The sequence below is a fragment of the Adiantum capillus-veneris genome, chromosome 20, assembly GCF_014529385.1.
Source record: "Adiantum capillus-veneris isolate H3 chromosome 20, ASM1452938v2, whole genome shotgun sequence".
NCBI lineage: Eukaryota > Viridiplantae > Streptophyta > Polypodiopsida > Polypodiales > Pteridaceae > Adiantum > Adiantum capillus-veneris.
Window position 1 is genome coordinate 152,286,882 of NC_140950.1, and position 68,818 is coordinate 152,355,699.

Here is a 68,818-nt window from a genome sequence, read left to right on the forward strand (position 1 = left end):
CACCTTTGTGATGAACCCAACTTTAAGCAGATTATCAATTTCCTCCGTAACCTTCTCTGCATAATTAGGATTCATTTTGTACCTCTGCAGTCGTATTGGTTTGGCATCAGGCTTAAGTGGTATCCAATGTTGGCACACTTCTGGATCTACTCCCTTCAGATTTGTATGTTCCCATGCAAATACGTCTTTGTATTTCTGGAACAGTGCCTTGGCCTTCTCCTTAATCCCTAGCTTCAAACGTTTGTTGAGTTTAATCATTCTGGGATTCTCCTTTGAGCCGAGATTCCATTCTTCCAATTCCTGATAATTTGGAAGTAATCGGTTGGCCCACCTCACTTTCTCTTGGCAAATGACTTTCCTTCTTTGTCTGTCCAAATGCGAGTAACATAGTCATTAAATGGATTGCTGACTTCCAGTATATCATCGTGAACGTCTAGTGTGACTACCACAAGGATCTCTTCATCAGAAGTTGTTGAATCGTTTATTGAACAGGGTTCTGGTTTGAAGCTAATATTTTCTGATGTATATTGTTATGGTACTTGACCCTCAATCTGAACTGACCTTTCTTCAGTATCTAACTCAACAAATTGTTTTGAATATTATTGCTTCTTTCGTTCAGCTTGTTCCTTGTCCATCAATACTGCACTAAGATCAATTTTCTATTAATGGAAAGATGTTCATGGAGGCAAGCATCCTCTCAATCTTCTTCGTTCCATACTTCTTACACAGTTCCTCTGATCTCAGAGCCTTTCTCCAAATTCTAGTATTGTCTGTCTTTATTTGAATTCTTATACTAAAGCCTTGGATATTCAAGGTTTGTTTTGCATAGTCATGTATGGCTCCAACAGTCCTGAGCCATGGTCTTCCTAGCAACATACCATATGCTCCTTAAACATCCAACACCAAAAAGCTGTTTTTGAACTTTTCTTTCCCCATCCTTATCTGCATGTTTTCAATAAGTTGAGTGATCCACCATCCTTATTCTGAACGGAGCTAGCTTCATCTTCGTTATCCCTAGCTTTTGTCTAAGATGCTCGCCAAGAATGTTCACTCTAGCTCCTCTATCTACAATGACACCAGATAATGTTCCCATTGTTTTCTCAGCTTATTGTCTATCTAGATCACCGTAACTTCATCATCTCGGATGGCTATCAAATCCACTATTTTGGCCTCTGCTTCAGCTTTTCTCTTTTGTCTGATGCATTTGGCTACCTCAGGCAATGTGCGTCTAATATCATTTGATTCCGCTGTTAACTTTTGAATCCGTTCACATACCTTCACATAAATTTCATCTTGCTCATTGCCCGTGCTGCCACTGTATGAACCAAAAGACTTCTCCTCTTGAGAATCTTCCCAGTCCCATTTCATTGGTTTGCCTTTGTTTGCTGGTTGGCTCTATGATGAATCCACTTGCTTCTTCCCCAAGCTAGTGTTTCCAGCTTCAACCAAGTGTGCTCTGACTTGCCTTGTTTCATCCGCCAAGCTTTGTACTACAGCAATCATAGAATCCTCGAGTCTATCTACTGCTGCCTTCTCCTTTCTTGGTTCTAAAGACTGTAGTAATCATAGAATCCTTGAGTCTATCTGCTGCCTTCTCCTTTCTTGATTTTGAAGATTGGGGTGTAACTTTTGAGTGGTTCGAGCTTCTAAACATTCTGGTTGTTCTGGCAGATTTCTTGACAAGTTCTCAGTAATTTTTGTTGCAAGCTTCGTGCCATTCATCTGCAGTCTTCTCTATGCCCTTAGCCTTCCATACCTTTCTCTGTTGTTCCCACTTTTTGGCTTCAATAGTATGATTCTCTTCTTCTATAGGAATCTCTTTTGATTCTCTTCTTCAGTAGGAATCTGTTCAATCACTGCTCCCTTGCTTCTGGTGACTACTCTCGGTACTGGCTATGGTGGTTTCTGGTCAGCTACCTCTGTCTTTGGCAAGTCTGGACAATGAGCTGTAAAGTGGCCATACTTGCCACAACCATAGCAATTCTTGCTTGGAGAAGTCTCCTCTTCTCCTACCCCTGCCAGCTACATTCTAGTAGCATCCGCAACCCATTCCAGTGCTCATACTGGCTTCATTTTCTTTAGACCCGTTGGGTACGTTAGCCTTGGGCACTTTCGGAGTGGTGGATTTTGATTTTGCAATTGTTCCGAACGTGACCAAAGGCCTTGCAATATGTACACTAGGAACTCATTCAACATATGGTCCTTTGATTGACATTTGGAATACCAGATTTCTGCTTTCCACATTGAGGGTCTTGTCTTTGCTATCTCAACAATCTGTCTGGACATTTCTTCAACCAATCTGGTCCAGGACCCCTTCTTGGCTTTTCCTTTCTCATCTGGATCACTATCAGAAGAACTAGAGCTAGAAGTGGATCCAGAGCTCTCTTCAATAGAAGACTCACTATCACTGGATTGTCTTCTCCTGTGGTCCTTCTCCTTTTTCGCTTGCTGCTCCAAATTCAGTGCTCTTTGAACCAAGTCATTAAATTTCTTCGTCGGTGCTGGTACCTCTTGCTCCATCAACTTCTTACTCCGAAAGCCATTCAAGCACCAAGCTCTCATTCGGTTCTCCGAGGGAGGTTCTTGTAGCTATCTGGTCAATTCCTTGATTTTTTCCACATAGATCCTGACTAACAACTTACCTTGCTTGATCTTATCAAGCTCACAGAGAATATCTTCATCCCCCATGTTGTCTGAATATTCCACTTTAAAAGCTTTGATAAGCTTGTTGGACGATCTCAGTAAGTAGACTGGGTACCATTTCCTAGCTACGTCCTTCAATGTTTGAGGAAAATACTCCCCACATTCATCTTCATCAATATACTTCAGCTCTGCGTATTGCTCAAAAGCTTGTATGTGTACATCAGGGTCATCCTTTTTTCCACCTTTGAATATTGGAAAAGAACTTTTCAGGTCATTGGAATGTTCCTTGCTTTTGCTGACTCAGGTCCTGTGTGCTGGTTTCCTGTCTCGTAACTTTCTCTTGTCATAGTGATCAGTATCAGCCTCATAGTTCTCTGTCTCTGTCTCTGAGACTGTCTCTTCTAATGTCTTCTTGGTTTCCTTGTGATGAGCGATGAGTTTTTCGACTCCTATCACTCTCATATGTTTGTTTTTAACTTTGAGATCCATGAGACCTACCTATCCTTTCATCCCTTTCAGCTCTCCGACGCCTGGAATAATTTGAATGCTGCGAATCCCTTGATTCCCCAGTCGTGCCCTCTCTTGAAGCGACTTGGATTTCAATATTCCCAAGGTGCTAATCGATTTTAGAGCTTAATTCAGTCTCCTTTGGAATCGGACTGACCGCTCTAGGTTCTCCATGAAGCGAGTTGTTGGTCCTCGACCTCTTGTGCTCGTCTTAGGCGGCATTGTGGACATGCAATAGCTATAATACCAGCTGGGAGGTAGTTCGTATGCCTGAGAGCGACTTAGCTCAAACCACCTTGATCGCCAAAATGGAATGAGCTAGATGTGTTCAGACAACTATTCCAGGTTGGTACTTAGAGTTAGAGATCTCAGATTCTGAGAATTCAGATAGCACTTCAGACTACTAGAAGACAAAACTGGAAAATGAAAGTACAAGACACTATAACTGAAATCGAAATTGGATTGTATTCAAAATAACCAGTGTACAACTTGTGAGCATAAAGTATATCGGTAAATGGTTTTGGGAGTATAGAAAGAGAGAGAGCAACAATACAAGATGATTACAAAGGGACACATTAGTCACAAGAGTTCCAAAAGCCCAAGAGTCAAAAGTCCCTAAAAATGAATAGCGGGTCCTATTTATAAGCTATCGGATTGACTGATTGTGCACTGTCACGTACTGTGGTAACTCGCTGGTTTTGGAAGCTTTTGATGTCCGCTAGTCTTATAGAGGTAGTTCCCGCCTTCTACAACAAGAGTGAACGTTTTCCTCTTGCACGTATTTATTTATAGATTTCTTGAATGCTCAAAAATGAATACACATTGGTCGATCAGATTTAATGGCCATAGCCCATAAAGAGTACTTGAATAATATACATAAATGTGATGTCCTTTCGCATAGCCCTTAGATTTTTCCACCTGTCATCTACAACAATAAATAAATAATAATCAAACGACGTATTTGCATACTTGGAAAATCCATTAACCACATAATTGAAGCTATATGCGAATAGAGAGAGGCATAGTGTGAGAGACAATAGGAGAGCGCGTGCAGGTGCATCTCCTAGAGCAGAGTGCTGCGTCGGCACGATGAGAGAGAAGAGAGGAGAGGAGAGAAGAAGGACACCAGCACTGGGTGTGAGCATTTTTCTCTTGCACATATTTATTTATAGATTTCTTGAATGCTCAAAATGAATACACATTGGCCGACCGGACATAAATGTGATGTCCTTTCGCATAGCCCTTAGCTTTTGCCACCTGTCATTTGGAATAAATAAATAATAATCAATCTCCATTACAGTAATAGATCCCATTTGCTAAATCATTTCGTAATGTTTTGCATCCATCTCGAGCTTAATATTTTGCTTTTGTGCATCTTTTGGACATTTTTACTTGCTTCCCATGCAATTCTCAAAAGTCAATGTGAAGGATTTTGCTACATCTTAACCATATACTCCATGACTCTCTCCATACCCATAACCTCAATGGGAAGTGATCTCGACTCAAGAAGTAACAACATGTATGGTGTTTGCTACCATCCCATACTTCAACCCCATAAAGAAGCATTGTCCTCACCAAGGTATCAAAGAGCTATTTCTTAAGAGCCCAATATTTAATGTCTGGTACATTGCACATGTTCTCAAATCCAAGTACGCTCTCTTCCCAGCTTCGTCATGTAGTTCGATCATTCCCTTAATGATTGGGTGGTATCTCAAGGCCAAAGTACTTGAAGCTCTCTATCACTTCGGAGGGGCCCTTTATTGCACCCAATGAATGGCTTCTCCTCGTTGAGAGCAAGACCTTTGTTTTAGAGCCATTCACAAAATCAACCCACTATGCAATCCAAAAATTTCCAAGATAGTCATAACCTTTCGTGCATGTTCTAAAGTATGGGCGCGCGCGCGCGCACACACACACACACACACACACACAGAGAGAGAGAGAGAGAGAGAGAGAGAGAGAGAGAGAGAGAGAGAGAGAGAGAGAGAGAGAGAGAGAGAGAGAGAGAGAGAGAGAGAGAGAGAGAGAGAGAGAGAGAGAAGGCCTCAATATCTCTCCACCCTATGCTTTTGTGCATGCAACTTTGACGCATGTTGTCTTGTAAAGTCTCAATTGACACAACCGGCGAGTAATGATATGCTTTAAAGCAGATTGAGCTTGGCGTAGGCTACCAAAAGCAAGAACCCTAGAAGTTGTTCAATTCAATTCTTTTGCTACGATTTGACGAACTCTAAGAGATTGGTTAGGCTATCTCTCTTTGCCTCTACTTTTTGATGCCAAAGGTGGCGGTTCTCTAGCAGTAGGTGCTACGATCTTTTTTAATGTTTTATTAGTGCGAATCAACGAAGATCTGCTCTGGCAAAGTGAAGGGTTGTGGAGCAAAAGGGTGTCGCAGCGCGCTGATCGCTTGCAGGCTGATGGCGACTTACGGCGGGGGAGGCAATGCGAGGCAGCCGAGTGAAGACCATGAAAGCAAGGAACATACCAGACAATTTGGTTTTTTTAAATACAATAAAGTGAACCAGTGGCAGTAGCATCGTGTGCCGGTGCGACTGGTTACGGGGTTGTGCACGCAGTCTTGAACTAGAGGAGTTGAGTTCGATACCTGTCTCCTATTTTTTTAAGGTAGGAGATGACGCCTTCCCATGTTTGAAAGGTAGGAGATGACGAGTGGGAGGAATCTTGGAAAGTAATGGAATATAATGGAAGTAGAGCGAGTAGGTGATACAATTTTTGAAAAGGAAATTGGAGAAGAATCTTGGGAGATCCGCAGACTCCGGACTGCATGGAGAACTCTCTCTCTCTCTCTCTTTCTCTCTCTCTCTCTCTCTCTCTCTCTCTCTCTCTCTCTCTCGCTTTAGAAAGGATGAGAGGGGTATGTCTTTCTCTGCGACGCTGGAATGCATGGAGAACTCTCTCTCTCTCTCTCTCTCTCTCTCAAGGATGACGCTTCTCTTTCGCAAGGGAGGGGTATGTCTTTCCCTTCGTGAGTCCAGGCCTCTCTGTCTGTGTCTACGTCAAGCCTCTACCTAGGCTGGGCAACCTGGGAGGTCTATGCCCATTCTCTCTGTCTCTCAGCTGTCCCCGAGTATAAGCTTTCTCTATCATGCAGATCTTGGGGATTACATGCAGATCTATGCAAACAAAGGGGCAATGGAGAATGGATGGGACATATAGCAATGGGTCAAGAGAGGTACGAGAGATGATACAAAGAGAGAGGGGTTAATGCGTGAGGCACAGACGATCGAGGAAGGTCGATGAAGGGAGCGCACTGTGAGAGGAGGGTTAAGCACGACCAAGAATGGGGAGGTAGGGAATCTCTTGAGAAATGATTTTTTAAAAAGTAGCGCCAGTAGGTAGCTGAGGAGGGGATTAGGGTAAAGGGTGAAGGGAGCGCACTGTGAGAGGAGGGTTAAGCACGACCGAGAATGGGGAGGTAGGGAATCTCTTGAGGAATGATTTTTTAAAAAGTAGCGCCAGTAGGTAGCTGAGGAGGGGATTAGGGTAAAGGGGCCAATAAGGAGACGGGTACCAAAACAAAGCTGCACCTCCCCCCAATTTAGAGCCAAAAAATTGGAATATGCTTGGAATCTTGGTGATGTGTCCTTCTTTGATTTGCTGAAAAACTGATTTTTATTGGGCCTTGTCTGTCTCTAACACGTCAGAAGCTTCATTTTGCATTGGAGAATGCGCTACACTATATATTATTCTGCACTCGTAGGCAGATTGCGCTCAGATTTTTGCGACGAAACCCTCTCTTCAGCACGCATCTTCTGTGCCTCCTCCGACTTGAATCTGATATCGGGGGAGGGAGCTATGTCCAGCGCCTCTTAGCTGGCCCACGACTGGCCCCTTTACCCTAGTAAGAGGTAAAATTGAAAGTTGCTCAAATTATCACCGCCCTTGATTTTAGAATTTCAGTACTTTTCGTCCAATGGCCTTTGATTTTAGAATTTCGGTACTTTTCGTCGACTTGTGTTCCACTCTCTCTCTCTCTCTCTCTCTCTCTCGGCGCAGCGCGGAAGAAAAGCTACATCCAGCGTCTGCGCCCTCTCTCGAACTGACGCAGAATGTTCGATGCGGTGTTTGGGCGGTCCTTCAATTCTGCAAAATGGTACGATCCATGGACTGCGTGCTTGTTTCTTCCCCATTGCCTTTCTGCAAACAGCTATCGCGGCATATCGCATTAACAACACCAGATCAAGTCTTGATCTATGTTAGAAAGTTTCTTTCGTTTTTTGGGACAGTTTGGCAACATCTGCCATCTGGGGAGACCTTGGGTGTATTCAAAGATACATTTTTGCACCTCAATAGTTAAGAGCATCTACTTTGGCACTGAATATAAATTTGATGGTACACAAGCTGTCAGTTAAACAAAGACAGTGGTCTAAATCAGAGAGAGAAGAGACTGACACAAATAGTCGTCAAATTCTGGAGAAAGTAGGAAATAAGATAACTGCTTCTTCAAAGCTGGTCGAACATCAAAGTTACTTAATTCCAATGAGCAGTTCACCAAGGAGTGCTTGGCATTGCGAGATCATGTTTGACCAGGCAAGGCCTGCGATTGTCTCCTTTGCATGCCATATAATACTTCGATGCGGACCTATATGTCGGGCGTAGATGTCACAAAACATGAATTTCAGACTGCTTTTGTTTGTTAGACCTACATTGGATACAAGGGTTCCATTACAATCAGGTAATTGTGAGCAAGAAATCGAGAAGCTGGAGTGTGTAGTTTTCTTCTAGATGAGGAACAGGATAGAGCTTTTATGCATTTTCTTCTCTGCAAGTTATGGTACAAAGCACATTATAAGACATACCAAGCAGGTATAGTAGTTTTCAGGCTTGAGGTTGGATCACCTTTGGCTCGTCCCCCCTCGTTTTACTTCTTCATGCAAGGATAATTTTGTTAGGGACGGGCTGAGACACCATGGGGTCTCACCGCTTGGAACTGTGGTGGAGATATTAGCTTTGCAGAAGATTAGATATATCCCAACTGATCATTTTTAAGGGACGAATGGAGCAACTCTTAGAGTTTATTGCTTCCTTGTGAAGGCTGTATTCTCCCAGAGGCGTGTTTTGTGGCGCTGTCGAGCCTATGTGAGATAGTTTCTTCATGTATATAGTGATATGCCATGTGTCTAGTGTGGTTCTATGTGCTTGCGGTTTCCAATGCAACTGAGGGGCTGTTTCCTTTGTTTCATGTCGTGGTTGAGTCCTTGTTTCCCCATATATATTGGGGGGGAAGGGACTCTTCTTGTATGACGTCATAAGTTGCATTGTTGTCACAAAATGATGACGTGGCAGTACTGCCCGCGAGAGAGGAAAGCTGACGTGGCAGCAGGCTGTATGGACAGGCCCGGGATTTGCGCTGACAGGCTGATGTGGCAAACAATATGGATTTCCCTGTTATGCGCTGGCAACTGAAGACATGGCAGGCTGTACGGAATTCGGTAATTTGCGTTGGCTGTTTTTTATGGCAGATTTTGGGACCAGATGCTTTTGGGACAATTTGCTTTTGAGTTTACTGCTTTTGGGGCATCCCTTGTAGGTTTATAAGAGTTCTGGGGCCTCACTCTGTAGGGCATCTGGACGCAGAGTTTTAGAATAGAGGTCCCGTCGGGAGTTGTACTTTGCAATGATTAATGATAAAGAAATACCGAAAGGGGTGCTAGATTGTGGGGCCAGTACCTCCGGGCATGGAACTCCGCCGGGCAGTGTCGACTCTCTCTCTCTCTCTATTAAAGTTGAGTGATTTTGAAGTTTCTGTTCGTGTGTTGCTATTGATTTCACGCTTGGAGTGGCCAAGCCTGTTACAGTGGTATTAGAGCTCAGAAAGATTCTTCTTCTTCGGAGGATCCGATCCTTCTTGCAACACAGTTTTTTTTTGGTGAAAGAATCTTCGTGTCCTGACTCCGGACTTATTACTCACTCGCACCCTTCGTACATAGCGCATCGGGTGTGCTCCCGTCTTCATCGCTCTTTCTTTCAGGGCATAAGTCAAAGAACCCCAGATTATACATGGGTTCTCACGGAGAATCTGACAGAGATAACACAGTGAGTAGGCAGAGAAAAGTTGAAATCCGGTGCGGGAACTAAAGAAAGGAATGAAGATTTGTACAAATTCCTGGTAGAAAAATTTGCCAGAAAATGGAGTATAAACGTCAAATGCAAGTTGACATATGTGTGAAAAGATTGATCAAGTACTCTAGAGACCCGAGATTTGCGAAACACCTGAAAAATTACCTGATTGATGAGGTTTATTTGAGATGGCATGAGGCCAATTGTCCTCTCATATCAAGAGGAAAGGTGAAAGGACAGACAATTGCAGACAAGAGGAACCTGTACTTGCAAAAAGAGCTTTTGCAAGAGCTGGAGAGAACTCTTGAAAAGAAGATGAACCAGAGAGAGTTACAGAGCAGTAGTCGAGCGCGGAAGAAAAGGAAAGACGAAAGCAGGATTGGTACCGGATTTTGTGGGAACCGCCGACCTTGATCAGATGAACGAAAATACCGAACTTTGCACAGCATGGGGCAAAGTGCGAGACTAGGAAACCTTTATCTTCTTTGATGGAGAAGCCAAGGCTAACTTCAACCGAATTGGCGGCTTGAGTTGGAATTACGCTTAAGAAAATGGGGCCACAGGCCAGGGTTGTTCTAGAGGCACCTGGACGAGATGTTGCCATTACACCTGTCATTGGCAAACTACCTTTGCATTGTGAGGGGTATTTAGGGCACGAGGACTTTTACATCATGTCTTTCGAGGGTGTGACGTCCTCTGAGGAATCCCTTGGTTCCCCGAGGACAGTGTTGTGGTCGATTATAGGGCAAGGAAAGCCATTTTGAAGAATGAGAAGGACAAAGAGATTGTGCTTGATGGAAAACTGAAAGGAGAGTCCGTCCCACTTGATGAAATCTAGTTTTTTTGTTTACCCGATTTTCTTGAAGTAACTGAATGATGATCAAAGGTCAAATATGTCAGACCTCGAAAGAAAACAACAAGATTTTCTGCAAGCTCAGGCTGACTATTTCTCTGAGGGCTTACTAGGCAAGTTGCCTCCTTCACGTCCTGAAGATCACATGATGGATTCCCAGTAGTACACCACCAAACCGGCCACCTTATCGAGTTAGCCGAGCCCAGAATGAAGAAATAATGAACCAAGTAAAATAACTTCTAGAAAAGGATCTCATCCAACCTAGCACATCACCTTATTGTTCTCCGGTTTTGCTAGTACTAAAGAAAGACGGATCTTGGAGAATGTGCATTGATTATAGAGCTCTCAATAAAATCACCATCAAGAACTGTTAGGTGCAGCGGAAGTGAATGTGGAACTTTGCTCAAGATCAGTGCTCCGAAATGTGCTCAAGGATTTCTTTTACTTACGGAAGGGAGAGGAGAGCCTTCCGTTCCTTTAGTGAGAGAGTGCAATGAACAAAAACAAAGTGGTGATGTAAGGTGCAGCGGAATGAATGTTTGAACTTTGCTCAAGATGAGTGCTCCGAACTGTGCTCAAGGTTCCTTTTGTTCTTATGGAAGGGAGAGCCTTCCGTTCTTAATGAGAGAGTGCTATGATCACATACAAAGTGAATGGACACTGTGCGTGCAAGTGTATGAGACTGAGAGATAGAGAGAGAAGAGAGATACGACACCAGAGACGTAAAACCCTCCTCCGAAGGCCCCACTCTCGTCGGCGAGAGTGGTCTACTTATGATTGCACAAACTGGTACAAACTGTATGCATGAGACTGATGCAAGTCTAGGCTATGTTGGTGATGACGACGGGGATGGCGAAACCGACCTAAGGGCTGAAATCTGCAATCTTTTATCTGCTGTCCCAAAAACGCTATGGGCTGAAATCTGCTACAATCCAAAACGCTGATTTTGGGGGCTGATTCTAATGATCTTTGTCGTTGAAATTCTGCAGGTTCTAGGGCTGAAAACTGAACTTCTTTTATGGCTGAAAACGCTGATTCGATGTTGCTTTACCGCTGAAAATGCCAGCCAGAAAGGGAGGGCGCTCTGGTGTGCAAAACGCTAGGGCTGCCATATGGAAACGCTAGGTGCTGGGACTTCTTGCGGTGAAGGTCTTCATGATGAAAACGCTAGGCTGATGCAGATGAGGGCGATGATGCCTCCTGCTGAAAACGCTAGAGATGAAGCTAGGTGATGATGTCTTTGCTTGGAGGAGATACCGCCACCAAGGTCTTGCTGAGGAGTTGCCTGTTGAGCACTGGTGCTCCTGCTGCCTCTTCTGCCAGTTAGTGCTAGTCTAGGTTTGCTGATATACAAACTTACTCAATTTGCCCTTTCTACTTTCCAACAAAAGTCACTTAAAAATAATAAGTGAAAAATGTCAAAAATAGGGAAAATAGGCTAAATGCACTGGAAAATTCCCTTGAAGGATTCTGATGGATTTTGATGGGAATGCTTATGATCATGATGTGTGCAACCAAAGGATATGCATCTACACTAAGTGTCTGGGCATGCACGGTCTACGAATAGACTCACAAGAGTGCCAGATCACTTCTAAATCTAGACTGACTAGACTGACTGAACCCTTGTCGTGCTGTAGCTTGTCCACGGACACATAGGGTTGGATGTGCCACGTGACATCCCCTGCTTTTCAAAGTGAGGTACTGGTACCGAACTGTATGGCGTCGAGGGAGATCGCCAATAACATCGGAAATCCTGGAAGGGACTCTTCGTCGGCCCACTCTGATGTGTTGGTCGTGCGGTACTTGAACTTCATAAAGGTCTACAACGGTTGCTTCTTTGGGCCGCGCCGAAAGCGACACAAAGTCTCTTGAGTCTCCTTCAATGCTTGAACTTCGGTTAGAGTCATGCTTCTTTCTTCTTCAAGAATCTTCTAGGCTGAAAATTCCTGAAACCATTTCCAACACAAAACCATGAACATACCTATTCCATGTAAAGTGAGTGGAAAAAATCTTGTCTTATTAAAAGACTGTGCATGCAATGTAGATGAACAAAGAGACGGAGTGCCAAACCGTTCACCACACACACGCAAACAATGAGATTGAATCTTTCTCTTATGATCTAAAGCAATCAATTGTGGCAATTCACAACGGAAATGCCCATGCTTTGTGCTCATACTTTCATGTGCTCTTTCTACAACTGTGTCATGCCAAGAAAGAGACATGGAATGTGACTTCCTTGAATGCATACTTTTCAGCTTTTCATGAACAATCCGCATGCTCTGTGCTCATCCATGAGTGAAACGTGCTCAACGTACAATACGTCATGCCTAGGAAAAGGGACCACATAAAGACGCTGACGAAAATGCAGGAAACGATCACGAATGAAACACTCGTACAATGCGTGCGGACAAATCAGTTGAACACATAGTACTTCTTGTAAGTGTTCTTTGGACCTAGGCTCGAGAGCCAAGATCGGTTCTCCCTGAGGGGGTTCTTTGGACCTCGACTCGAGAGCCAAGATCGATCCTTCGTGATTGATCGAACCTGCAACGAGGTTAGCTTTGCTAGAAAAAGCATCAACTAACAGATCATCCTTGTGAACAATCACGTCATCTTCATGCAAATCATCATGCTTGTGAGAAATCACATCTTGATCATGCAAATCATCATGCTCATCATTATCATCCAAATTATCATGCTTATCATTGTCATTCAAATCATCATGCAAATCATTGGCATTCAAATCATCATCATGCAAATCATCATGCAAATCTTGTGTATCATGCTTTGGAGAAGAAGAGCCTGAGAGATTCTCCTTTTGCCTGAATTTCTTGCATTTGTGCCTGCACTTGAGAAAAGAGTCGCAAGAACTCTTTCATGTGTTGGTCGCTCTTTCCTTTGACGGCGGCTGCCATTCTTTCTTGGTGTTTGCGCTCCATTTCTGCTTTTCTTTTTGCTCTTCTTTCTGCGTGTCTGCGATCCATTTCTGCTTTTCGTTGTTTGCATTCACGATCAAATTCTGCCATTCTTTCTGCATTTCTTGCTTCGCGTTCTAACTTCCTTTCCATAAACAACTGGTCCAGAGCCTCCATAGGAGTTAGTGCAATCCTTGACGTAGATGGGGAAGGGGGAGGGTCGGGAAAACCTCTCGATGGGGAAAATTCTTCTTCGCCTCTCTCATGCTCATCATCTCTAAGCGAAGTATCCATTCTGCTTCGAGTGATGGCCATGCACTATGATCTTTGGTTCTTAAGTTCACGAGGAACTTGGGTTCTTGAGGATCTTGGGTTCTCGAGGTTCTTGAGGGTTCTTGAGGTTCTTCTTTTGCTTGCAATGTGTGTTAGAGAAGGATCTTCTCTTCACCCGAGTTCTGCTCTTTTCCGCGGGCGCACCCCTTGGCGGCCTTGCGCTCACACCAAGGTTGCTTTTTCCCACCTCACGTCAATTGGCCGGCCGCTAAGTGCACGGTCCGCTCTCAATGAGTGAAAAGAGGCAGAAGGGGAGGCTGGACAAGCCCTTCTTTCTTGGGATCCCTGACACTCTTCAAAAACACGATTAGGAATCGACACGCCCAAGTGAACTTGGGTTCGTGCGACCTCAACAAGCAAAAAAAAGTTCCGTGGTTCTTGTGATTCTTTCCTTGAGTGATACAGAACACTGCCAAAGCTCTGATACCAATGTAAGATGCAGCGGAATGAATGTTTGAACTTTGCGCAAGATGAGTGCTCCGAACTGTGCTCAAGGTTCCTTTTGTTCTTATGGAAGGGAGAACCTTCCGTTCTTAATGAGAGAGTGCTATGATCACAAACAAAGTGAATGGACACTGTGCGTGCAAGTGTATGAGATTGAGAGATAGAGAGAGAAGAGAGATACGACACCAGAGACGTTGTAAAACCCTCCTCTGAAGGCCCCACTCTCGTCGGCGAGAGTGGTCTACTTATGATTGCACAAACTGGTACAAACTGTATGCATGAGACTGTTGCAAGTCTAGGCTATGTTGGTGATGACGACGGGGATGGCGAAACCGACCTAAGGGCTGAAATCTGCAATCTTTTATCTTCTGTCCCAAATGGCAAAAACGCTATGGGCTGAAATCTGCTACAATCCAAAACGCTGATTTTGGGGGCTGATTCTGATGATCTTTGTCGCTGAAATTCTGCAGGTTTTAGGGCTGAAAACTGAACTTCTTTTATGGCTGAAAATGCTGATTCGATGTTGCTTTACTGTTGAAAACGCCAGCCAGAAAGGGAGGGCGATCTGGTGTGCAAAACGCTAGGGTTGCCATCTGGAAACGCTAGGTGGTGGGACTTCTTGCGGTGAAGGTCTTCATGATGAAAACGCTAGGCTGATGCAGATGAGGGTGATGATGCCTCCTGCTGAAAACGCTAGAGATGAAGCTAGGTGATGATGTCTCTTCTTATAGGAGATACTGCCACCAAGGTCTTGCTGAGAAGTTGCCTGTTGAGCACTCGTGCTCTTGCTGCCTCTTCTGCCATTTAGTGCCAGTCTAGGTTTGCTTATATACAAACTTACTCAATTTGCCCTACCTACTTTCCAACAAAAGTCACTTAAAAATAATAAGTGAAAAATGTCAAAAATAGGGAAAATAGGCTAAATGCACTGGAAAATTTCCCTAAAGGATTCTGATGGGAATGCTTATGATCATGATGTGTGCAACCAGAGGATATGCATCTACACTAAGTGTCTGGGCATGCACGGTCTACGAATAGACTCACAAAAGTGCTAGATTACTTCTAAATCTAGACTGACTGGACTGACTGAACCCTTGTCGTGCTGTAGCTTGTCCACGGACACATAGGGTTGGATGTGTCACGTGACAGGTGAACACTATGAATGAAGCGACAGAGAGAGAGAGAGAGAGAGAGAGAGAGAGAGAGAGAGAGAGAGAGAGAGAGAGAGAGAAGAATGCGACACCAGAATGTTGTCAAAACCCTCCTCTGAAGGCCCCACTCTCTATGGCGAGAGTGGTCTACTATTGATTGCACAAATCTCTACAATGCTTTGGACTTGCCGACGATGTCGACGACGATGAGAACGACGACGAGACGGGCTGAAATCTGAGAATGCTAAGGGTTGAAATTTGCAAATCTTTATCTACTGAATTCTGACTCTATGTCGGTGACGATGTCAATGACGACGATGCAACGAAGACGCGTTGAAAACACAGATGCTGAAATCTGCGTTTTCCCGGCTGAATCTGCAAACTGCGCTGAATTTGACCACGCGGCGAGGATCTGCTGCGGGAAGGTGAGATCTGCGAGGTTTGGGACTTCTACTGCGGTGTCTTGATGCTGAAAACTGAAAACGCCGTCACGGAGGAACTGCAAAACGCTAGATTGCGTGCTGCTACAAAAACGCTAGAATTCTGTCTGCTATGGGAAATCTGCTAACGCTAGGGGATCTGCTGGTCTTGCTGTCGCTAGCCTGCTGAGAGGAGAGGTCAGCCAGTTTTAGAGACACATCACAGACTTCTTTAGAGCAGACACTGGACACCTGGAGGAGCTACTACCACAACAGATCTTGTTGCCTCACACCAAAGGACACTTATTGACCGATCGACTGAATTGGGGAGATCCAAACGCCCACGAATGCGGAAGACTACATAGCATCGACGGAGGCTACATTAGAGGATCCGTTTCACTTTGGCTCGACATGTACGACGCTCAGTCAGACTCCTGACCATGGAAGAGATTGATGAGATTCGCCAGCGACCAATGTTGGATCTCTTGTGACTTGTGGTTTAGCTATCCCGGCTAGCTGCTTATTTCACACCTACAAGCTTAGAATTTTATAGTACTTATATCTCATCCTTTTGTCATTTCATTTCATTTCATTTTAGTACTCTGACTTTGCATCAGATCCACCACATTGTAACGCTCTGGTCTCATAGGTCATTTTGGCCTTTTGAAGACGTTAATATAACATTTCATTTCATTTCATCTCTCTCTCTCTCTCTCTCTCTCTCTCTCTCTCTCTCTCTCTCTCTGTGAGAGAAAAAGGAGGGCTTGTCACAAAGTGATGACGTGGCGGACAACAGAAACCCTAATTTCTGCCAGAAACCCTAAAATTCCTGCAAACCCTAATTTTTGCCAAAAACCCTAAATTCCGGAAATCGCGGAGGCGGATTATTAAAAAATATATATATATTTTTTTTTGGAAAATGATGAGCGACGCGAATTTTGCTTTTGCTTTTTTTTTATTAAAAAAAAAGAGAAAAGACTCTCTAAGAGAGAGAGAGAACTGATGCTTTTGATTTTAAAAGCTTTTGGGGCTCTGCTTTTGGGCATCCCTTGTAACCTTTAAATTAGTGGTGAGGGCCTCACTTCTCAGAGCATCTGGACGCAGAGTCTGAGAGTGAAACCCTAACCGCTCTCTTGTACTTTGATGATTGATTAATACAAAAAGAAATACCGAAAGGGGCGCCAGTCTTTGGGGCCAATATCTCTAGGCACGGAACTCTGCCGGGCCAGTGCAAATCTATTGTGATCTGTGAATTGTTTTGAAGTGGTTATTTGGTGCTGTCGCGGTTGATTCTTGACTTGGAGTGTCCAAGTTTGTTACAGTGGTATCAGAGCACGGCCGATTTCTCTTCTACGGGAAATCCGATCCCCGAATTTTTTTTTTCCGCGGCACCTATGGCTTCAGGCAATGATCAGTCGACTCCCTCTGCATCTGGAGATGCGGGCTGGGATCACAACGAAGATTCAGACAGAGAGTATGGCCCGCCTCGGCCTACTCAGGCGGAGCAAACAGAGATGGAGCGTCGTCAATTGATTGGCGATGCAACAAAGATGATGCTCAATTTTGCCAAGGACCCGAAGATGGTAAAATATATGAACCAGACCTCTTTGAAAGAGGTACAGATGGAGTGGCAGAGAACCACAACACCACTCCCGAAACCCGCTCTCAAGAAACCTTCTACCTCCAAGAAATATACGGAGAAGGAACTGGAGAACGTGGTTGATGCACGGATTGCTCAGCTTTTCGACGTGCAAAAGAAAGGCAAAAAGCACGGCAAAAAGCAGAACAAAGGTACTGACTTGCCGGGATATTTGGGTCGTCAGTCGACATTCGACAAAGCAAAGAAACGGAAGAAGCGTGTTCGATTTGAAGGAGTACCCAGTTCTTCTTCTTCTTCTTCTGACAGTTCTTCTAGCTCCTCGGATTAGAGCGAAGAAGACAGAAAAAAAAGCAAAAAGCGAAGCAAGACACAAAGCTTCGGAACGGGCAAGAAAAAGGCAAAGAAGGCTACATCTCGCCCAGAGACTGACAGTTCTACTGAGGACTCGTCTACAGACAGCTCAGATTCCGATGACGGAAAGTTTTATGCGAACAAGAAGAATTTTTACAAAGCCAACCAGTATGACTTTCTCGAAGATAACAGCAAGAAAGTCCGAGAGTTTAAGGAAGGTGGCCACTCGATCAAGTTTGATACTTTTCAGGATACTCAGATGCTTCGAAGGCTTTGTCTCTTATACAGCAGTTTGACATCGCTTTCGCGGGAGGACGCTATTCAGAGCACTCCAAGATTCGGAGAGCTGCCTCTTACTCTGAGGGGAATGCTCGTACTTGGTGGTCCACGCTTCTATTAAGCAAGACTGTGCCAGTTACATGGCTGAAATTCAAGAGGCTTTTTATTTCTTCTTGGTTGACTCAAGAGTTTGAGCGAGATATACGAGCTGCTTGGAACCATCTCCGGATGACGGAGAGCGATACAGTGAATTCTTATTGTGAAAGATTCTGGAGCTCTTTTCTACCCGCCTCTTCATTCAAGAAGATCTCGTTCAGAGAACAAATTGAGCGGTTTACCTTGGGTCTACCTACAGAGATCCGAGATCACTGCTTGGAACAGAAGTCAGCTTCTATTCAGGAGTTGATGAGTCATGCGAAGCGGGGCTTTGCCATTCACTCTGGCAGTCTGACCTACCCCACAGATGAGGCCATGACACAACGAGCCAAACAGACTTCTGGGAATGAAAGTAGAATGAAAAAGAGCAACCCAGAGAAAAAAAAAGGATGCACGACCCAAGCTTACTCCTGAGGAGAGAGCTCGCTTCATCAGGGAGGGGAAGTGCTTTGGATGCGGGGAAACTGGACATATCTCCGCGAAGTGCCCTAAAAAGGCACAGAAAGAACAGAATGATAAAGACGACGACAAGCCTAAGAGTTTGAGAGCAGCTGAGGAATGTGGCAGAAAAGGCAGATAGAAAAGCAGATTTGGTACCACATGGCATGGGACCTGCACCGAATCTAATGAATGAAAGTACAAACTTTGCCGCTTTCGAGGCAAAGTGAAGGATCAGGAAGCTCTTTTGAAGGAGCCAAGGCCAACTTCTTTTCACTTGGAATTGGCGGCTCTATTTGGAACTGCGCCCGACAGACTGACGCCACAGGCGGAGGTAGTTCGACTGGCACCCGGATGGGATGTTGCCATTACACCGAGCATTGGCAAACTTCGTTTGCAATGACAGGGGTGTTCAGGGCACGTGAGTGACGTTCTACTCGGGATCCCTTGGTACCACAAGAACTACGCCATGGTTGACTACCGGGCCGAGAAAGCGACTTTGATAAATGAAGGGCTTAGAGATTGTACTTGATGAACTTCAGTTTTCTTACTCATTCTTTTGGGAGAACTGAACGATGGATAAAGGTTGAATATGTTTTGACCTGAAGAAAAGAACGCCAAGATTTTTTTTCTCCACGCTCATGCCGATTGCTTTTGAGAGGGCCTGAAGATCATACCATTGATCTGATATCTGGAAGCACGCCACCGAATCGGCCACCTTATCGTGTGAGCCGAGTACAGAATGAAAAGATTATGAACTCAGTGAAAGACCTCTTGGAAAAGGGTCTTGTCCAGCTTAGTACTTTACCGTATTGCTCTCCAAGTGTTGTTGGTTTTGAAGAAAGACAGATCTTGGAGAATGTGCATCGATTATAGCACTCTCAACGAAATCACCATCAAGAACAGATTTCCGATTCCTAGGATCGATGATATACTCGACAGGTTACAGGGATCCTCGTGCTTTAGCAGGATTGACTTGAAGAGTGGATATCATCAGATCAGGATAGCGCCAGGAGATGTCTACAAGACAGCTTTTCGGACGACTTTTGGGTTATTTGAGTTTTTGGTGATGCCTTTTGGCTTAACCAATGCTCCTGCGACATTTAACCGGATGATGGACAGGATTTTTCGAGAGTACAGGCTATTTGTTGGCACTTTCTTTGACGACATCATTGTTTTCTCGAAGAATGAGGCAGAACACAGAGATCATCTGCTTCAAGTCTTTTAGGCATTACGAGATCACACGCTAGTGATTAATGCAAAGAAAAGTGAATTTTTTCCTACCATGGATACACTTTTTGGGACACATTGTGTCAGCAACACAACAGGAGTGCAAATGGACCCGGCCAAGATAGAGACTATCCGTGATTGGCCCGATTTGAGGAATGTCCATGAAGTTAGAAGCTTCTTGGGACTATGTTCATACTACAGGCGGTTCATACGAAAGTTTGCAGAGGTTGCTTCCCCTTCGCATACCTTGACACAGAAAGGAGTACCTTTTTCGTGGGGACCCACAGAGGTGACTGCCTTTCAGACATTGAAAGAGAAATTGACTACAGGACCTATTTTGACTTTGCCAGACTTGCAGAAGTCATTCGAAGTATATTGTGATGCTTGTGGTCGTAGTCTGGGTGCGGTCTTGATGCAAGAAGGCCATGTCATAGCTTACGAGAGCCGTTTGTTCTCTAGGCCGGAGATGACAGCACAGATTTATGAGAAAGAGCTTTTGGCGGTTATCCATGCTCTTACTCAGTGGCGGCATTACCTACTCGGAGCGGATTTTATTGTCTTTACAGACCATCAGAGTTTGCGCTACTTCTTGTCACAGAAGCAGCTTTCGGAAAAGCAGATGCGGTGGGCGAACATCTTGTCACAGTTTCACTTCCAGATTGTCCATGTGCAGGGACAGAAGAATGTGGTGGCAGATGCTTTGTCTCGGAAACCGTTGGTTCTGGCTATTTCCGCGATACATCATAGGAGCTTCGAGGATATGGTCGATCAGTGTGCCACAGATACAGATTTTGCAGATATTTTCACACGGATACGGGATGGGGAGACAGTAGCTGGATACTCCCTTCGGGAAGGCTACTTGATGAAAAAGACTATGTTGTGCGTTACACAGCCGTTGAGGGAAAAGGTTATGACTGATTGCCACTGTCCACCTTTTACGGGTCACCGCAGCATTGCTACCACCATGAAAGGGGTAGAGAGAGATTTCTTTTGGCGGAGACTGAAGAAGGATGTGGAAGAAATTGTGCGCAGTTGCTTGGTATGCTAGAAGGTCAAGTTTGACAGGCATAAGGCACAGGGATTGTTACAGCCTTTACCCATACCCACCCACCCGCCCCTGGGAAAATATTGAAATGGATTTCATTTTTTTTTATCTCCCGAGAATACAGAATGATCACGATGATTTTCCGATTACATGGCACGCCTGAGATGATTGTCTCCGACAGAGACCCCAGATTTATGAGTTTGTTTTGGAAGGCAATTTGGGAGAACATTGGGACGCGGTTGCAGTTCTCGTCATCGTTCCACTTGCAGACTGACGGGCAATTTGAGATTGCCAATTCAGTGATTTTAGATTTATTGAAGTCTTGTATCTCGCATCAGAAGACTCAATGGGAAAAGAACTTACCTTTGGTGGAATTTGCCTACAATAACACGATACACTCTTCGACGGGGAAGACGCCATGAGAGATTGTTGAAACTGCTGCGAAGGTTCCATCCTTCCTGAGCACGAAAGATTAGAAATTTGAAGCGGATGAATATTCGCGAGATTTGGATACGGCTTTTGCCAAGGTTCACGAGACTTTACAGAAGTCTCAAGAACGACAGAAAAAGGCAGCGGATCGCCATCGTCGCGACTGGAAACTGAAGGAGGATGATTGGGTGCTCTTACTTTTGAGAAGGCACGCCTAAGAAAAAAAAAAGGGAAAGGAGAGGCTTTTTCCAAAGCTTAGTATGTGATACTACGGACCTTTCCAGATTACTGACAAGATAAATGATGTCTCCTTCCGATTGGACCTGCCAGATACTTGGAGGATTCATAATGCATTGCATGTGAGTCTCTTGAACCCTGTTAAGGGTGATGTGCCTGATGATGGGGAGCCTGATGAGCAACCCAAAGTGGAAGAAAACGAGGAGATCCTTGTTCCTGAACAAATTTTGGCACATAATGATACGAAGAAGGGTAAAGTCCGAAGGCGGGTTCTTGGTTAAGTTCAAGAACTTTCCTGCATTTGATGCGAAGTGGATGGAGGAGGAGGACCTAGCAGATACTCCTCGGATTGTGAAACTTTACCTCGATGTTTTGGTTTAGCATAGTCTACTCCAAACGGAACCCAGAAACTCAGCTTGGCCGAAGATCTGGTGCAGTGGGATGCACAAGAGGGGAGTCGCTCCACTCCTTTGTCAACAGATGCCTCGATTTTGATACTAAAGTCACTGATGTCTCTTTGAGCTTCAGGGATACTGAGAGCTGACAGTATTCTGCTGGATGACTTTATGAAATGGAATTCCTGATTATGATACTGATTTGTTCTTGACTTCTTGTGAGTGCAGGAACTGATAGCCGAAATGACTGCAGCATTTTGGTCTGATTGATCTCGAATAGACATGGTTGCAATAGGGGTTAGTCAATCGGACATCGATGAGGTCCCGATTGGACCTAGATGTGATTGCTAGCTACATTGCCGATAAATCATGGTCTAAGATCCGAATGAATGTTGAATGTCATGTGATGTCCTGTGATGTCTGGTGATGTCCTGTGATGTCGTGTGATGTGACTGTCGATTTTGTACATGTGCTAGATGTGTGTTCCTAGTACGTAGGTACTAACAGTCAGTGTCTGCTAAGACGGTTTATGGCTTTTGTCGGTTTTGCAGGCGTAATCGCGGTCGATTACAATGCTTTCAAGAGGGGGGTATGTCACAAAGTGATGACGTGGCGGACAGCAGAAACCCTAATTTCTGCCAGAAACCCTAAAATTCCTGCAAACCCTAATTTTTGCCAAAAACCCTAAATTCCGGAAATCGTTAAATTTCTTTTTTGGAAAATGATGAGCGACGCGAATTTTGCTTTTGCTTTTTTTTTATAAAAAAAAAAGAGAAAAGACTCTCTAAGAGAGAGAGAGAACTGATGCTTTTGATTTTAAAAGCTTTTGGGGCTCTGCTTTTGGGCATCCCTTGTAACCTTTAAATTAGTGGTGAGGGCCTCACTTCTCAGAGCATCTGGACGCAGAGTCTGAGAGTGAAACCCTAACCGCTCTCTTGTACTTTGATGATTGATTAATACAAAAAGAAATACCGAAAGGGGCGCCAGTCTTTGGGGCCAATATCTCTAGGCACGGAACTCCGCCGGGCCAGTGCAAATCTATTGTGATCTGTGAATTGTTTTGAAGTGGTTATTTGGTGCTGTCGCGGTTGATTCTTGACTTGGAGTGTCCAAGTTTGTTACAGGGCTTGATCCTTTGTATTACATAACCAAGTTATAGGCCTGTAGGCATTACATCCTCCCGTAGGCATCACAAGAGACGTAGATTGTTGGTGAAAAAACCCTTGGAAGTATAATGTCACGTGACACATCCAACCCTATGTGTCCGTGGACAAGTGATCATGGTTCAGTCAATCCAGTCAGTCTAGATTAGAAGTGATGTGGCACTTTTGTGAGTCTGTTCGCAGACCGTGCATGCCCAGTCACTTAGTATAGATGCATATCCTCTGGTTGCACACAGCATGATCATAAGCATTCCCATCAGAATCCTTCAGGGGAATTTTCGAGTGCATTTAGCCTATTTTACCTATTTTTGACATTTTTCACTTTTTATTTTTAAGTGACTTTTGTTGGAAAGTAGGTAAGGCAATTTTGCTAAGTTTGTATATAAGCAAACCTAGGCTAGCACTATTTGGCAGAAGAGGCAACAGGAGCCAAGCTCAACAGGCAACTTCTCCAACAAGAACTTGGTGGATTTCCTCCAAGCAAAGAAGAACCCTTCCCCATTAGCGTTTTCTTCATCCACAGCCTCAGCAACCTAGCGTTTTTGGAGTGCATTAGCCTAGCGTTTTTGCATCAGGAATCCATCGCCATAGACCCCATCTCCTAGCGTTTTTGAAGAAGCTCAACATACCTAGCGTTTTCATAGTTTTCAGCCACAACAATGCAGCGTTTTCAGCGATGAAGCGCCTGCAAGATCAGCCCCTAAAGGAGTAGTAGATTGAGCCTGGAAGGACCCTGAGATTCAGCCCTTAAGAACCTCAGTTTTCAGCCCTAAATTTGAAGAATTTCAGCGACAAAGACCTTCAAAAAACAGCCCCAAAATCAGCGTTTTTGGAATGTAGAAGATTTCAGCCCATAGCGTTTTTGGATAGCAGTAGAAAGATTGCAGATTTCAGCCCTTAGGTCAGTCTCGTCGTCATCGCCGACATAGCCTAGACTTGCATCAGTCTCATGCATACAGTTTGTACTAGTTTGTGCAATCATAAGTAGACCACTCTCGCCGACGAGAGTGGGGCCATTGGAGGAGGGTTTTACAACGTCTTTGGTGTCGTATCTCTCTTCTCTCTCTCTATCTCTCAGTCTCATACACTTGCACGCACAGTGTCCATTCACCTTGTTTGTGATCATAGCATTCTCTCATTAAGAACGGAAGGCTCTCCCTTCCATAAAAGTAAAAGGAACCTTGAGCACAGTTCGGAGCACTCATCTTGAGCAAAGCGCAAACATTCATTCCTCTGCACCTAACATTGGTATTAGAGCTTTGGCAGTGTTCTATATCACTCAAGGAAAGAACCACAAGAATCACAAGAATTTTTTTTGCTTGTTGCGGTCGCACAAATCCAAGTTTGCTTGGGCGTGTCGATTCCTAATCGTGTTTTTGAAGAGTGACAGGAATCCCAAGAAAGAAGGGCTTGTCCAGCCTCCCCTTGTGTCTCTTTTCACTCATTGAGAGCGGACCGTGCACTTAGCGGCCGGCCAATCAACGTGAGGTGGGAAAAAGCAACCTTGGTGTGAGCGCAAGGCCGCCAAGGGGTGCGCCCGCGGAAAAGAGCAGAACTCGGGTGAAGAGAAGATCCTTCTCAAACACAGATTGCAAGCGAAAGAAAACCCTCAAGAACCTCAAGAACCTCAAGACACCGAAGAACAAAGACCCCCGCAGAAAGATGCTTTTTCATTACAGAAGTAATAGCAGAAGTTGATACAGTGGGAATAGACTCCCCTTTAAGCTTTACATCCAGAATGTGAGTCTTTCCCCTGCTCTGTACAATGATCTTTTTGTTGTAGGCATCCATGATTCCCTGTACACGAAACAACCAAGGAATACCTAGCATGATGTAAAATTCTTCAGCATCTACATAGGACTAGATATGTAGGCGCAACTTTCCAATGATGGGTGTCACAGCCTCTGTATGGCCAGGACATGCCAAACCTGCCTCTATTGTATACCCCATCTCTTTAAGTCTGATTCCCAGCTTTGAAGCCAATTCTGGGGAAATGAAGTTGGCTTTGGCACCTGGATCAAAGAAGATAAGCACTGTTTGATCCCTGACCTTTCCCCATGCTCTGCAAAGTTCACTTGCATCTGAATTTGGCTTGTCATCCACCATATCTGGCACTAGACCAGCCATGGGCTTCTTTCCTTTCTTGTCCTCCTTGTCTTCAGAATCAGCTGGCCTTTTCTTTGTAGGACAATTGTAAGCAATGTGGCCAGGCTGCTCACAGATGAAGCATTTGTTCTCTGACCTCAGGACCTTTTTTTGCTCTTCCGACTTGCGAGGAAAACGTCTTTTCGATTTCTTCACTGGTCCCTTTTCTGATTCAGCCGTAGCTTTGTCTTTCTTTGCGTTGGCGGGCTCCTGAGTCACTTTCGGAGCCTCCTTGGGAACATACTTCTTTGCTGAATTTTTCTTGGCTGATCCTTTCTTGACGCCAGTATTGAATTCACAATCTTCTCCCTTGAGCAAACCATTACCAGTGTTTGCTACCTCGATGAGCTGCATCAAAGTAGTGACTTTGGTCTTCGTGCAGTATTTTCTCAATCCTTTGGGTAGGCCACAACAGTATTTTTCAATCTGTTCTGTCAATGGCACAAACCTATAGGAAGTTACTGGAAGTATAGCTTTCCAAAACTTCCGATTGTAGTCATCCAGATTCTTGCAAGTGGCAGCATTAAGCTGGTGCCATTCTGTCATGACATCTGCTTAAAAGTCATCAGATAACCATGCTGTTGCAAAAATCTGCTTGAAATAAATCCATGTGGACAGAGCTTGTGTCACCAGCGTGTGACTACTATCTATCCTTTTTGTTGATTTCTTTCTTATTATCTATTTACTTTCACTTTTTGGAAACACCCCTCGGGAAATCTAACTGCCCTGCATTGCATAGCTAGTGTGGAACTGTTCAGAGGGAGTCCAGGCCTGAGGGCTAGAGAGCACTAAGGTTGGACAAGGACTATGGTTAGCCAAGTGGGGTCATTGACTAGCCAAAGTGGAATCCTTTGCTACAGAGGCTACATTTCAGTTATGGATGTGGCCGCAGTGTACAAAGAGGGTCGGATGACCTAGAAAGATACAATGGCAGTATCTCCTAAAATTTAGGGAACTGCTATTTTGGGACCTGAAAATGTGTCGGCGTCATTACCTCCGGAATGACAAAGGGAACATTTTCTTACTCTGCCGTGAAGTCAACTGGGCAACCGGTTGGGATATTTTTAGGCGGCAACCCCGAAACGGGAAAATGCTTGTAAATGTGCCAAGTGGCACATTCTGGTGCACTTGCCTCATGCAACAAGAAGTGGCGCTGAATTTGAAGAGGGGAGAGCCTCATTTTCAGATTTGTCACAGGTTAAGAGCTATGGAGTGCTTGCTTTCCCTCCTATGTATAGTGCGGTGCCAGGAGTGATGCCCTGCACGCTACGCACTGCCCTCTCTCTCCCCTTTGGCAGTATGTTATGCCCCTCTAGTGGGCTCTTCATTTGACCAATGTACAGTTGTGTGGGTTCATGCGCGATTGCCGAGGCAAGAGCCTCTTGCACAGGTACTGGATTAGCTAGCGGCTAATCCCCCCGCAGGTACAGGTGAATTTGGAGAGGTTTCACGCCAGAAATCTCGTCCGATTCAAAGGGCAAGTAGCCCTACAGGTGCGGGAGCTCGAGGACTTGCTACGGATGCGACCGGCACGCGAAACGGAGCCCGAAACAGTGAATTACAGCCTGCTGTGTATTTTTGCAGGTTTAGGGTTTTGGCCCTAAACGGACCCTAATACCCCCAGGAGGTTTGGGAACGCAAGGGGACCGCTGTACAGGTGATCTGGCGCATTTTCGGGGCTGAAAACAGAGAATTCAGCGTGCTGCAGATTCTCGCCAGGTTTTGCAAAGTGCCCGTATACGTCGGGAAAGTCATTCAATGCGTGGGAATACTGACTGTGAAGGGTTCTAGTACAGTTATGTTGCCGAAATCGGGCTGGAATAGTGGAAATTCAGCCGAGTTTGTGCGGGGCAGCTTGTAGGGAACCACAACGTTTATTCCCTCTTTTGAACAATAAAGAAATACCGAAAGGGGCGCCTAAGTTAGGGGCCAATCTGGTGTCGGTCTACTCATACAGGTGCAATCTAGCAGCCTGTATCCCTCTCCCCTTTGTTGTGTCTTGAAAGTACAGGTAAAATAGACGACTAATAATGGGTGAAAGCTAAATCAAGGTTTGAAGTAAAGTCTACCGCCCTTTTTGGATTGAACAGGCCGGTTTCAGCTTGCCCTTGAAGCAATAAAGTTGTCCACCATTGTCCCGCATTCCCTGTCAAGAAAGTGGCTGCCTTGCGGACCTTTGAAGCCTCTGTAAAGTTTCCCCCTGCATAGGCCTTGTCAAACTGTTGGAGGAATGAGAGAGCCTTCTTCCTGTCATCAAACCCTGTAAAGGTCGTGAAAGTCACACCTTTGCCACTGTCATATGGAAGTGACTGAAACATGGGAACACTGTTAGGGTTCATTTGTGTTCCTTGACCGCAATTAAGTTGACCTGGAAATGCCATATTTGGCCGCTGATTTGTAATTCTAGCATACCAAAATTTGCCTGTGGCATCCCAAATTGGCCATGAGTGCTCTGAAACCTTGGTAGCATGCCCGTGACACCATACATGGGGTTAGGGATCATCGTTTGAGTACCCCCAAACACTGTCCCTGGCGTGTAAAACTGATTTCCAGGTGCATGACCAGCCATGCTCTGGAATACCGATCCACCTCCAAAATAGCCAGGGTGTACTGAAGGTGATGGGAAGACCTGTTGCATAGCCTGTAGGTTGCTTCCCTGCCCATTAGAACCAGCTATAGGCTGCTGAAAAGTGGTTGGCTGAACTGGTACAGCTTGAAAGACTGGCATCTCAGCCACCTGTTCTTGCACCTTAGGCACAGGTTGTGGAGACTGCATGTTCTCCGTCAAGTGTACAGGTGTTTCCATTGACTGTGCAATATGAATCACCTGTGCTCGAGCCTTAATAGGCTTTGGAATATGATCCAGTGACCCAACTTGCTGAGACGGAACAAAAGGTTGCAGAAAGGCTAAAAACCTCGGGTTCTGCATTACTTGTGTGAACATAGCCACAGCAGTAGCCAACTGGGTCCTGAATATATCATCATCCGTCTGTGGTGGTCTTGAGGACTCACCCACTTCATGTGTCTGTTGACCCTGTGAAGAGGAAACCTCTTCAGTCACATCATCTGGTCTGTCAGCCATAATTACAATTCCCTGTGTCTGGTCTATGATCCCCTGTGTCTTCAAACCCAACCTGACCAAGGCTCACTTCTATGGGAAAAAGTGATTTAATCCCGTCGATGGAACCATGAAACCGTCCTGTACTTTCAAAAAGGGCGGTAGACTTACCTTATTTGCTCTCACCCATTTAATTTGTCGCCCACTTTACCTGTACTTTCAAGACACAACAAAGGGGAAAGGGATGCAGGCTGCTAGATTGCACCTGTATGAGTAGACTGACACCAGATTGGCCCCTAACTTAAGCGCCCCTTTCGGTATTTCTTTATTCTTCAAAAGAGGGAATAAACGTTGTGGTTCCCTACAAGCTGCCCCGCACAAACTTGGCTGAATTTCAACTGTTCCGGCCTGATTTCGGCAGCATAGCTGTACTAGGACCCTTCACAGTCAGTATTCCCACGCATTGACTGACTTTCCCGACGCATACGGGCACTTTGCAAAACCTGGCGAGAATCTGCAGCACGCTGAATTCTCTGTTTTCAGCCCTAAAAATGCGCCAGATCACCTGTACAGCGGTCCCCTCGCGTCCCCGAACCTCCTGGGGGTATTAGGGACCGTTAAGGGCCAAAACCCTAAACCTGCAAAAATACACAGCAGGCTGTAATTCACTGTTTCGGGCTCCGTTTCGCATGCCGGTCGTATCCGTAGCAAGTCCTCGAGCTCCCGCACCTGTAGGGCTACTTGCCCTTTGAATCGGACGAGATTTCTAGCGTGAAACCTCTCCGAATTCACCAGTACTTGCGGGGGATTAGCCACTAGCTAATCCAGTACCTGTGCAAGAAGCTCTTGCCTCGGCAATCGCGTATGAACCCACACAACTGTACATTGGTCAATTGAAAAGCCCACTAGAGGGGCATAACATACTGCCAAAGGGGGGAGAGAGGGCAATGCGTAGCGTGCAAGGCATCACTCTTGGCACCGCACTGTACATAGGAGGGAAAGCAAGCACTCCATAGCTCTTAACCTGTGACAAAATCAGCAAATGAGCCTCTCCCAGCTTAAAATTCAGCGCCACCTTCTCTTGCATGAGGAAAGTGCACCATAATGTGCCACTTGGCGCATTTACAAGCATTTTCCCGTTTCGGGGTTGCCGCCTAAAAATCTCCCAACCGGTTGCCCAGTTGACTTCACGGCAAAGTAAGAAAATGTTCCCCTTGTCATTCCGGAGGTAATGACGCCAACACATTTTCAGGTCCCAAAATAGCAGTTCCCTAAATTTTAGGAGATGCTGCCATTGTATCTTCCTAGGTCATCCGACCCTCTTTGTACACTGCGGCCACATCCAGAACTGAAATGTAGCCTCTGTAGCAAAGGATTCCACTTTGGCTAGTCAATGACCCTACTTTGGCTAACCATAGTCCTTGTCCAACCTTAGTGCTCTCTTGCCCTCAGGCCCGGACTCCCTCTGGACAGTTCCACACTAGCTATGCAATGCAGGGCAGTTAGATTTCCCGAGGGGTGTTTCTAAAAAGTGAAAGTAAATAAGTAATAAGAAAGAAATCAAGAAAAAGGATAGATAGTAGTCACACGCTGGTGACAGGTGCTCTCATTTTTGGCGATCACGGTGGGACCTCAAAGGAAGTCTCACTCTTGTGGAGATAGAATCGTGAAGCTAATCGGTTGTTACCTAGCTCCGCACGCTTGCTTACATTGTGTAGATAGTCTGCAAGTCTGGTCCTCTCTCGCCCTGGTCCAAGTCCTGGTCCTCGCCCCTGGTCCTTGGTCTTTGGTCCTGGTCTAGTTCTCGTCCTGGTCCAGCCCTCCTCGTCCTGCCAGCTAGGTGGTCTAGTCACTGGTCGTGGACCAGGTGGTCTAGCCTCTATCCTCACTTGTTCTGTGTTAGACCTGTGCTCTTCACTGTTCACTCCATGACACATACAAGGCGGTCAGTTGAGCGTCAAAGCGCACTACTAAGCCCTCTGAAGCACTATAACAGAAGACGCCTGGTGATATCTAGTAGAAGTCCATTAACCTCATCAACCTTACCTCCACATACGCCATCCCCCCATTCCTTCATCTCCCATTCCTTCATTCCCCATTCCTTCATCAGGTTCCACATCTTCCAGATCACCTTCTCCAGTAAAGCTCTCTCCTATTCTGCTACAACAAGGGGCCATGGAGGCGTTGGCTAGCGTGTTGGCCAAGGTAAACATCAAGTTCCCCACCTTCAAAGGACTCTCCTCGGAAGATGCGGACGACCATGCATGGAGGTTCGTATCTCTCTGTAGAGGACGTGGTCTTAACAGGGAAGATGCTTATTTGGTACTTTTTCCTTCCACCTTGGACGGCTTAGCAGACAAATGGTACAACGAGTTTGCAGAGAATCATTTTGCAACTTGGACAGACTTAAGACAACAGTTTTGTGCAGCTTTCATGCCGGGCGACTACCAAGAGAAAGTGTTGGATGAGTTGTCCAGCATGGTGCTCCAGCCAGAGGAGACTTTTGCGGAGCTTATGACCAAAACCAAGTCTCTGGTTGCCAAGCTTCCCCAACAACTCGGTGAATTCATGGTTAAGAAGTGGGTGGAGAAGGCGCTTCCAAAAACCTCTCAGCAAAAACTCCGGGAGAGCCTCCGACCTGACGCCACTTTGGAGGAATTCATCGCAGCTGCTACTAGAATAGAGGGGGCTAGGAAGCTGTTCAACAACTCTCCTCACATAGATACTCCCTCTGTGTTCACCGAAGGAAGTCCTGTTGATCCTTTGACTTCCTTGCGTAGGGAACTCGAAGCCCTCAAACTACAACGCGCCCTCCAAGAAGAGAAATCAATCTCTCTGAGACAAGAGAAACCATCGCACCTGGAGGCTTTCGATCAAATCAAAAGAGAACTAGAAGAGCTTCGGTCTCAGCAGGAGACCAAAGCTATGGTATGGTGCAGCTCTTGTCGCTCTCCTGGACATCCTCCACAGGACTGTCGTTTGGGCTTATTGCTACTTCTGCGAAAAATTTGGACACGAAGATAAGGATTGTTACTATATCAAAGGATTGCGGCAAATACAACAAAATCTAGGTCCTTCTCTCCAACAAGGGCTAGCACCTGCATCCAATATGGTCTCACCCTACGGCCATCAAAACCCGTTGCCTCCTCTGCTGACAACACCCCCTATGCAGCAAGGTATGCACAACAACTTTCACCCCACAGTTTTTATCATGCCAGTACTCCCTCAATTCCCCAAAGTTTCTACACCTCAGCCTCCAGCACCATGCAACAACAAGAGCAGCGACCACCTCGTCCCCCGTTTCGTCCGTCTTATCGGCCAATCCTATGCTACAGATGCGGTGAATATGGGCATTACCAAAGTAAGTGTCCTTTACCTGAAGGGTCTCCTCCTTGCAGACATTGTCCGGAGTCTAAGGACCACTACAGTAAAGATTGTCCCAAACAAAGGGCATCCTCATCTTCAGGCCCAAATCAAAATCAACAAGAGTTTACATTCCCGAAAATCAATCTAATCACAGTGAACACCACCCCTCAGCTAGCACCTGCTACACATACAGTTCAGCCACAACAAGGAGCAGAGCCTACTGGGGTGCTCACTCGAGCACAAAGAGCAGCCCTGGGTTTAAGTTTGCCAAATGGACCATCCGGTCCAACACTTCAGCAACCTGTTCAAAATGTCGCACCCGTAAATGGTGCAAAGAATAGGCCAATCTCTATGCTTTCGGACATTGATGGAGCCTTCCTGGCAGCAGTAGCTGACTTGCAACAGGTCAAAGTTTCCGAGGAGGCCCAGGTTGTAGAAGCTAGAACTGATACACTTGGGTCTTCAAAATTTGGCTCAGACCAATTTGTCTTCCAATATCTCTACTGCCAAGCTATGTTCCCTCTATTTCACAATTTGCTGTTTAAAGCGCTACAGGCCAAGGCAAAGCGTTTTCGGACTCAGCGTAAGGGCAAAGCGGAAAGGTTCAATTGCTATGCAGCGCCTATTATGTATTGGGTAGTACAGATTATGCAGCAAAAGACAGATGCAAAAGCAGTTCTCACCCTTCAAGATGATCCAAAAGAGCAAGAACGTTCCCAAAAGGCCAAAGGGAAAGGCATCTTGCGCAAGAGGGCAAAGGTACAAAAAGATTCATCTAAGCAGGTGGCAACACTACCTTTCTCAGAATCACAGGTCAAAATCTCGGACGTCAATACTACAACACTAGTAGTGCGTATGTCTACTTCTGTGGCCACCTCCACTTTCACGCCACCTTTTGTGAGTAGTGTTGCAGTCACTAAAACACAACCTCCACTTGTGTCGCCAACACCACGTACTACTCTTACTGTTGGGGCACCGAAGGATACTACAGGGGCATCTAGCTTTGGGGCGCCTACATCTGACAAGCATGACATGTATGATACTTTTGCGCCTCAGGCCGACAGACTTTTAGAGGCAGACAAGAGCCATTTCGACGATTATCAATGCAACCCTCTTATTGCAAGGTGCCAACGGTATGCATCGCGCTTGCTATGACGGTATGACAAGGGAAGTGCAAACGCATCTTCAACGAGCGATGGATAGGGACAATTTCATTGCTACAGCTCAAGATTGCATAAGAATCTTAACTCAACAGGTAGTGGACCTCAAACATATTGTCCACACTCAGCAAAAACAGTTAAAAGAGGCAAATGATATGACCGCAGCAGTTCAGGACCTCTCTCCGGTGGTACATACACTATGTCCTTCTTGTGCAAAATACCAAGCTGTAGCCATTTCACAGGTAGTTCCAGCTACAGCTACAACTACAACCCCGATTTCTCAACAAGTTCCTGCTATGGCCACACAGGTACCGACTCGGACGGACGTTTCCAAAGCACATTTAGGGGATTCTCAAATAGCAGAGAAAGCAAATCCTACCAAAATGGAGTCTAAACCAATAGGATCGGTCTCATCACAATTTCAGGGTCCCTCTATGGCCTCCCCCTCCAAGTCTCCATCCTTTCCTCAGCACTTCTACGGCTTCCCGGGATTCCAACAACCTGTTCCACCCTCGCAGCCTGCGCAGTCTTTTCCTGGGTTTCCACCAGCTCCACCTACTCACCCTCAACCGTCTCACATGATGCAGCCTGCTGCTCATGGGGTGGCTACTCCATACCCTATGTACCCTCCTCATGGCCACTACCCCTCACCATACACTTGGCCTCCATCTCCTTACCCACCTTACTATCAGCCTCCTCCACCTCCTCCTCCATCATCCGACCACCAACAGTAGATCGTTGATATTTCAGTTCTTCAGTTCCGCTCTCCGGGACGGGCAGCGGTCTTGTGGCGGGCAACCTGTAGCCTACTACAGTGTCACTTTCACTTTCATATGACAGTAGTTTACAGTTGGGCTTTGGTCAGTTGGTCTTTGGTCTGGTCGGTTCACACTTGGGCAGAGACACGTGGCAGGGTGGTCTAGTGGACATCGTGGCCAGGTCACCACCGCCACCGAGTGGGGATAGACTTAGATGATGTTCTTTATGAGCCGTTGGTGGCTCTTGATGATTGTACATATGAGTAGTCGTTTTGGGCCAATGGCATTATCTTTGTACGTAGTAGTCGTCTAGAGTGGGTCTTTACACAGAGCACGTCTACCCCATCCCGGCACATCTGAGCCTCAACACCCCCATTGTACTTGAGAGTCCTGGGTTGGAGCTGAGTGTGCTGCCATGCCAGAGTTTGTATCATTCTTTGAGATAGTCGAGTCATATGTTCTGGTCTGCTGTTGTGTCTTTGCGAGCTCTGTTGACGTCTATTGTTTCCTTTCTGTTCATCTGTTGAGGGAGATTTAGTCTGTTTGAGTGAGATTGTCACGCACATTGCACTGAGGACCACCCACTGTAGAGAGCACGACACGTTATCCGCGCTACAAGCTCCTACTGCCTCTTCTGCCAGAAAGTGCTAACTTGGGTTTGCTTATATATTAACTTAGCAAAATTGCCCTACCTACTTTTGTTGGAAAGTCACTTAAAAATAATAAGTGAAAATACCAATAAATAGGAAAATAGGCTAAATGCACTGGAAAATTCCCCTAACTGATGCTAATGGATTCTGATGGGAATTTCGATGATCATGCTGTGTGCAACCGGATGTGTCACGTGACATTGTGAGTGAGGTGCAAACTCCTCCTACCACTCACATAATCTATCTTACAATTGGCGTCCTTGGCCCAAAAGCAATGAAAAGCATATGCTGTTGGCCCAAAAGCAATGAAAAGCATATGCTGTTTACAACTGGCTCATAAAAAGCAACGAGTGCCAAACAACAAACTTACGTGGGGCTATTCGTGAAAAGTTGCAATGTGGTTGCCACTTCAGCAATTTCCATTGTTATGTTGTACAGCTTGGAAAAATCCGCCATAAAACGCGCCATCATGCCATCAAGTCGTACAGCTGCCATATCATCTGTTTGTATAGCCACCATATCATCTGGTGCCTTGTTAGTAGTTTGTCACGACTCCTCAGTACACTCGAAAGATCCCCTGGAGCACTACTCTTCTGGCTACTACTGATTGTCTATACACCCCATTGCATCTCCTTGGGCACACCAATATCTAGCAATTTCTTCACAAGTTATGTGGTGTCAAACCGCTTTGTGAATATCCACAAAATAACAATATATTCTCCTGTATGGTCCAAGGTGGTGTGACTCTTGAAGACACTAGCATTTTCAGTCTATGTCCATACCTCTTGGTCCAATGATGAAGTTCATGCTCCAAGATGGATCCAATAATTTTGGCCAGATAGTGGCCGATCATGATAGACCAATAATTATGAGAAATAGTAGGATCCCCACACTTAAGCGAAGGCACAATAGTGTTATCAGTCCACGAGCTGGAAAACCCTCAAAGATGGCTCTATTAAACATATGGACCAAGACTATTCCTACTGTATCTTCTGCATATAGAATTAGGCTTATAATTAGAGCAGGTGCCTGGTATTCCCATACATTCCCATCGCCTTTGCGTGGTTCTTGCAGATGCTCTTGTAAGAAATCAGACATGCTTCGTTAAAAAAGGGATAAATCGTAGCATGTGGGCTTGTGTAATGCAAGGACGTAGAAACGGAGAGGGGAGCAAGAACATAAAAAAAACTGTAAAGTTCAGCCAAAAAGAGTGGTTTAAAGCTTAACAGCAAAAAAATAAGAACTGCCTTTAAAAAATGATTTGGAGAGAACCAAACATTGTAGGTAATCTGCTTTGCATGGGGATGGTATGGAAGATCTTGACCAAAACATTCTTAATAGCTAATGACTTTTTGTAATGGCTTCTGTGGCTAGTTTCATTTGAGAAAAAATATTATGGCCTTTTTATTTGTGTGAACTTTCTTCTTAGTATGACAATGGGCTTCATGCACTCTAGGCTTTCTCTAGACCCGTGGACGGTTGTAAATATGACCACCTTATAATGAGGATGTTTCTAGCCTCTGCTGACGTCATAAAATTCCAAAGACTGCTGCAGAATGGTCAATCAAGCTCTCCGACTCCTACAGCAGAGTAAAGTTTAAAGTCTTCCAGTGTATAGTCCGCAGGCATATTGTTCCCCTGCCACAGTCACCATTTTACTCCAATGGCACTGAAAGATGTTGCCATTATGTAGGCCCATTATCTATGCTTGATATTTGCTGTGTCTGATATCTGTTGTGATATATCTCACAAAAGCTCCTTTTGCCTTGTAAAATGTCATTTCTTTTTTATTAAGAGACTTTTCCAAAGATATCTTATTTCCCCTGAATGTCTTTTTTTACTTCTTTTTCAGCAAAACCTCATTGCGCCTTGCAGTATCACGCATCAAATTGCTGAGGAACAAGAGGGATATTCAGCTGAAGCAAATGAAGAGAGAATTGGCGCAACTTTTGCAAACAAATCAAGAGCCAAGCGCTCGCATTCGGGTAAAATTTTGTCTGGCTTTTACATGTAACACTTTGTTGAATTCAGAAGCATCGTTTATTTAGTAGCCAAGTGACTCGCATTATGTAGGTCATGGAGATAGAAATATGACTGCACAATGCAAAGGAAAGAGCTTAAAGCTGTGTGGGTATGAATGCAAATTAGGTCAGAATGTGTAGAAAACGCAAACACAGATTTGTGTGTTTTGCTATTCAGATCTTTTGGTATATATGAATTTATCATTTTACTTGTTTTATTACTTATGATGTTGGAAAATGCTGTAAACTGCTAGTGCTAGTTAGCAGCAGCTGGTTTCGGGACATAGCCAAGATATGGGGTGGCTCTCTTCAAGTTCCTGAATATCCTCTTTTACACATGTGGTGTATTAAGGAGACAGATCTGGTGAGCGACTCAACCACCAGTGGGGGGGCAGCTAGCTCTGCTCGTACAATAGCACGTGGTACTGAAGCCTTGGCTCTAATGAGCCGCGAGATCATAGAGACCAGAGGCTTCTCCATGTCCCCCCATCCATCACTGTGGCCTGTCCTCCCGTGATGATCCAGTGAAGGTCCCCAAATCTCAGCTCCATAAAGCAATGCAGAAGCCACCAAAGTGTCAAAGAGCCAGAGCTTCGTCCGAGGCTCCTGAAACTGAACCTGTGAACACATCCTTTCCAATCTACCCAATGGTGCATGAGCTCTGGTCAATCTAGTCTTTGCTGCCCTCCTCAATGAAAATGCCGGCCCACTAAAAACCACTCCAAGGTAAGTGTAAGCATCTGTATACTCCACCTTCTCCTGGCCGTATGTGAAGGCGGGTGCTGACCTCTTGATCCACTGTGGGGTGGTATTAAATACCATGACCTTGGTTTTACCAAGGTTGACGGACAAACCACTTTCCTGGGCAAACTTATGCAAAGCATCCAAGTGACGTTGCATCCCCTCCGGAGAGTCGGAGATCAACACAATATCATCAGCATATAACAATAGTGGAATATATGTCCCTGCCAGCTGTGCACCTCTATCACCATCTCTCTCAATGTAGCTAGAAACCTCATCTACATACATACCAAATAGAGTAGGAGAGAGCGGGCAGCCCTGCTTCACCCCAATAGTGGAGTAAAACGGTGTGGATAGACCCTCTGGGGTGCGTACATGCCCCACTACTGACCTGTATAATGCCATGACCCCCCAAATGAGCTCTTTGGGTACTCCCATCTGCTGTAATTTGCGCATCAATCTAGCTGTGGGCACTGTGTCAAATTTGCGGAAATCCACAAAGCTACAATAGATCCGTCCCCCACGCGATCTGCCCTCCTCAATGATGGCTCTGAGTGTCAAGATATGGTCAAGAGTAGAAAAACCCCTCCTGAAACTTGCCTGCCTGGCTGCGCGTATCCCCTCCCTCTTTGTCCATCTACTCAACTGCTGCTCAAGAATAGATGCGTACAACCGTGCCAATGTGTGTCCAATCATGATAGTGCGATAGTTCCCAGGCTCCATAGGATCTCCCGACTTGAAGATAGGTACAATAGTAGATAGGCTCCAAGTATTAGGCAAGCCCTCACACATGGCACGGTTAAACGGTTAAACATAACTGCTAGAAGCTCTGCTAGTAAATCTCTGGCATGCGTGAAATGCTCAGCCACTAAGCCATCATGATCATATGCTCTCCCAGTCCTCATCCTGTCAATGGCCTTCCTCACCATCTCAGCGGTGAAAAAAGCACATGTGTGTGGGCATGGATCAGGGGGGTCGGGAAGGGGAGGCTGCTCGGGAACTGTGTACAAAGATGATGCATATTGGCCCCAAGCCTCTATAGAAGTGATGGCAGGGGGGGGGGGTGTGCTCATGAAAGAGCCTCCATGCCTCACGTGAGTCGTGACTCAAGAATAGCTGGTATAGATCCTGCTCTAGTGAGCCAAGAATGCCCTATTCTTCCGCCGCACTAGGCGTCGGAAGTCAATTTGTGACTGCCTGTGAGTGATGTCCCCCAAAAGCACCTCGCTCTGAAGTCTAGCTCTAGTGTCCCGGCATTCCTCATCATACCAGCTGTTCTGGGGCATGCTCCCCGAACGGGGTCTTTGCTCAGGCTGGGTATGTGGGTATGCCTCTGCTGCTGCATCATGTAGTGTCTGTGTCGGTATAGTAGTAAGCTCCTCCTGTAGATCCCATCTACGTATACAGAGTCCGTCTCCCGCGTGAAGGTGTAGCGAGTAGGGGCTGCTGCCCGTAGCTTGTGTGCTGCACTAAACTGAAAAGAAATGGTCAGCGACACAAGAGCATGATCCACTGCTACACCAATAGGTCTAGGTCCAACCGTGAGGTCCTGGATACTAGAGATGAGGCTCGGCTGTGCCATGACATAATCCACTGTGCTGGCTCCATGTCTATGTGGAAAGCATGTAAAACCCCCGGCAGCGGGAAATCTCTGTAGGCCATTCAAGATGGCCAATCCATGTGCAGTCCCCATGTCTATGAAGTGTCGTCCATACTCAGTGTGTTCTCCATCCTGTGATAGTCTGGATAGGCCCGTCTCTGCAACATCCAACTCTCTCAGCATCTCCTCTAAAGTATCATAAAATACTGTCTGATGATGGGCAGTCCTAGCATTGAAATCCCCTAGAATGATGATGTCACCATCTCTAGAGAACTCCCATATGTCATCATCCAGAATAGAGAAGGGAGGGACTGTCCTCTGGGTGGTGCATAAACTGACGTACTCAGGGGAAAGTAGCAAATAGCAATGTAAAGATATCTGCCCGTCTCTACTCTCAATCTCACCCACATGTACCTAGCTTGCTCATCCCTGCGGGCTATATGTATCAATGGCTGCAACTCCTCCCTGAAAAACACTGCCACTCCTCCTGAGCCCCGTCCTCTGTGCTCTGATCGTGTCTCCTGTCTACAGGCTGTCTCCCATCTATATCCACTAATGTGAGGCATAGATTGCCCCGGGGCCTGATGTGTCTCAGAGTAGAAGACGATGTCTCTTCCCGTAAAACTATCCTCAAATGCACCCACATCAAGGCTCATAGATCCATTACAATTCCAGGTGGCAACTTTGAGTGTGGTCCCATAGGTCTCGCACCGTCATGTGGAGCGCCGCTCTACAATCACCACCCGGCCATCTTTGTAGAAGGCCGTCTTTCCCTTCTCCCTTGCCGCTTGAATCTCTGGCATTACCTCTCTCATATGCGCAAGCTGTGTGAGAGTGAGGTCATCTCCAAGGAATATGCCCGTTTTCTTTAGTGTAGGGCGCTTCTTTAAGAAGTCCTTTGCTTCCATGGATGGGAAACGGATGATTAAAGCTCTCTCTTTTGAAGTCTCCCCATTGCCTTGTGTCTTCTTCCCTACCCTCCATGCCTTTGTATGAGTAGCCTCACTACTCATCATGCGGAGAAGTTCTTCAACTTCCCCTTCCACATCATCTTGGTCTTTTAGACCGGTTACTCTTATATGCAAGGCTCTAGCTTTCCTTCGTTGCTCTTCTTCTAGAGTCATGTTGATGATTGTAGGAGTGGGGACGGATGTGGTTTCTTTCCATCTTCCCTTTCTTAGCGACTTCTATCCATTTCTCGGCCTCATCCGCCTTCTTCTGCGTCTTCATGATCACATCCATCCACGAAGACGTCTTTACCACCTTCTGTTTCTCCTCCTCTGTGATCATCCGTACCTGCTCCTTGATGACCTTGATCTCGTCTATCACCGAGGGCTGAAATTCCCCTTCTTCCAGTCCACTACTTACTCTATCCGCAAGCTCTCGCTTGAGGGCTGTGACCTCTTCTCTAAGTGCTTGTGAATCCTCCTTAAATGCTTGTAGCTCTGCGTGCAAGTCCTCTTTCTCCTTCCATTGCGCGCCTTCATTGAGAAACATTTGAAGAAGGTTGGCCTTCTCTTTCCACCATCCCTCCGTCTCTGCTTTCCATTCTTTCATCTCCCTTTCCATTTGTGTTATCCGCTTGTTTGTAAGCGCAAAAGTTGCCTTCGTATGGGGCTTACATACTGGCAAAATGATCATGGCCTCCACTGGCGAAGCGCTCATGGCCTCCATTGGCGATGCGGGTATAGCCCCAGGTGCATGCATAGCATAAGGGGGCACAATACACTGAACACGGGCTCAACAGGAACCCAAGAGCAAACTAGGGCCGGGTCTATAGTGGCAGGCGACACCAATCAATCTAGCTCAATAGGTAGTCTGCAAGTGGGGGGTAACTCACCTCGACTCGGGGAGCCAACACGGCTCTACCAAAAAGGAGTTCAGGTTCGGAGCACCACGGCTCACCCTTCCTGGCATACCAAAATGTGGGCTTGAGTCCCACTCGAGAGACTAGCCGAAACCTCAAAAAATGTCTCGACACTATGGCTCAGCTGAGACCAGGCGGAGAGTCAGTGATCCATAACCCACAGCGGGTAAATGCATAACCACAGCCCACTGCGGGCATCAAACATGAAGCACAAGATAATGGAGGGCCTTGCGCCCGCTGTCTCGAATCTGAAGCTGTCCGAAGCTGTCCGCCTACACCACGCAACCCCTTGGGTTGAGACTACCTGCGAACAGTAGGATACCCCGCAGGGTGCAGAGAGCATAGCACGTCCAAAGATAAGAGAAACAGCCCCAGCGGGGTCTGGCCCGGTTCAAGTACCTGTGGTGAATGGAACTTCCCAAAGACAGATATGCACGCCTTGCACTTGAGTCCTTTCGACAGTTAGCCATGCAGGGAGATACAACATGCTGGTACGGGGAGATGATATCATGGTTTTGGGCGCATGGGTTCAGCATAGACAGATTGCCCCCCTTCCAGTACTCACTGGATGCGCCCTCTCTGACTCTTACACAGTCCGAGATCACCAGGCTCATTCGCCACGACTTGACTCAGCTAGACACCAAGAGGACATGGATACAGCCAGCACAGGAGCTAGGCACGAAGATGGCTTTCTACAGAGAGCATCTCCTCCAGCTTATGGAGGATGGTTTTGTGACGAGGCCCAGATACATGGACACCCACTTGTCTCACGGGATATGATCGTAAATTGGCCGGATACGCACATCTTCACACCAACTGCGGATCGAGATTGGGAGATACAGCGGAGTACCAACAGAGGCCAGGACATGCCCCTTGTGTGACATCGAGCCTGAGACAGAGTTGCACTACACATGCCATTGCCCCGTCTACTACGAGATATGAGGTCGCTTCCATTGCTTGTTCAGAGAGGGCTTTGGACCATTCTCTAGAGTCATGCGGTACGAGGATCAGAGATACCTGGGTTTGTTTTTGCTCGAGCTACGCAAACACAGAGAGAGCCTGATGAGAGGAGAGGCTAGCCAGTCTCAGAGACAGATCACAGACTTCTTTAGAGCTGCCACTGGACACCTGGAGGAGTTACTACCACAGCAGAGCCCGTCGCTTTACACCAGAGGCATACTGATTGACCGAGCGACTGAGCTGGGGAGATCCAGACGCCCATGACTGCGGAGGACTACACAGTATCGACGGAGGCTGCATCAGAGGATTCGGGTCACTTTGGCTCGACATGCGCGACGCCCGGTCGGACTACTACCATGGAGGAGATTGATGAGATCCGCCAGCGACCGATGCTAGATCTCCTATGATCTAGCTATCCCAGCTAGCTGTTTAGCTGCTGAGTCCACACCTAGTAGTTTAGGATTCCATAGTATTTTATTTTGTCATTTTGTCATCTTGTTACTCTGACTTTGTATCAGATCCACCACATTGTAACTTTCTGGTCTCATAGGTCACTTTGGCCTTTTGAAGACGTTAATATAACATTTCATTTCATTTCTCTCTCTCTCTCTCTCTCTCTCTCTCTCTCTCTCTCTCTCTCTACCCCAAAGAGCCATTATTGAGGAGGGCAGATCACATGGGAGACGATTGTAGTTTTGTGGATTTTCGCAAAACTTTTGACATAGTGCCTAGAGCTAGATTGATGCGCAGACTGTAGGAGATGGGAGTACCCAGAGAGTTGGTTTGGGGAATCATGGCATTACACAGATCAGTAGTGGGGCATGTACGCACTCCAGAGTGGCTATCTACATTGATTCACTCCATTATCGGGTGAAGTAGGGCTGCCTGCTTTGAGGCTCTCCCCTACTCTATTTGGTATGTATGTGGATGGGGTTTTTGACTATATTGAGAGACATGGTGATAGAGGGGCACAAATGGCAGGGACATGGATTCCACTATTGCTATATGCTGATGATATTGTGTTGATCTCCGACTCTCTAGAGGGGATGCAGCGTCACTTGGACGCATTGCATAGGTTTGGCCACGACAGTGGTTTGTCTGTCAACCTTGGTAAAACCAAGGTTATGGTGTTTAAACTTTAACACCACCCCATTGTGGATCAAGAAGGCAGCACCCACATTCACGTATGGCCATGAGACAATGGAGTATACAGATGCTTACACCTACGTGGGGGTGGTGTTTAGTGAACCAGCATTCTCATTAAGAGAGCAGCAGAGACAAGACTGACTAGAGCCTATGCAACATTGGGGGGATTGGAGAGGATGTGTTCACAGTTTCAGGAGCCTCGGACGAAGCTCTGGCTTTTTGACACCCTGGTGGCCTCCGCATTGCTCTATGGTGTCCAGATATTGGGGCCCTCTTTGGACCATCATGGGAGGTCGGGTCGCACTGATGGCTGGAGAGACATGGAGAAGCCTTTGGTCTCTATGATCTTGCGACTCATGAGAGCCAAGGCTTCAGTACCACGACATTATTCGAGGAGAGCTAGCTGCCCCCCCCCCCCCCCCCCCCCCCAACCCAAACCACTAGTGTTTGAGGCGCTCACCAAATCAATCTCCTTTATACACCGCTTATGGGACCTCCCGAGAGATATATATGCCCGCTTAGCACTTGATTCCTCTCGACAGTTAGCTATGCAGGGAGATACAACATGCTGGTATGGGGAGATGACATCATGGTTTCAGGGACAATGGGTTCAGCATGGATAGATTTCCCCCTTTCCAATACTCATTGGATGCACCCTCTCTGACTCTTACACAATCTGAGATCACCAGGCTCATTTGCTAGGACCTAACTCAGCTTGACACGAGGAGGACCTAGATACAGCCGGCACAAGAACTAGGCACGAAGATGGCTTTCTATAGAGAGCATCTTCTCCAGCTCATTGAGGATGGTTTTGTGACAAGGCCTAGATACATGGACACCCACTTATCTCATGGGATACGATGCGCTATTGGCCAGATACGCACATCCTCACACCAGCTTCAAGTCGAGACTGGTAGGTACAGCGGAGTACCAGCAGAGGTTAGGACATGTCCCCTATGTCACATGAAGCCAGAGACAGAGTTGCACTATACATGCCACTGCCCATTTTACTATGAGATACGAGGCCGCTTTCACTGCCTGTCTGGGAGGGCTTTGGACCACTCTCTAGAGTCATGGGATATGAGGATCAGAGATGTCTGGGACTGTTTTTGCTGGAGTTGTGGTGACTCAGAGACAAGGATATTCCTTGGGGATGACCTCACACTCTCACAGCTTGCTCATATGCAAGAAGTTATGATTGAGATAAGGACAACCCGAGAGAAAGGGATTTAGGCCTTCTATAGAGACGGACGAGTGGTTATTATGGAGAGGCGCTCCGCGTGATGGTGCGAGACCCATGGGGACACACTCAAAGCTGATACTTGGAATTGCAATGGATCTCTACGCCTTGATGTGGGTGCTTTTGAGGATAGTTTCACTGGGAGGGACATGATCTTCTATTTTGAGACACATTAGGCCCCTGGGCAGTCTATGCCACATGTCAGCGGATACAAATGGGAGACAACTTGCAGACAGGAAACTCGATTAGAGCACAGAGGACGAGGCTCAGGGGGAGCAGCAGTCTTATTTAGGAAGGAGTTGCAACCATTGATACATACAGATAGTAGAATCTGGATATGATAGAGCTTGGTACACACATGTTAGAGCATGGTATGGAGCACATGGCCTTGATCTTGAGAGCCTGCCACCTTTTCAGTATGATTCCGACTCACCCTAGGTTCATCTCTCACATAGTGAGAGAAACATAGTGCTCCGACAAGATCTCTGGCAGCTATACATCAAACGGACTTGGATCACATCTCCCTTCAGCGGAAGATGTCACACTAATACAGCTTACGAGTGGCGATTGGTCAGCTCAGAGTATCATCGCACAGGCTAAAGATAGAGGCGGGGCGCGCTCATGACATTCTCAGGGAGGAGAGGGTCTGCCGAGTATGCAAAGAGGAGGTGGAGAGTGAGGAGCACTTAGTTTGCAGATGCAATGCTTATGATGATATATTAGAGGGAGATACGAGTCACTTTTCAAAGGGCAGCCTACCCTCCGCGAGATCATGCACTCTCGAGATCAAAGACAGCTCGGGCACTACCTATTGGAGATATAGAGGCACAGACACACTGCTACAGCCACCTACAGAGACATGGAACCTCCAAGTGACGCGGGCTATGGTCTGGGGAGCGTTTGGTTGTATCAGGCCATGGGAGAGAGTGGCCTTTGAATTTCCCATGGCCTAGAACCTCAGTTCTCAGGGGGAGTATTCATTAGAGAGTTTATGTCTTTATGTCCTGTACTTGCATCTGTAATCATTTGTCTTGCATCGTGATGTGCCAACCATATCTGCTCCATATTGGGTGAGATTTCTAGCGTATTTAATCTTAGTGCATCGAGACACCCCTTTAAAGATCAGCGCGGTGTGGGTGTGATGGCTAACGTTGCTACACCAGAATATCAAGAGCTCCGATACGGAATTGGAAAACTGATTGACCCTCCGGATGACCCTTGAAGTTTTAAACTAAATTGATTGAGTTTTTGCAGTCTAATCGTGGACGATTACTTTTCTTTCAAGAGGGGGGTATGTCACAAACTGCTGATGTGGCAATCACTGAAGACCTAACCAACTTGCAGATCTTGGCCGATGGGCCTCAACCCTAACACAAAAGAAGAAGAAGAAGAAGACGACGACGACTTAGCCAGCTTACAAAGCCCAGCCTTAGTGCCTAAAGATAAAAAGGGGTTAGAACTTTAAATCCTAACCCTACCTACTTGTAGAGCATGGTCGAGGGCCCTAAACCCTAAAAAGAGCATAATTAAAGTAGATTCCCCAAGAATTGCGTAGAGCTGATGATGTGGTTGGACTGTACAGACTGGCCTGCGGTTTGTGGAGGGAGTTGACAACATGGCAGTGCTGTACGGACAGCCCATAGGGCACCAGATTTTGGACATATAGCTTTTAGAGTTGATGCTTTTCATGTGAGATGCTTTTGGACAGGCCAAGGGCCTTTAAATATGCTGTGTGGGTTCCCTCTCTTGCATTCTACTGGGTGGAGAAGTAGAGTAGAGTTCCCAGAGCTTGTAGCTTGTTGAGCAATATAAAGAAATACCGAAAGGGGCACGAGGGTTTGGGGCCAATGTTGTCTGGGAGTGGAACTCCGCCACTCCGTGTCTTGTGTGAACTCTCTCTCTCTCTCTCTCTCTCTCTCTCTCTCTCTCTCTCTCTCTCTCTCTCTCTCAGTTCAGTTGTATTGAAGTGCTAAAAGTCTATTCCAGTCTGTTCTTTCAGTTGGCATGTGGTGGCATCCCGTTACAGTCGGATTAATGATGTTGATTCATTGATTCCTTTTGACTAGGTGGAACATATTTATCGGGAACAAAACATTATGGCAGCATATGAGGTTATCGAACTCTTCTGTGAATTGATTGTTGTTCGACTTCCTATCATTGAATCTCAAAGGTTCTGCAGCAGCACCCTCAATGTTTGTAATTATGTGCAAAATGTTCTTCTGGGTAACTCACCCTTGAACATTTGTTTTTTTTTTCAGGCAGTGTCCGATTGATTTGCGAGAAGCAGTTGCGAGTCTTATATTTGCTGCTCCAAGATGTTCTGATGTCCCGGAGCTGCTACAGGTCCGGAATCTTCTTTCTGGGAAGTATGGGAAAGAGTTTGTTGTTGCAGCAGCTGAGTTGCGGCCAGATTGTGGAGTGAATAGATTGGTAAGGTTGTCCCTCGCATCAGTGCTCGTCTTAAAACTGTTTTCTGTCTATTTTATGATCACCAATATTCATGTTTGGATGAGTACGGCCAGATCATTGAAAAGCTTTCTGTGAGAGCTCCATCTGGAGAGGTAAAGTTGAAATTGATGAAAGATATAGCGGAAGAAAACAATGTGGGATGGGATCCCTCTGCTACTGAATCAGAACTTCTAAAGGCTCCAGAAGATTTACTCGTAAGTTTCTAAACCATCTTATGTCCATGTTTAGTTTATCAACCAAGACTGAACAAGCTATAACTTGTAATTTGGTTTAATAGGAGGGTCCTACACGCTTTCTCGGAGCTAGTCAGATGGCCTTGGATATACCACCAGAGGAGCCAAGTGTAGTAGAATCAGTGGTTCGACAGAATCAAATTAATGACCTTGAAGAGTCAACGGGGGCCGTGTTCGAATCTAACAAGGTCTCAACGGTAGGTCCAAATGTTGCACGTTCGTGGTGATAGCAGCATGATAGGATTTTTCTTCTCTTTCTGTTTATGCACCTTTTCAGGCAGTTCTATGATAACCGTGCAGGGTGAGAAACAGTTTATTCCTTTTGTGTTACCTGTTGTTGGACAATCGGAACCCCAGGTAAAGCAGCAGCCCACTTCCCAGACGATGAATTTACAAGAACAAAATGACAGACACGATGAGTATTCGCCACTCAATTCTCTCCACAAGGAGATTAGTTTTGGCAGTAATGATGGTGAAGATGCTACTCTTTCTTCAAGCAATAGAGCAGAAAGATATAAAGATGTTGTTGCTGCAGCTCGTGCAGCAGCAGAGTCGGCAGAACGTGCTGCTGCTGCCGCTAGAGCTGCAGCCCAGCTTGCAAGTCAGAAATTTGAGAGAACAACACCAGAGTCTAGTGTAGACAGCGGTGACGATGATGATACTGGCGATATAGCATCAGATTTGGAGACAAGGTATCCTGACAAGCGTCACAGTTCAGACTTTGATACTTTCAACAAAAGGTCAGCGAATGGAAAGCCTCTCTTTGATGAGCCTGAAGATGGAGAAGAATTTCGAGGTGTGAGTAGCTTTCCAACTGAAAATCCTTTCCGAAGGACTTTTTTGGATGATGACACATCGATGGGAAGCCAATCTGTTGTACCTTCTAGTGCTAGAATTGGGAAGTTCGATGATCAAGATGGGAGCACAGGTGCATCTTTTGGGAGTTGGAATTTTGATGACAAAAGTAGGTTTAGAAGTACAAGTTTTGAATCTGCCGGAGCAGGCGCTCCCGCTCCCCAATTTGACTCTGATCAGACAGAAGCGAGGGATGCTAAAACTGAAGAAAAATTCAATGGGGAGGATGAACCCTCAACTGTGAGGACGACCTCAATTAACACTCGTGTGCATCCAAAGCTTCCTGATTATGACGAATTGACTGCTCGGTTTGAGGCCTTGAGATCTAAACGCTGATTGGTGTAAAAAGGGACGTGCCTATATGCTCCTTTGAGAAGGTATGTGCAACTACTTGAAAGCAAGCTTGCAAGCTCCTATTTGTCATATTCTTCTTTGTTAAGCTATTCCTTTGAGGTTGCAGTGGATCAGTAGTCTTTGCTGTGCCTGCAGATTTTAAATTATTTTAGGGGCAAAGCGAACCTGGTACCATCACAACAATCGGAGGTCAGGGCATGGCTGTCAGTTTACAACAACTCTTTTCCTGTGCATTCTTCTTATGTTACAGAGTGCTCACCTGTATTCAACTTTGCTGTTGTATAAGAGACCCTCAACATTTTGAGGTTACGAATGTAGATAATTGGTAACCACAGTGATTACCTCTTTTTTCTCATTAGACTTGCCTCCTTATGTATGGGAGGTGTTAACATGTAGGTGTATGATAGATTTCTGGACCTGTATCAAAGTTGATTATGTTTAAGCCTCGAGAATTATTTTTGCTAGTGTGGTCTTTTGCTGAGGTGTCTCACTAAATTTATCAGTCTCTGCCAGCTGCGTGACCATTTATATATTCGATCTATGGTCATACAGCTAGTAATCTCATTAGAATTTCAAAAAGTTCTAGTTTTTTTTGTCCATTCTTTAGCCAGGTTAGTGCTGCTATTTTTGTGCATTGCAATGTTACGTATACTCGGTGGTTTGGTAGGCCTGAGTGTGCATTTGCAACTATTACTTGTTAAAGCAGCAGTTACTTTTTGAGTTTGGCACACCAAACTTCCTTGATTGGATATAGCAGCACTTTTTTGAGAGCTCGAGCAAGTCGGGGTTCATTAGGCTTCAATAATTATGGCTGATTAGCAGACCAGTTTAATAGGGTGGAGACTGTTCATGAAATTATGTTTATGTGGGCAAAGAGGAATTTCCAATCTCTGATTTATGTAAGAGAAAATCTCATGAAGGCATGTAGTGGCCCTCATCTCTGGACTTGAGTGGAAGAAGGATGTCAGGGTTCCCTTGATGGCCAATTCAAGCTCGTCTACGATGGCTGGAGAGAAACTTGTTCCACCTGACAGCAATGAGAGTGTCTGCTCATTACTTGATGAGCCTAAAGGATTTGCTCAAAAGATGGCCTAGGAGTGAGCCACAGGGTTTACTGGCCACCCTTAATTTGAGGCATCGTATGGCTACATCGTGGCCATTTGACTAGTTTTATCGTTCAGCTTCCACAAAATGAGGCTATTTGTCACAAGACGGGCACCATGTGCCAAAAGAACAGATTGAACAGACTTTTAGCACTTCAATAACAACTGAACTGGAAGAGAGAGAGAGAGAGCACGACACAAGACGGGGAGTGGCGAAGTTCCACCACAAGAGAGCACTGGCCCCAAACGTTGGCGCCCCTTTCGGTATTTCTTTATTATTGCTAATTCACAAAGTACAACAGTCAGGAAGCACCTCCTCTGCAATCTGCGCATTGAAGAGTGCCAGAGAGGGTCCCCAAGGCTCATATTTAAACGCTCAAAGCCTAAAAGCATCAAATATGAAAAGCTGACCCCAAAAAAACACTTCCCTAAAATTTCAGGATTTTTAAATCTGCCACGAATTGTGGAACGTCCGTGCAGGTGCCACGTCATCATATTTTGTTGTGCAAAGTCTTCTGAGTGTGTTCTGCTTTATTTTTAATGCCTTTATGTCACATGGGCCCCATTGGACGGGGTCCCATAAGTTGGTAGGACTCCTTCTGCTGTTGCTTGTTCTTCTTAGGGTTTAGGCCCCTCGGCCGTGATCTGAAGGTTGGCTCCGTTCTTCAGTGACTTGACACATCAACAGTTTGTGACACTACTTGTTATCGCGAGCTGGCATCGAGGCTATCAATTACCGCCAGCTTTTCCTTGCAGCATCTGAACCAAGGAGCTTACAACTCTAGCGTACTAGCCCCCATGCCAGCCACAGGCCGGCGTGCAGAAGAAGGAAAGGTGGATCACTTGGCGGAGGCAAAAAACGTCATAATGAAAAGAAAAGAGCAAAACTCCTTCACCATCATCATCGAAAACACTTCCAGCATGAAACAGCGGATGGTTTGACCATTTCATAGTCCAAACTATTGAGCAGCTTTTGTGTCTTCTCGTCCTTGCATGGCCATTTCTTTAACCCCTGCTGCTTTTCTTTTGCCTTCATTATGGTGACCTTGCCATATTGTCATCGAAAACTCATCTCATCATTGCCCTCTATTTGGCCGATTGCATCGCAGAGATCACAAACCTCTGCATCAATATTATCATCATCCTTGGGCTTATTGTGTCACAAAAGCAGCCCAGATAGCAGCAACACAGTTAAAGATGGCGATGCAAATGTTCGAAGTAGCCCATCCCTTTGCATCCCTTGGTGAAGCTCATTATGGAATGCTCTCACCAAATTTCCATACTTGAAAAGGTAAAACAACAAAAGGAGCAAGACAAAGAGCACGCTATTAGTTTGGGAGTGAGGGAAGGGTGAGCATGGTAAATGTAGCAGGTGCAGACAACATGTGTGAGGTAAAGACTTATATGTTGGCTGTGATGGAGGCATCAGATGCCAGGCAAGTGAATTGTTGTCAAGGGTGGAAAGAGAAAAGGAGAAGCCAGCTGATGAAAGCATGGCCAGTATATGTGAAGGAGTTCACAACATAATGGAGATGTACTTTGACATACGTACTTGTGATTACATCAACCGGCGGATATTGGTTGATGTCAATTGCAAAGGCAACATTGAATTGCAGTGAAGACTCGCAAAGTGAACAAAATAAAGAGTGCAACAGTGAGCCGACTAGAATTCAGTTTTGTTACTTCAATCTTTAGACCAATATGCCCTTTTTGTGATCTACATGTGCGCTTTTGAATGTTATTGTGGGCCTTGTGAGCCACCTTCATATACAAATTTGATAATGTTCAGAGGAAACAAGTTTTAATAAACCCTTCTTTTTTGTTTCGGTCTAAAACTTAGATTTTGAACTGTTATTACGGATATGTAAAGGATTATGCAAAGATCACAATCCCTTTGACTAGTTAATTGTAGTCTTATGTCACAAAATATTAGCTGTGGAAGGTGCAACGGTGTTCGTGCATGGGGTTCAAAGGTGAGAGTGCTCTTAATAGAGTACTCAGATGGTAGGTTAATGTGGGCGGGCATACCACTACATAAGTCGGCTGATGAGAAGCATTCTCATCATTCCTTCTAGGGTAGGGTGGGGAGCTTGAGCTTTGTCCCTCCCATGATGAAAAGTGTTCATAGGACACCAACAATGTGGATTTGCAAAGGGAAAAGTGCAATGAATAACTTCCTCGCAATTGGATGTGAAACCAAGGAGATAAATCACCAGGGAAATAACATTAAGGGATGTGAAATGGACAAGAAGTTGGTGTTTAGATACCATTGGATCTAGGTTCCAATACAGAAGATAAAAGCGGCAGGTAAGTATGCAATATAGAAACTAGTTGAACTTAAGAGAAATGTTTTACACAAAACCATTGTAATAAGGTGTTGATCTTGGAAACTCAACTTAAGCATTGTCTCATTTAGTGAGTTATAACTTCTCTTCAAAGAAGATGTGAAGTTTTATATATTTAAATTTTGATGTAATTAAGAGTATTATTAGACCTTTAATATCCTTGCAAATGATATCAAAATCATAAGGATCCATTGGCACTCCTTTATACACAACCAAAACCTTTATTGAGGAAACATCTAATGTTTTGTAATATGACCAACCTAAGTAAAATGCCAATTTTTATTTGATGGATTTTCATCAGACAAATTCAAAACTCAAAAGTACAACTTTATCAAAGATTACATCATGAAAAAATGGGATTGAAGCCTATGACAAGAACTTGGGTAGAGTTAAAGGATCAAAATCCTTGGAAAACGTTGTAGAAGTTCACTTTTTTACTTGCTCCCATGCTTTCACTTGGATGCCTTTCTTGTGGGTCCATTATCATTGTTAATTTCCTTTCCTCCTCTTAGTTTGCAACTAGACGTGCTTTTAATTTACCTATATTTCTTGTGGCTCCATTTTCTTGGCCTGAAGATAATGAGACGAAGAAGATAGACAAGAAATAGCAACATAGGCCAAGAAGATAATGACGAGAGAATGAATGAAGATGACTAAAGTTAAGACCGAAGACAAGGAGGAAGTGGAAAAGAAGGATGAGGAAGACAAAGGGAAAGAGGACCAACAAGCCACGTTGCTCCGCCAACATACATGCTACCACCTAAGGCCAATAAAAAGTGGCATCCCTATAGTACAAAGTGGTAGAGTGCATGTAGCCACCATAGCTACACAAAAAGAGAACATCACCTTCACTATTCATGTCATACACTTGGAAACTAAAGTCCTAGGTGAAAGGTCTTGGAAATAGTGGTAGAGGGCAAGCAGCCACCATAGCTACACAAAAAGAGAACATCACCTTCACTATTCATGTCATACACTTGGAAACTGAAGTCCTAGGTGAAAGGTCTTGGAAATATGAGATTCATGAAGTAAATGAACAACAATTAGCTCATGAACACCTTCTTGCCATTCAGGATGTGGACATTGATATTGAGGAGGAAATTGAAGATCCAAAAGTTAACATAGCATTCAGAATTACAAGGGACATGGCTAACACATGAGAGCTCTCACCAAGGATCCCATCAAATCACTTAAAGGGACCAAGCTGGTATAGCAGAAGCTTCTACTAGAACACCACAAGAGCAAATCATATCTCAATATTATAAAGAAGGCCTTCATGAAAAAATGTGTTAATGAAACAAGAGTTAGAAAGGGAGGTGGAAGTGGCCACAAGTATGGAGTAAGCCAGGGGCAACAAGCACAACACAAAAGATTTAAACCTAAGTCACTCACATGCATGGGATGGAGAGCATAAACTTGCCAGGTTTTGTGTAAATTCAATGTGCAACCGGCAACATTGCTACCAAGAAGGTAAGGGAACGATGTCTACGTGTATGTGAGAGAGATAGATACCTCCTAGCTATCCACACATACACACAACGAGAGAGAGAGAGAGAGAGAGAGAGAGAGAGAGAGAGAGAGAGAGAGAGAGAATAATCCAATTACATTCCATTATAAACAGGCATGCAACCGATGGCATACATAAATTCCCTCATCCCCATGACAGAAAAAACAGTTCAAGACTAATTGCCGCATACTTTCACTCCTTAGGGGACAAGGAGTGTGCAAAAAATGTGCTCACCATGCTCAAATAACAACACATGTAGGCCCATTAAGGCAACGGCCAAGCAAGGCAATCACATTGTATCATTTTGGTGATCAAATTTGTTAATTCTCACCATCATTGTTTCTCTACATTGTTGTACTACAAGATCTTACCTTTGCTTCTATTTGTGGTTTTCTAAAAGAAACCCTTAGTGTTGGGATGGGTAAGGGAGACTTTCATAGTTTTCAGTGCATGATGGAGACTTACCTTTCATTTCACATCATGTCTTTATTTTTCTTGCATTCTATTGTTTTAGAATGCTAAAGTGAAGTTTCACCTTACATAATTTTAGTAAATTTTACACACACACATACATGTTTCTTTTTTGCATTCTATTGTTTTAGAATGCTAAACTGAAGCTTCACCTTGCATAATTCTAATAAATTCTACACACACACATATATAAATTAGTTCTTTTTATTTCACCTTTCATTTCATAAGTTCACATGGCTTTACATTTCTTGCATTTTATAGCTTGATTCCAATTAGTGTTAACATTCAAGAAAGTCTCTTTTATTAAGCGGCTGCTGATTGAGTTTCCTCATCACAAAGAAAAAACCCGGAAATACTAGCAAAAATTTTGAGATTTGCAAAATGTTTGGATGACTTTCTCACCCGTTTTTCTTTCATTTACCATGGTTTGCAGCTAGCTACTCTCAATTTTCAATCGGCTCAAAACTAAGCTGATGCAATCCTTTCCCAAACACTGATACCAGTTTAAACAATTTTATCACTTTCTTATTGTTTTTGAAAGCCGTCGTGACCCTTTCACTTGTTCTTATGTGTATTTGGGTAAAGGCCTGTGGCCGCCCGCTCAAGACTAACACCCTCTACATACTAACTAATTTGATTGACTCTTCAAGTGTATATACAATAAAAGAAACACGTAGTGACTTCATAGGGTGTGTTGTTGCCCCAATTACTCGTCTCTTCTTCTTTCCCTTTCCTCACGCATGTGCACGGGCACGCCACCTCACTCATAATTGGTATCACAGCACGACAACGACACGGCCTTGGCTTCCTTATACCCTCCCCTCCCCTTGCATGTACAACGACCGTAGCTTTGGAGGAAATGAAAAGCTTGTAAAAATAGAATCTATGTGCATGAAACAGAAATGTTTCTTGAAGCTTTGAAAAAAGGGGGAATCTTGAACCTCAGAGAAGCTAAAGTGCATTGCTTTGAAATACAAGCAAAGTGAATCTTTGGAAGGAAATGTGAACCTTGAAACTTTAGCTTCTTGGTTTTGTGCAAAAATCAATGTTTTTTTTACATTAAAAAAAAGCTTTTGGGGGACATCAACTTAAGCAAACGTCTTGGAGGCTTTGGATTTGCAAAAGGTTGCAAAAAGCTTCAAACTTTGACAAAATTCAAAAGCAACAAGGTGAGATTTCACGATGGCTTTCCAAAAAGGAAATCAAGATATGAGGGAAATAAAAATACTATATATATATATATATATATATATATATATATATATATATAGATAGATAGATAGATAGATAGAGAGAGAGAGAGAGAGAGAGAGAGAGAGAGAGTCACAATCGTTTGTTCTTGTGAAAAAAGCTCTTTACTCTTTAAAAGCTTTAAAAATAAAAAGGTACACAAAATAATATAAGATGAGCAAGGACAAAAAAAAAAACAAGGCAAAGTCTTAAAAAGGCATATAAGGCTATGAAATGAAAGGGACCCATTTGACAAACTCCATCAACATTTAAGATGAGTCTCCATCATTGGCACTGAAAACATTGGAAGGATGCTCGACTCAACACTAAGGCTTCTTTTAGAAAGCCAAAAAGATGAAGCTTCTTGGATTTGTGAAAAAATAGAAATCATAGTTTTGAAGCTTCTTTTGGGGAGAGTGTGTACACACATGCGCACACACACATGAATCGGAGAGCTTGTGTATGAGTTTAAGCATTGGTGACCTTGTATCGATGGTTTTTGGCAAGAGAGTGTGTAACACACACACACACACACACACACACACACACACACACACACACACACACACACACACACACACGTACATACATGTTGTGCGCGTGTGCGGAGTGTGTGCAAGAGAGGGGAAGAAGAGAATGGGAAAGGGAATGATACACAGACAGTCTCTGTTTGGGTTAGTGGAGAAGAAAGAGATGTGTTAACACTCTCTCTTTTTCTCCCTATATTGATTATGTGAAATAAAGTGTACAAGGGTGGTTTCCCACGGCCACCTAGCTTACACCCCAACAACCTTCCACTTGAAGGTCATGGTGGCCAATAGTGGCATTAGTATAGTTAGTCTAGACAAAGTTGATGAAGCATCACCGGGGCTTCATCCTACACCCATAAGTTCTATACAATGTGTAAATCGCTCTGAGGCTAGACTCTTCGTGAGAGCATCTGCGGGATTGTTGTCAGTATGAACCTTGACAAGCTCGATGCGCTAGCCAATGCATCTCGTATGACATGGTATCTGACCTCTATGTGTTTTGACTTTGAGTGAAACACTGGATTCTTTGCCAAAGCAACGGCACTCTGACTATCACAATGCAATATTGGAACCTCGTGAATGCCCAAATCTCCTACTAAACGAGCCAACCATATGGCTTCCTTGTTGGCGCCAGACGCAACAACATATTCTGCCTCAGTGGTAGATGGAGACGTGCAATCTTGGAGACACGATCTCCAAGAGATAGCTGCTCCAGCAAACATGAACATATAGCCAGATGTGGATCTTCTACAATCCACACAACCCGTATAATCCGCATCCGTTTAACCTACAATAGATGCATTGCTGTTTTCGAAGTGTAAATGCTTGCTAGCTGTACCTTTCAAACATCTGAAGATTTTCTTCATTGCTTCCCAATGCTTCTTGCCAGGGTTTGCTATGTACCTACTAACCGCTCCCACTGCATGTGCAACGTCTCGTCTTGTGGCTACCATAGCGTATATCAAACTGCCAACTGCTGAAGAATATGGCACTTTCGCCATTTCCTCTTTCTCAGCCACTGTCTTGGGAGAATCTTCCTTGCTGAGTTTGGAGTATGCTTGCATTGGGGTACTCAATGACTTCCCCCCCTGCATACTAAAACGCTGCAAGACTTTGTGGATGTATTCTTCTTGAGATAATTCAAGGATTCCACGTTGCATGTCTCTCTTGATGTGCATACCAAGAAAGTGATTGGCATCTCCCAAATATTTCATGGAAAACTGAGTGCTTAGCATCGTTTTCAATTGATTGATCTCATCAATTGATTTGCTTGCGATAAGCATATCATCTATATACAAGATCAAGATGATTAAAGAACCATCGTTCAATCTTTTTGTGTATAAGCAGTGATCCTCTTGACTTCTTATGTAACCCCGAGACTGCATGAATTTGTCAAATTTTTGATACCATTGCCTTGAACCTTGCTTGACGCCATAGAGTGCCTTTTTAAGTCTACAAACCAATTCTGCCCTCGTTGGCTTTTGGGTTTCACATACAAAGCCCTCTGGTTGTTTCATGTAGACATCTTCATCTAGATCCCCATGAAGAAATGATGTGTTCACGTCCATTTGGACAAATTCCATGTCCTAGATAGCAACCAAGGCAAGCACAGTGCGAAGTGTAGTCATCTTGACTACAGGAGAGAAAATCTCATCGAAATCCACATCTTTCTACTGCTTGAAACCCTTGGCAACTAGACGAGCCTTGTATCTAGGCTCCAGATCTTCCGTTGTATACTTCTTGTATACCCACTTGCAAGGTAAAGCATTTTTGCCTTTTGGTAATTCGATCAAATCCCATGTCTCATTAGCCACAATCGAATTGTATTCTGATTGCATAGTCTGCTCCCACTTAACGCTCTCATCCATTTGTATAGCTTCTTTGTAGCAGGTTGGCTCTCTACTGTCAGTGACCAAAATGTGGTGTATACTTGGCTCAAACCGCTCGGGCGCACGTGATACTCTCTCAGAGCGTCTCAGTGCCTTATTGTTGGACTTTGCTCTCTCCGGAGCAATAGTAGTATCTTGCACTTGAGGATTATGTGTGTCATTAAATATCTAATATCTAACCAACCCAAATGATTTTTTCATATGAAACTGATCATTTCGTATGGGACAATAAACGGGTTGCACATTGTCACTATTTGCAGTCTTTGAGTCTTCACCGTCCTCAAGCTCCATGTAGTCATCACCTGTTTATTTTGTTTGTTTTCTTTCCAAGTAATCTTTGTACATATTTTGTTCGTTGAAAATTACATCCCTGCTTCTAAAGATTTTACCATCTTCAGGATTCCATAGACGATACCCAAAGTCACCTTCTCCATAGCCAATGAAGAAATACTTTTTGGACTTTGCATCTAGCTTTGACCTTAGGCTTCTATCTATGTGCATGAAAGCCTCACACCCAAACACTTTGGAAAATGCATAATTTACTTGTTTACCTGTCCATGCCTCTTCTGGAACTCCCCCATCCAATGCCGTTGAGGGTGACCGGTTGATTAAGTACACAGACGTACTTACAGCTTCCGCCCAAAGCTCAAGCGATAGGCCTGCATGTAGATGCATGCTTCGTGCTCGCTCCATGATTGTTTTGTTCATCCTTTCAAAAATTCCATTTTGCTGAGGTGTCCTTGGGGTTGTCCTTTTCCTTCGCATGCCATTGCTAGCACAAAAGCTTGGCTGCATTATTCGCCTCCATTGTCGGATCTCAGGCATTTAACCTTGGCACCCGTTTCATTCTCCACAAAGGCTTTCCACCTTTGAAATATAGAAACACATCGCACTTATTCTTCATGACAAAAACCCATGTTTTTCTAGTCGCATCGTCTATGAATGTTACATAGTACAATGAGCCACCAAGGGATGGTGTACTTGCAAGACCCCAAACATCATAATGAACCAACTCAAGTTTTTTATTTTTTCTTTCATTTCCTAATTTTTGAAATTTTACCCTCTTTTGTTTACCATAAACACAATCTTCACAGAACTCTAAGTCCACTTCTTTCAAACCTGGTAGAAGCTTCTTTGTTTGAAGGATTTGCATTCCTTTAGCACTCATTCTATGCACTTCTGCACGTTGCACCTTGCCATGGGTTCTTGCCATTGGCATCTCCCAACACTGGTATTGGCTGAGATTATCATGCTTAGTTGCTTCTCCACATGCAAGGTCAATACATAAGGTCCGATGGTCTGATTCCGGGGTCCATTGGCCAAACATAAAACTCTTTATGCGATACATGATGGCTTGGGGGGAGGGGGCGGGGCGGGGCGGGAGAGAGAGAGAGAGAGAGAGAGAGAGAGAGAGAGAGAGAGAGAGAGAGAGAGAGAGAGAGAGAGAGAGATCTTTTGTAGTGATGAAAAACCTAGGTTAGAGAGTTAGGCAGGATAAATTCAATTCTATATATCCCTTTGAATTCTTATTGAGTATTATATTTGTATTTTGGGTGTAAGGTGAGCGAAGTTTAGTAGAATAAATCTCCTTTCAAAGGTGTGTTGGTTATTATTGATTATTAATGTCAACTTAACCGTCGATACGTAATAGCTTAATGGGGACTCCGACGAGAATGTATCCCAAAAAGGCGCTAAGTATATTGCCGGTGGGAACGACACCCAAGCGCAAGAAGTCTAGCACCACATAATAAACACGTTGAAGAAGGGATAGGAAAAAAAACACCGAATATGCGATATTGATCGCACTAAAGATGTAATGAAAACCGCGGTGAAGATGAGATAGTGAGACTCTTTTCGACTACACGCTTAGTTGCAATCGATGATGCTACCATCAAAAAGGTAATCAATGCCTGCACAATCCAAGCAACAGGGAGCGTAGACACGGTTGCAACACGCTCGTAGGGCCACGAGCTATGCCGCAAGAAAGCACTCAAGGCGAGCCCGCCTTTGTTGCAAATGAGGGTGCTATTATTATATAATAATCACGAAACACAAGGTGGGGTAGTTTTATTTGGCGATAGGGCCGACACACATACACTATGGGTTGTTTTATGAACATATAATGGGACACACAAACCTTGATGTTCTATTGATGCATTGCATGTGCATTTGTGGGAAAGAAACATATACCAACATAGCAAAAATTTGTAGAGTAAATGAGGTATAGTTCATGGAAGAGAGAGAGAGAGAGAGAGAGAGAGAGAGAGAGAGAGCATGAAGTAGATCTAGATCACTCTCGCCAAAAATTCTTTCAGTGGAGAACAAGGTCAATGGAGTACAGAATTCTGGTAGGCCAAGTGATGGTATCCCTCCCAACTAAGCCTTGAACTTCACAACTATGCCAAAATCGGCATAGTTACAAAGGGTGGTCATAGTTATTCATTTAATGCTCCTTTTTGTGAATGAGGCTTAGTTATTTGTTCAAATAACTGATAAGTAAGCCTGGCGTGACCCTATATAGCCTAAGGAGAATGGGAGGGTGGGACTCTGTCACAACTTAAGAACCAAGTAATGAAGTCCCTGGAAGGCACGTTTGGAATGTTCGACACGAGGGACAGTGGGAGAGTAAAAAAGTATGTTTCATTCACCGTTATGATACAAAAAAGAGTTCCCTGCCTACGCACACACACAGAGAGAGAGAGAGAGAGAGAGAGAGAGAGACGCACCGGCAGATCGGCTCTGTCTTGAGGGAAGGTAAGAACTTGATGTTTTGTGGGGTGCGTTCCGTGATGGTGATGATGGAGGTGTGCTTGTTTAGGTCTGCAATCTCTTGGAAGGGAAGAGAAGGCGATGAAGGAGGCTGTGATTATGGAGGGCAACCGCCCTTGCAGAAGGTGGATGAGCAACTTTATGGAGACGCGATGTAAGCCTGCAGAAGAGGTGATGGAAGAGGTGGAGCAGAAAGGCAGTTTATTGGTGCGTGTTCGCCGCATCGAGATGCAGCTCTCTCAGGTGCTCTCTCTCTCTCTCTGCCAAGTGTGGTAGGTTGTTTATCCCTCTCGAGTAAGGATATGGTCACGGGTGCATCAGTTATCAGTAAGATGTTATTGATGCAATTACAAAAAGCCTTGTATAGTTGTATGTAAGGCAAATAGCTGGTGCACATGTGACCATGCCTGAGTCATAGTTATTTCAAAAGGTAACTGATAACTATACATTGAGTGACAACTCCCTAACAGTTCTTTGAGTTCATGAGTCGTCCCCTTGAAGGTCTTGCCTCTTGGGATTGGTCCTACGATGAAGAGAGAGAGAGAGAGAGAGAGAGAGAGAGAGAGAGAGAGAGAGAGAGTTCCGCTATGCGAAAAATGTTGCTTGCTGACCAACTCTAAAGTAAGGCTAAGATAACCAACCTTCAATTGGTGTGTGAGCTACATATAAGTTGTCCTAGTTTGTGACTAATTTGGACATGTCTAATTTTTCCATTACTACCTTCATTCTTTAATCTCTTCTTTTGAGAATATGGCCTCCGGTAATTCGCTAATGCTCATTTGCATGTCCTTTTGTTTCTCTGTTAAAACCCATTCTTTGATGGTTTGTTTCTTTAAAGCAACTTCAGCACAAGCTCTCTGTTGGAAGAGAGAGCTTGTTCTAACTTCCTCTCTTGGAAGAGCAAAATATATCAAAAGTTAGGTAAGTGCATTTGGAAACATGAGGTCATGAGAGTCCTTTCTCTCTTCTCTTGTAAATGGGCCTTTGATGTACCCCGTCCCCCCACAAGACAAAAAAATAACACACATACTCATATCTATACATAAACTGAGTTTCTATAATGGCCTTAATCGGCCATTTCTTGAAATCATGTAGGAAATTTTACTTCAAAAATGGTATTTGATGTACTTCATGACTTCCATACTTATTAGCTTGTTTTTTTTCCTTTTAGATAATAGATTCCACAAATTCTAGCAAGTGTGGACATGAAGTACGCAAAGAGTGTGTCTCCGCCTTGGAAGAGCTTCTCCACGTTGAGTGTGTCTCAACCTTGGAAGAGCTTCTCCAGGTTGATTGAAACTTGATGGTATCGTGTAAATCTTGGTCTCAGCACTTTTGCCTAAGTCTGCAATTGTATCGACATGTTTGCTTATAATGTTAAGAAACAAAGACAGATTTGTTTGCCGCTTGTGGACGCCAAAGAGAATAGAGAATAGGGTGGATGTGGATGGGCATGGTAGGTGTACAAAGGTATGAGTGGTGAGTGTAGTGAGGGCAATGGATGATCGGAACTCTAAACTCTATTTCTCAATTGTATCTATGTGTGGAAAATGAGAAGGCATGATAATGTCCCATCTTGTGGCAATTGGTACTACATATGTGAGCCCTTTTTGAGGACATGTTTATTCTTGTAGGGTTATTTATCCTCCTCGACCACCTCCCTTGGAGACGTAGCTATATTATCTATCTCAAATGAGGGAATAATTCATAAAATAGAAAAAAAGAGATGTAATCTTGATATGGGTTGATAGAGATGGAAAAGTTCAATCTCGAAGTGAATAGTATAGAAAGTATTGTGAATTTTTTATTCACAAGTCTCCATCAAAAGTGTAATCTTGGGAAAGAAGAAGTGTAATTAGGTGAGATTTGTTACATTTTAATGGAATCAACATCTTTATTATAATCTTTTTGACAATCCTATTTAACTAAAATATCTATACAAAAGAAACACCCTTGTATTAAACTATTGTCCTTAATGAGTTGTTAATTCTTCTCTATAATCTTGGATAGGATTGTGTGTGTGTGTGTGTGTGTGTATGAGAGAGAGAGAGAGAGAGAGAGAGAGAGAGAGAGAGAGAGAGAGAGAGAGAGAGAGAGACTTATACCTAAAATATGGCAAAAGAATAGTCACATATTCATGTATTTTGAATTTGATGGTAAGTGTGCTCATCCAAAGCAATTTTAATGTACGTGTTATAACGATGAAACAATAGCCTCAAAATCCATGCTACCATTGCAACACTTATCTACTCAACCTTTGCACTCAATAAGCAACTATGGCTTGCTTATTGTTGTTGCTTGTGATAGCATCGCTTGTAGTGAGCACATGAATATTTTGGTAGGTCACCAATCAGATAAACTACCAATCCATTCCTCACATGTGTAACCATAGACATGCACCTCTATGCGAGTCTCAAAGGAGTGCACAATCCAATGTAGCACTCACATAGCGCATTGTGCACCTTGCTCCATTCAAATGTGGCTTCTTTAAAAACTATGTAAACTTGCACTCGAGCCATTATAAAATTATTGGCCACACGTGCTATATATGAATCTTGGAAAGAAACCCCTCAAGCATACATACGTGGGATGTCTCACATTCTATATTCATGTGGTTGCTTCATATACACCTCTTATTACAATTCACCATGCAAAAATATCCATTATTCATTCGATACAAAGCTCAATCTTTTGCCACACCCATTGCAATGATGACATGGGTAGTAGCCATCTTAGCCCTCGGTTGAATGTGTCCTCATAAAAGATGCCATGAATCTATGTATAGCTCTTTGCTACCAATATGTAGTGCTTTGTATCGTTGTATTGAGCCATTTTCTTGTGTTTCAGCTTCTCAAGCCATTTGCAACCAATGTCTTCTTTCATTTTGGTAATGGAATTTTAAGTACACAATCCATCAGAGCATAGCAAAATATATAGAGTAGATCATCCCATGCAAAGGTAAACAATGTCTCTACTATCACAAAGGCACCTATGAAGTACTCCTTATCACATTTTAGGGCGGTTACAACACCCTAATCTCTCTTTTTACCAGAGTGGATATGTTCTTTGTCATGAACTTAGGACTTTTGCAGTGTCAATTTTCATGGTGATTGGCCTCCCACACTTGTAGTAGTCTGCTTTCCATAGTGTAGGAGCTCTTTGTAGCATCTTCTTCAGCTTCCATATTGCTGTCGTATGCTAAGAAACTTTCTCTTTTTGCAATAGTTGATACAAAACTTCTGCAATATGGACAAATGAGGTAACCATATCAAATAAAAAACACACTTTTTAAAATCTTCAAGCTTCTACAACCAAAGTGTATGTTTTTTTCATCCTGTGGATAGCATCGATCTTTACATAGCTTTGTCTTGGGAAAACATAAGATGGTTACAAAATACTTTTCATTTTGTCGGTCAATGAATTTAGAAAAATGAGCCTTTGAAATTGAAATAGGTTGCAAATTCCAAGGCATAGGAGAAACATTGATATAACCATTGGAGCTACAATATTCAAATTCACACAAAGCAATCTCACCTACCTAAAAACCAAAAGATTTCCCATGTGTATGCAACATCTCCTTAAGCATTCTATCCCTTCTTTATTCAACAAGTCTTCATCAGCTCTTGTAGTGCTTCTTTATTGAACAAATGCCCAATCGTATTTGGATCTTTGAGAGTAAGTAATTGAGAAGTCTTCTCTATAATTGCACCAATTTCTTTTGGAAAAGATATCTACATGTTTGACTTTCTTTGCCATTGTTTTGTGCTTTGTGTTAACCTGCAGTTCTTTCATATCCAATTATGTTTCAAAATCCATAAGAAATTCATAAATATCTCTCGAATTTACCTTCACACGACCAACTAAAGGTTTAACATCGGATTGCACAACCGTCTCAAAGACCATCTATGTTTTTTGAATGATCTACACAAACAAATAAAAATTGTTCAACTTTCTTATCGTCTCTGCTTTGAATCTTGGCATAGCCATATATGTTATTTAAAACTTTAATTTTTATTTAGAAAAGGTTAAACAAATATAAGTGGATAAGTAGAAGACTCCTGCACGCTTTCCTTTCTTAACCCAAGCAAATTGGGAGCTTTTAGGTAAAGAAACGCTTTCAGAATTAGGCACACATACTTGCATAAAGAAATTATATTCATCATTCACACCCTCTATGGTAAACTTGATGTTTAGGCATGCACTATAAAGTGTAAATTCTCTTCCTTGGTAGAGCATTAGTAGATTGTATATGCCATCCATAGTCCGTATCAATAGGCCATTTACCTCTCAAGTATAAACTCTTTGACATGAGGTTGATTTCCAAACCATCATCAAGCAAACTGATGAATCTCTCATCAAAATACCCTACCTTGATCAATGTCTTTGTAGTAGCTCTGACCCAATGATTCCGTGTGAAATGGCTCTTTTGTATGGTATCTATGTAGTAAGGAGTGTGACATACTTTGCATGCCAAGAAACCTTGCCATTCTTCACAACGCTCCTCATTAATACTATTCATAAATTATTTGAACTCTTCGTGTTCTTACTAATTCATTCTTTAGTCCATACAAAATATATCACTTTCTTTTCAATTATACCATCCTAGAACTCCCGCTTTGTAATTCCAAATATCACACCCAAAGTAAACTTCACCCTACTGTTGAAAATATGCAAATCAATATCATATCTTAATTAGTAAAATGGGCCTCGTGTCTTACTTTGATTTTTTCTCTTTTTTGGTTTCCCCCATTGAAATATCCGACAAACCTAAGGTACATTTGGATTTGGCTTCCCTTCGTTTTGATTACTCGATCTCGTTGCTCTTTGGAACTACCTATCATTTCCTCTTCCCATTGTCCGCTTCTCTTCAACAATCAACAATAGCTTTGTTGTTTGAAATCTGGCTATGTACACATCCACGAAGAGGGAATCAACATGATCTTCCCACCGAATTGTTCTCATGATGCAATTACCCACATGGAATAGCTGTGGGTAACCTTCCTCTTTTCTGCATTGAGATTATCAAATGAATACACAAAATTAAAGCACAAAATAGAAAGGTTAGAAGAAAAGGTACAACCATTTGGGCAAAGATTAGAGTAAAGAAGGATTTGTGCATATATATGTATGTGGTGTAATAGTATAAATCTGGTAAAGAGACTCCCAATGAAACTTAAAGAGAGATATTGTCTTTGAGGATATGGCAACCAATCACGACATGTTTACAATTGAAGCGACTACTTATGGATCAAACATAGAGCACAGTACAAAGAAAGGATTGATGATTGTTGAAGATTTCTTTGATAAGGTTGACGATTTTCCACCGCATATAGTGGCACAATTGGAAAGGAAAATATGAATAAAGATGTGTTACACATCATGTTACACATCCGAGATTGCACACATCATATTACAAGATGGGATGATACTATGGATTTCTTATCGATGTATGCATATCTTGCTAAAAAGTCACAATAGTGAAGCAATTGTTGAAGACAAACATAGGTGTGAAAATAAGGATCAAGTACCTTCTCAAGAGGCTTCATGATAAGAGCCTTGTCAACCCAAAGTGCATATAGAGGGAGGATTAACAAGAAAGAAGAACAAACATACAAAAGGGTATCATCGCCCTTTTGAATCACAATAGATGTTTTAATTGCATTTTCAAGACTGTACTAGAAGTAAGATTCACTTTTTTTTACCACCATCTCATCTTGACAATGTAGTCCCTTAAAAAGTAAGGAAACTGCATTTTGAACCTACTTTGGTGCCACATTCAATGTTCTTGTCTTTCAAAATTGATTCCAACTTCTCTTGAAATTTCTAATGGAGTTGTAAACATAGCTCAATCTTCTTGGAATCCAGCATAACCTATTATATCCATGACTTTTGACCATAGTCTTTGTTTTGGTCAAGCAACCCATTCCAAATATATCATCTTGCTAACCTGCTTTGAATCTTTCATAAAATACTCATGCTTTATCTTGAATTCTTTCTAATGTCCTCCATGCTCCATCCTTTTTCTCCCTTACATGCACTCTGATCTCAAGAACCACAACAAGCTCAAAACTAATTATCATCTCAACCTCCCACGTGTATCTTATTCAAACCATCCTATATTACATAGTATTACAGGTACCTGGAGACATGCTTGCAAGTACATTTATCCATTTTCTCAAATATGAATAAATCATATTTATGAGGACATTGTTCTCCTCTCATCAGCTTGTTGTTTGCTGCATAAAGACTACTATCCAATGCGTGTAGAATACTCACATTGGATGCAGAGGACTTAGGGACTATATATATAGTTCAATAGTCTCCCTCAAAAAAGATCTCTTATTATGGATGAAAAATCATTGAGGGACTCCAAGAAAAAACCCACAACTCCATATGCATACACCATTATATTAAAATATCATTGAAAATTATAAAACATGTTGTTGAAGAGCTACATCATTCCTATCAATATAATGATGGCCTCAAAAGCCTCAAGGGAAATAAATGTCAGAATTGTTTCATAGAGCAAACTCTTGACTTTAAGTTTTTCATCATCTTTACTTTTTCATTTTCAAGCTATGTAATATATGAGCATCCCAAAACCACAAAGCACAATATAATGTTAGAGAAATATATGAACACAACGTCTTTGAAGAGCGTTTGCAAATCCACTCTTTTGATAAGATTGAAACAACTCTTATGTAACTATTCAATGCATGTAATATGTATGCTACTGACATGAAAACAACATAGTGGGGTCCCTAATATGGATATGAACTCTTCAATAAAAGAGAAAATATAATCATCACGGAATCACATCATGATATCATGTACTTACTCCATGGAATAAAACCATCTCACAACAAATGATCATAAGAAGTAACCTTTGATGTTTGTAGTCGAGAAATAGAACAAATTGTCAAGTTATAAATCTTCAACGAATCATTAAAATTTTAAGCTTTTAATATATGTAGACAAAGATTGAATCGAATCATCAAAACATAACATTTCAATATCCGTTTCAATAACTCTTTGACATATATAGCCAAAAAATAAAACAAGTCATCAAAACATAATTTGTTGATGAATCATCAAGATCATATCCCTATGATATTTGTAGAGCTTAAAAATAATAAGAATCATCAAAGCATAATGCTTCAACATTATGTGTCAAGAATGAATGAATTGTCAAATTGGTAACTCTTTGATCTTTATAGTCAATCAAGTCATCAAAACATAACTATTTTACGGATCATCAAAATCATAACTCTTCGATAGTTAAATTTTAATTTTCTTAGTATCTGCAATTAATACTTTGCAACGAATCATCAAAATTATTACTCTTCAATATTTATAATTGATAACTAAAACTGCAAAAATATAATCCTTCCATATTTATAATGAAGCAATGAAATATATCATCAAAATCATATCCCTTCACAAAACTATAGTGTTTTTTTAATCAAGGTAACAAATCATTGATTAATCAAGAGAGAATTAAAACAAAACATTGTTATCAAGCTTATACTTTTTTATATTGATCAAAGTCATAATCCTTTTTTATTAGCAATTGATTTAAAGATAAAATGAGATTTATTATAGAAAATTATAATCCTTTGATACTAAAAATCAAGGAACCAAATTGTCAACATTAAAAATAAAGAATATGATACGATGGATGCAAACTTCTCTTTTTGAATATAACACCATACATCAAACTTTTCCATGTAAAATGAAACGATAAATACAAATCAATCTACAATAACATAATATAATTCTTATTATATCCAATAATAAAAATTTATATCAATCTGTACGGGATTGAATAAAGCAAAAGAAAAGATGTAACTTAATCCAAGTTTGGTCTCATTGATGTGCATGCATCGAATTAAATGTGATAATACATAAAAAGCATATAAAGATCAACTAATCTATCTAGTTCTTTTATGTAACTTCCATTGAATGTGATACACATTCAATACAATTAATTCTTGATCGAATTACTCATATGAAAATCAAATTTCTCATCATTTATTAAAAGTAAATTAAAGATTCACAATGAGAAGTTCAATATATATGAATTCAAAAAAATACAAGCACTTACTTTTTGATCTTTTTGCTTCAAAACGTATAAAAAATAGTTACCAATTTCTTCTAGACTACTACTGATACAGAATTTGATGAATATGTCACAACAAGCAGCTTTGGAATATCCCAAAACTTTAAAAAGACTCTTCAAACCTTGAATTTCTTCTACACATGATCTGTGTGAAACCGAGATGTCAAAAATGTCTTCTTTTTAGGATTAAAAATCAAACACGCTCTAGTGCCATGTTTAGAAGACGATGGAAGAGAAGAATAAAGACATGATATACAGAGATTTCAAGTCCAGAATACTCACAGTAGATACAACACACACACACACACACACACACACACACACACACACACACACACACACACACACATATACACACACACACACACATATATATATATATATATATATATATATATATATATATATATATATATATATATATATATATAATTGCTTGACACAGAGAATAAGAAGTGCATGATCACAAGAGATATGTTGGCAATCAAAGTGCTCAAGGTGTGGGTGACTTTTCAATAAAAGCGAGAGCTCTTTGAAGCCAACCCAATTTTAGAGACTCAAGCTTCCCACTAAGAGCAACAACTATAATATTCATACATGTTGTGACTGACAAGACATCATGAAGTAATCAAGAGCTTATATTATTAGCAAGCTACTATACAATCCAAAGTTTCATTTACATGAGATTATTCTAATTCTAGTTATTTATCATTCAGTTATCCTAGAAATGGTTTAGTACTTCTCATGCTAATAGATCGGCATAGTCCTAGACCACAAATCATTAGAAGGGGTTGTAGGTTACACACAATTACTGGATGAGGGAATTTCCCTTGTAACAAAGAAGGTGTCTTGCCTATTTCCTTGTGAGATTGTAGGGAATGCAAAAGCCACTCAATCTACTCAATAAGAGAGATATAGCATACCCTGCATAAGGGTCTACACTTGCATGGCTCAAATATTTGCCCACCTAAAAACCCTAGCCTATTTTGATGCACAACCTAAATTAAAGACATTGAATGTGAGATTGCACAAGCATAAAGTAGCTCCTTTTATACCGAATAGACCAATTATAAAGTTCGTTTTATACTTTACTTGCTTTAGAAATAGCTTGATCTTGAAAATCAAGAATTTGTGAGCATATAAAAATTACATAATAATATCCACATCCTCCAACACACTAGATAAAAAGTTTTAACTTTACTACAATAGCTCTAGGAGAAAATAAAAGGGAATTAAGATATAAATAGATATTTTTCATCAAAAAAACGAGTTTTGAACAAAAATATCAACAAAGTGGGTGGACTCAAACAAATCTTACTATCTATATGAGTCACACTTTGCTCCTTCCTCTCTTCTTTACTGCATTATGCTCTTCAATAGCTATTCTAAAAATGTTGCATACACTCCTTTGCTCTAGCAAACACACCTCTTTGCAACGGGGTACCTACGCGCTTAGCTTTGAAAAAATTAGTTTCATTTCATCAAAGATTCCATCTCTAAGGTTTTATCCTTAAAATTTAGTTTTTAAGGTTTTGAAACCATCATATGAATCTTGTGATTTTA

General features: G+C 43.4%; 2 protein-coding genes and 1 long non-coding RNA gene across 3 annotated transcripts; 2 read left to right on the plus strand and 1 right to left on the minus strand.

Moving 5' to 3' along the window:
• The first annotated feature begins 7,109 nt into the window (after window positions 1–7,109).
• LOC147433415 (uncharacterized) lies at window positions 7,110–47,643 on the plus strand. Its single transcript, XM_086492983.1, has 8 exons — window positions 7,110–7,264; window positions 35,659–35,791; window positions 45,448–45,551; window positions 45,640–45,811; window positions 45,904–46,044; window positions 46,128–46,280; window positions 46,384–47,315; window positions 47,428–47,643. Exons 1-7 carry the CDS (start codon window positions 7,221–7,223, stop codon window positions 47,272–47,274), a joined length of 1,638 nt encoding a protein of 545 aa, XP_086349109.1. The 5' UTR covers window positions 7,110–7,220; the 3' UTR covers window positions 47,275–47,315; window positions 47,428–47,643.
• Window positions 38,560–41,641, minus strand: LOC147433416 (uncharacterized). The gene has a single exon (XM_086491763.1). It carries the CDS (start codon window positions 39,873–39,875, stop codon window positions 39,258–39,260), a length of 618 nt encoding a protein of 205 aa, XP_086347889.1. The 5' UTR covers window positions 39,876–41,641; the 3' UTR covers window positions 38,560–39,257.
• An 11,323-nt stretch (window positions 47,644–58,966) lies between the features above and the next one.
• Window positions 58,967–60,721, plus strand: LOC147433417 (uncharacterized). Its single transcript, XR_015185603.1, has 3 exons — window positions 58,967–59,121; window positions 59,186–59,379; window positions 60,308–60,721. It is a non-coding gene; the product is annotated as an uncharacterized LOC147433417 (long non-coding RNA).
• Window positions 60,722–68,818: the final 8,097 nt, after the last annotated feature.

Bases quoted from the DNA above. Each gene is read 5' to 3' on its own strand.
- LOC147433415 (XM_086492983.1), top strand. From the start codon at position 7,221: ATGTTCGATGCGGTGTTTGGGCGGTCCTTCAATTCTGCAAAATG. The intron at 45,812-45,903 runs GTAAGGTTGTCC...GAGTACGGCCAG, and splicing joins ATTGTGGAGTGAATAGATTG to ATCATTGAAAAGCTTTCTGT. The intron at 46,281-46,383 runs GTAGGTCCAAAT...ATAACCGTGCAG, and splicing joins AATCTAACAAGGTCTCAACG to GGTGAGAAACAGTTTATTCC.
- LOC147433416 (XM_086491763.1), bottom strand. From the start codon at position 39,875: ATGCATGCACCTGGGGCTATACCCGCATCGCCAATGGAGGCCATGAGC.